This window comes from Papaver somniferum, chromosome 6, assembly GCF_003573695.1.
Source record: "Papaver somniferum cultivar HN1 chromosome 6, ASM357369v1, whole genome shotgun sequence".
In the NCBI taxonomy this organism is placed as follows: Eukaryota; Viridiplantae; Streptophyta; class Magnoliopsida; order Ranunculales; family Papaveraceae; genus Papaver; species Papaver somniferum.
The window spans coordinates 68,735,865-68,807,953 of record NC_039363.1 but is presented as its reverse complement, the minus strand read 5'-3'; positions in this window follow the sequence as shown (position 1 = coordinate 68,807,953).

The window sequence follows — 72,089 nt, the reverse complement described above, 5'->3', positions numbered from 1 at the left end:
TCATCTTCGTACTATTATGATGATGAGGATAGTAGTGATGAAGAATCTGAAATATGTAGGCATAGTGATCAGGAATCTAGTAATCCAATTGAGATTTATAGTGATTATATTATTTCTACTTCAAATCCAAATAATTTTTATGATTATTCACCTATTCAAGAGGACGAGGATTTGATTAGGAATACCACCGTTTTAGACGATGTAGTATTTCCTTTTGATTACGAAGCCGATAGTGGTTTAGAGGAACGGGTTTATTCTGAAAATGCTGTTTTAGAGTCTAGCGACTTAGAAACAATAATCTTAAATGAAGAACATAGACCCGTAGAGATGAGTAAAGATGCACTACCTGATAAAAACTTAGAAGAATCAATTGACCACTTCCAAGAATCTGATGATCTAGAAATTAGGGAGATTGTGACTAGTCTATCTAGAGACACTGAAAACTCTAAATTTGGGGGTGATTATCACTTTCCTAGTGCTTTACCTTTAACTCTCAGAAAGTACCCTCACATAGGACTTGATATCCATGCCTCAACCATCTTACAAGATTATCTTCATACTAGGTTTCCCGAACCTAATGATGTCATGAAAAAAGTTCAGTCGTTAGAAACCCATCCTCTGGTTGATGTGGTTTGCCCAGGCTATGATACCCAGATTGACTTTGTTTTCCCACCAAATAGTTTTCTTCCAAATGTGGGAACGTTTATATTCCAAATGTGTCGAATATTAAGTTGTGAGACTAAACCTAAATGCTTTAGGAAATTAGAATCGACACATTTGCTTAAGAGTGACCACTACTCTCATTGTGGTCAATTTTGTAAGTCAAATCTTATTGACTTAGAGGATCCTCAGTTATTTAGGTTATTATTGTGTGCTTCTAAGATCATATTTGAGTTTCTACAGACTCTAAGACCTAGTGATTCAGATCCCATCTATGAAGAAACACAGCCAATTAAAATATTCTATTTAGACCCTTTCATAGAACCTGAACCTGGACCGCAATTAGCGATAGCTATCAGTAAACTAGGTAAGGGCATGCTATTCTTGTCCATTTTCTTGGTTCAATGCAGTTTCCTTTTGTCAGCTCTTTTTGGTTTTAAAGACCCGCAGTTATTTCGTCTGTTACTTTATGGTCCGAGTTAACTAATCCTTTCCTAAGTCTGGCTGAAGACTTTAAACTTAGCACTTCTTGGGAGGTATCCCATGCTCAAGCGACACGGTAATATCTTTCCTTATCTCTTTTGCTTCATTGGTAACAGTTTCTTCTTGTTCATGCTTTTAATTTTATCTTTAGAACATTGAGGACAATGTTAGATTTAAGTTTGGGGGTATGGGAGAAACTTTTTAGTTGCATAATAAATAAACTCCAGAGCCTAGAAATTTATGCCTATAAGGATTGCACTAACTAATCTAAGTGGATGGAAGCATTTTGGTTGTAGGAGTTGAGGAACCAATCTGATTAGATGGAAACATCTAAAGAGTCTATTCATAAAAGCACAGAGCTCAGGTGTTAGAAATAACATGATAGTTTCACCATATCTCGTTGAGTCCTTTTAACTTCTATTTTTATTTTATTTTGTTTTTAAACTATGTTACTCTAAGTGATTAGGTGGGGCTCACGATTCAAGTTGTTACAAACGCTAGGGTGAATTAGAGTGATTGAGATACAAAAAAGAAAAAAAAAAAAAAATTGAGACCAGACCATTTGACCAAAAGGAATAAATTCAATAAAGTCGACCACTGGTACCCTTGTATATGCCAGTTGTGTTGACCTAGAGTTAGGTTATCGAACACTGGTTCCCTTGTATATGCCAGTATGTTGATATTAGTCATACTAATATCTCAATCCATTAGGATAGGTTCATTTTGGCGGAGGCCTTCAGACAGATATGGGAAACGCCGTTCACTTAGTAAACATCAAAACCATTTACGTTTTTCTATATCCATCTCTTAATCTATCCATGTGATTAGTTTTGACTCCGGATATTGATGTCCATAGTGCGACTATTTGAGTAGAGCTCTGTCACTTTATATGAATTTTAGTATGCTTGAGTGCAAACTCGTGTACATCAATTGGAATTTCGCATCAGGGTACTTCCTCCTGTAGTCAATAAGTATGCCAACCAAGGAGATTCTTTAGTGCTTTCCAAGGTTCTGCGTAGATAGCTAGGGTTTGGAGTATAAAGGTTTTGTGGGTATATCTCTAGTAAGCCCTCCCGAGACTATAACTCGGCCACTAGGGACACCTAGGGGTTTAAAGTCTTATTGCATATGCTAAATGCAATCGACGATGCCTGCGACAGTGAGTTAGGATTTTATTTTGTATTTTTGATTTGCTCGGGACTAGCAAATAATAAGTTTGGGGGTATTTGATAGACACATTTATGTGTCTAATATATCTCATTTGTATATATTAATAGTTCTCGATTTTGTACTTATTATGGTCTTTTATGCTTTTGTAGGTGTTTTTGGATAAATAAGGCTTTGCGGCAAAATTGGCTAAAAATGTGGCCCTTGGATTGCCGTTGATAGTGTACCGGAAATACCCCGGAGGAACCCTGAAAAAGCGCAGAAAACATCCCAGAAGAATTGCTAAAGGAAACCCTAATTTGGATAAGGGGCACCCCATTTCAGGGCATGTACTAAAGGGACACCGGAAGTGGATAGGGGGAGGTCATCTGCAAAATTCAAAATAGAAATTGGCGGGAAGAATTGGCTGCAGCAACAACAGTTTTGGAGTTGAATTCTTAGCGAGTTCTGAGGAGATTAAACGGGTGTATTTGGTACCTACGGACTCTAGAAGACATAACAGGCCTAATGCAATCGTCTAGACCCATCCAATTGGGCTGGATAAGTCGGAATAATTGATCAAAGTCCCAACAGGATTCGGCTTCTCTGTTTAGGGTTTGAGATTAGTTTGAGAGATTTAAGGGATTGTCTTGCGTGGGATATACTTCAAATAAGTTGAGTCCAAGTCCTAGAAGATATTTGAGACGATAGAATAGCTAACAAAACAGTGGAACGCAACAAAAAGGGAATTATTCTCCCAACTGCCTGTAAAGAGTAATGGGAATTTTCAACGATTTAGATCGAGTTTCTAGGGGATTTAAAGCCTATAAATAGTTGTATTTATATCATAGAAGGGTTAGAAAACCTTAGGAGGGAGTTTAGAGTCCAGGATAGTTGAGGAGAAGCGATTACAGAGAAGAGAGTGCTGATGTTGCTGCTGCCATTGAAGAGCTTCAAGAACACGAAGAACAGACTCGCATAGTCAATCGTTCTTTAGAAGTCTTAAATAACAATACCAGTGTCGTTCTTTTACAGCAGTAAAGGCTTATCGTTTACAACAGTCTTCAATAGCACTTACCCCTTTGTAACAGTGATGCTGTAACACTTCTACAGCGTTGCTAATTCCTGTTTCATCTTATATACATAATAAAAACACCTATTTTAGCCATGAATTTATCTTGTGAGTGTGTTTTTGGGATGAGGAGCTAAACCCAATCCCAGGGGTGATGGAGGAAGCCATTCTTCCAAAAGTTATGTGGTAAAATTCATTTAAATTTATTTATGCAATCCTTTTATGATTAATTGCACCGAATGAAAATTGAATAAATGATTTTTATTAATTAATTGTGTTTTCTCTTGATGAAATATGCTTGGTTTATTACTTTTGATATTTCATGCTTGCGGTTAACAATGGATGTTTTGAAAATCTGATTTAGGCAATGATTAGAATCACAATTGTTTTTGATTTGAATTATAATGTCTAGAATTGCATGATAATAATTATTATTGAATCACATGAATTTTGGTGAATGATGAAATCCTAAACCCTGGTCTTTCCATAATATTTACTTCACCTTTGAATTTAATTTGTTTTATCTTTATTTTTATTAAGTCTAAAAATTATTTCCTTCACAAGTCTGAAAAGAACCCAGTTTTTACCACAACTACAACAACCGTTTTGAAAAATCATCAAATTTTTGGCGCCGCCTACGCGGATTTGTGTTTAGGTAGCATTTTTAGATTTTTTTTATTATTATTTTCATTTGGTCCTTTTTACGTTTCTTTGGGTGTGTCTTTGATTTGCAGGTTCGAAGTGGAATACTAAGGACTTGGGAACAAAAAACTTAAAGCTAAAAGAGAAGAAAAAAAAAGACATATTTTTTTTTTAGGATTTAATTGTTATTATTATTATTATTTTTGTATATAGCTTTTATTTTTCTTATTTTTTTTTAGAATTTGTAAATAGGCTTTATTTTTCATAATTTTTGTAATTTTTGGACTTTTTATTTGGACTTTATTCTGGACTTTTGGACATTTTTTTTTTATTTTTTTAACCCTACGGAAGGTCTTATTATTAATAAAAAAATATTATTAAATTGTGTGCAGAGAAGGACGGTGATTACAATATCACCTCGGCCCCTCGGGTTCGCACACGGCATAGGAGTCGTGGCCCGAGTCGACGACAACGGTTCATCCCCCGTCTGGTACGGGTGGTAAGTCCAATCGAAACACTCGCGAATCCCCTGCAAGCGAGTTACTGTACTCCTTAAGGTGCTAATTGTTTGAGGACGAACCGGACTGTCTTTATTTTCCTAGTAAAGGTCAAGGCCTGGCCTAAACAAGATAAGGGTTCGGATTTCATCACCGTTCCTTTCTTTCCCATTTTAGGAAAACAAAACCTAACGCGAACCAAAGCTTTAAAATCTGATTAGAAAGAGACCTATAGGGTATCGAGCTTGTTAGGAAACTTTTTCGAAGTATATTGGTTACCTTTTAAGCAATTTCAAAGTTCATGATGACTTCTGAGAGTTGAAACAAGCCGCCTTGTAATGCCGGTGAGTCCTTGGGTATCAAAGCTCCATTGAGCTTCCCTCGCCTTAGTTTCATCTCACATTAGCTCAGATTGATCTAGAGGGGTTGCTCAAAATGTAACGAATTCCTCTTCGAGAGATAGAAGCTAGTCTAGAAACAATCTAAGGGAGCCATCATGTTTTTTGTTTGCTAGATAAAATAGGCTTGTCGTGGTCGAGTCAGCCTTCTTTGTGCTTGTTTAGAATTCCCTTGCAGTTAAAATGTCAAACTTGTATTATAATAGCCATCAGAATGAATATAATTATCCAACTGAACAATATGGACATTATTATGACCATAGTGTGAATATTGGTTGGGAACGCCAACCTTTTGAAGGTTATGGGTCATACCATGGTGATCCCAATTACTATCCACACGTGCATCAGTCATACGAGCAAGAAGATTATAGTACTAGTTCTTCGTCTCTAGAGGATACAATCAAACTATTGAAAAGTAGTCCTTATTATGATCCTTCATTTCCTATTCCTTCTCTAGAAGAGACTCTCAGGAATTTAGCTGAGTCATCACGTCAGTTAGCTGAATCGACGTATAAATTAGATGAGGTGAATAACGTAGTTATGGACGAAAGAACTGCAACAACAACTGAATCTGTAGAAGATATCCTCAATAGATTAACTCAAAACTTAGATCCTACACTAAGGGAACTTTCTTTGGAAGAGACCCTTGAGAGGATAGCTGAGTCGACACGTAGACTTGAGTTAGAGACGAACGAAAGTATTGCTCAAAATAACTTGAATTGCCAATATAGTGTATCCAATAATACCCTTGAGAATGAAGATAGTTTTTCACATAATCAATATAACGAGGTTATAATTGGTAACACTACTTATTTAGATAAGGTTCAATCATGTTCGTACTATTATAATGATGAGGATAGTAGTGATGAAGAATCTGAAATATGTAGGCATAGTGATCAGGAATCTAGTAATCCAATTGAGCTTTATAGTGATTAGATTATTTCTACTTCAAATCCAAATAATTTTTATGATTATTCACCTATTCAAGAGGACGAGGATTTGATTAGGAATACCACCGTTTTAGACGATGTAGTATTTCCTTTTGATTACGAAGCCGATAGTGGTTTAGAGGAACGGGTTTATTCTGAAAATGTTGTTTTAGAGTCTAGCGACTTAGAAACAATAATCTTAAATGAAGAACATAGACCCGTAGAGATGAGTAAAGATGCACCACCTGATAAAAACTTAGAAGAATCAATTGACCACTTCCAAGAATCTGATGATCTAGAAATTAGGGAGATTGTGACTAGTCTATCTAGAGACACTGGAAACTCTAAATTTGGGGGTGATTATCACTTTCCTAGTGCTTTACCTTTAACTCTCAGAAAGTCCCCTCACATAGGACTTGATATCCATGCCTCAACCATCTTACAAAATTATCTTCATACTAGGTTTCCCGAACCTAATGATATCATGAAAAAAGTTCAGTCGTTAGAAACCCATCCTCTGGTTGATGTGGTTTGCCCAGGCTATGATACCCAGATTGACTTTGTTTTCCCACCAAATAGTTCTCTTCCAAATGTGTCGAATATTAAGTTGTGAGACTAAACCTAAATGCTTTAGGAAATTAGAATCAACACATTTTCTTAAGAGTGACCACTACGCTCATTGTGGTCAATTTTGTAATTCAAATCTTATTGACTTAGAGGATCCTCAGTTATTTAGGTTATTATTGTGCGCTTCTAAGATCATATTTGAGTTTCTACAGACTCTAAGACCTAGTGATTCGGATCCCATCTATGAAGAAACACAGCCAATGAAAATATTCTATTTAGACCCTTTCATAGAACCTGAACCTGGACCGCAATTAGCGATAGTTATCAGGAAACTAGGTAAGGGCATGCTATTCTTGTCCATTTTCTTGGTTCACTGCAGTTTCCTTTTGTCAGCTCTTTTTGGTTTTAAAGACCCGCAGTTATTTCGTCTGTTACTTTATGGTTCGAGTTGACTAATCCTTTCCTAAGTCTGGCTGAAGACTTTAAACTTAGCACTTCTTGGGAGGTATCCCATGCTCAAGCGACACGGTAATATCTTTCCTTATCTCTTTTGCTTCATTGGTAACAGTTTATCCTTGTTCATGCTTTTAATTTCATCTTTAGAACATTGAGGACAATGTTAGATTTAAGTTTGGGGGTATGGGAGAAACTTTTTAGTTGCATAATAAATAAACTCCAGAGCCTAGAAATTTATGCCTATAAGGATTGCACTAACTAATCTAAGTGGATGGAAGCATTTTGGTTGTAGGAGTTGAGGAACCAATCTGATTAGATGAAAACATCTAAAAAGTCTATTCATAAAAGCACAGAGCTCAGGTGTTAGAAATAACATGATAGTTTCACCATATCTCGTTGAGTCCTTTTCACTTCTATTTTTATTTTGTTTTGTTTTTAAACTATGTTACTATAAGTGATTAGGTGGGGCTCACGATTCAAGTTGTTACCAATGCTAGGGTGAATTAGAGTGATTGAGATACCAAAAATAAAAAAAATTGAGACCAGACCATTTGACCAAAAGGAATAAATTCAATAAAGTCGACCACTGGTACCCTTGTATATGCCAGTTGTGTTGACCTAGAGTTAGGTTATCGACCACTGGTTCCCTTGTATATGCCAGTATGTTGATATTAGTCATACTAATATCTCAATCCATTAGGATAGGTTCATTTTGGCGGAGGCCTTCAGACAGATATGGGAAACGCCGTTCACTTAGTAAACATCAAAACCATCTACGTTTTTCTATATCCATCTCTTAATCTATCCATGTGATTAGTTTTGACTCCGGATATTGATGTCCATAGTGCGACTATCTGAGTAGAGCTCTGTCACTTTATATGAATTTTAGTATGCTTGAGTGCAAACTCGTGTACATCAATTGGAATTTCGCATCAGGGTACTTCCTCCTGTAGTCAATAAGTATGCCAACCAAGGAGATTCTTTAGTGATTTCCAAGGTTCTGCGTAGATAGCTAGGGTTTGGAGTATAAAGGTTTTGTGGGTATATCTCTAGTAAGCCCTCCCGAGACTATAACTCGGCCACTAGGGACACCTAGGGGTTTAAAGTCTTATTGCATATGCTAAATGCAATCGACGATGCCTGCGACAGTGAGTTAGGATTTTATTTTGTAGTTTTGATTTGCTCGGGACTAGCAAATAATAAGTTTGGGGGTATTTGATAGACACATTTATGTGTCTAATATATCTCATTTGTATATATTAATAGTGTTCGATTTTGTACTTATTATGGTCTTTTATGCTTTTGTAGGTGTTTTTGGATAAATAAGGCTTTGCGGCAAAATTGGCTAAAAATGTGGCCCTTGGATTGCCGTTGATAGTGTACCGGAAATACCCCGGAGGAACCCTGAAAAAGCGCAGCAAACATCCCAGAAGAATTGCTAAAGGCACCCCTAATTTGGATAAGGGGTACCCCATTTCAGGGCATGTACTAAAGGGACACCGGAAGTGGATAGGGGGAGGTCATCTTCAAAATTCAAAACAGAAATTGGCGGGAAGAATTGGCTGCAGCGACAACAGTTTTGGAGTTGAATTCTTAGCGAGTTATGAGGAGATTAAACGGGTGTATTTGGTACCTACGGACTCTAGAAGACATAACAGGTCTAATGCAATCGTCTAGACCCATCCAATTGGGCTGGATAAGTCGGAATAATTGATCAAAGTCCCAACAGGATACGGCTTCTCTGTTTAGGGTTTGAGATTAATTTGAGAGATTTAAGGGATTCTCTTGCGTGGGATATACTTCAAATAAGTTGAGTCCAAGTCCTAGAAGATATTTGAGACGATAGAATAGCTAACAAAACAGTGGAACGCAAAAAAAGGGGAATTATTCTCCCAACTGCCCGTAAAGAGTAATGGGCATTTTTGACGATTTCGATCGAGTTTCTAGGGGATTTAAAGCTTATAAATAGTTGTATTTATATCATAGAAGGGTTATAAAACCTTAGGAGGAAGTTTAGAGTCCAGGAGAGCCGAGGAGAAGCGATTACAGAGAAGACAGTGTTGTTGCTGCTGCTGCCATTGAAGAGCTTCAAGAACACGAAGAACAGACTCGCATAGTCAGTCGTTCTTTAGCAGTCTTAAATAACAATACCAGTGTCGTTCCTTTACAGCAGTAAAGGCTTATCGTTTACAGCAGTCTTCAATAGCACTTACCCCTTTGTAACAGTGACGTTGTAACACTTCTACAGCGTTGCTAATTCTTGTTTCATCTTATATACATCAATAAAAACACCTATTTTATCCATGAATTTATCTTGTGAGTGTGTTTTTGGGATGAGGAGCTAAACCCAATCCCAGGGGTGATGGAGGAAGCCATTCTTCCAAAAGTTATGTGGTAAAATTCATTTAAATTTATTTATGCAATCTTTTTATGATTAATTGCACCGAATGAAAATTGAATAAATGATTTTTATTAATTAATTGTGTTTTCTCTTGATGAAATATGCTTGGTTTATTGCTTTTGATATTTCATGCTTGCGATTAACAATGGATGTTTTGAAAATCTGATTTAGGCAATGATTAGAATCACAATTGTTTTTGATTTGAATTATAATGTCTAGAATTGCATGATAATAATTATTATTGAATCACATGAATTTTGGTGAATGGTGAAATCCTAAACCCTGGTCTTTCCATAATATTTACTTCACCTTTGAATTTAATTTGTTTTATCTTTATTTTTATTAAGTCTAAAAATTATTTCCTTCACAAGTCTGAAAAGAACCCAGTTTTTACCACAACTACAACAACCATTTTGAAAAATCATCAATCGCCATAATCATTTGAATGCTATTGTGATTATGTATGGGTATGAGGTGAGGATTTCATCCTAGGGAACAATGTTTACATGTGTTCTAAGGAAGTAAGTTCATAAACTTGTTTGTGAACCGAAAAGGAAATTGCCAGGTGTTATTGGTTTTGTTATTCATTGCATATCTTATGAACAAGCAATATGTATGATTGAGTATAAACGCTCACAACTTGTTTGTGTTCTTGGTAGAACTATTCACAAAGGCATGACTTATGTATTGGTATGACTTTTATTAGTGAAACCGATCTTAAGTAATCACCTGAGATGGTATGATCGCGTTTGTGTTATGTCCGACCAAATTTAGGAAAGGGGAACCGATCCTAGTAAGAGGTGCAGTACATCACAAAGGGGAACCGATCCTTGTATGAGGTGCAGCAAGATTTATAGCATAAAGGGGAACCGATCCTATGGACATGTGCAACACGTTTTTAGGCAAAGGGGAACCGATCCTATGGACATGTGCAACACATATAAGTTAGATATCATATATATGTGGGGAACCGATTCTAGTACCTATTCAACCGAATTTTGGAAATCTAGTGTGACTATGCACAATACTCACATGGAGGTAAAATCGAAACTTGTTTTGGTAGAACCGTTAAAGCCGTGATTGTGATTAAATGTTTGTTTGATCAATCACATAGTTCTTGAAAGACAGATGAACCAATTATAAACTTGTTTGGAAGTGTGGAAAATCGGTTTCAAGGTTGTAAGTGTGAAAGAGAACTTACAAAGTAAGGATGTCGACATACTTCGAACACGTGCTGTGAATGTTTATTTCTTTAATTGTTCAAAGTTATTCCTTAATAGCTAAAGGAAGAAAATCCAAGGATCGAAACATAAATAAGTTAAGAATCTATTAATTAAGGTTATTAATTTCATTTTGTAGGGAAATATAACAATTAGTAATGTGCATTTACTAATTAGATTTTCCGAGAGATTTCGATCATTATTTTTGGACAGAGCATTTCTAGGAATTGTGGAAACCAAATTTGTGCTTTAATGAATATCTTGAGAATATTTTCGGTTTTGGAAATTCCTTGGTGTCCAAACTTCCTTGTCTATAAATATTTGAAGTTTTCCTTTCTAGCAAACTAATCCTTCGTAACAACAGACTTCCTCTTTTGTTGTTGTTACTGGTGTATCCGCCTATTCGGAGAGGAGAGTAACCTAATTAGGTGAAATATCTTACGGCGCTCAGTTTAAATTCTTCTTTGGGATTGAGAAGCTCTAGCGTGTACCGTTGGTGGGAAACTAGATAATTGCGGTTTATCTTTTGTTTTCGATTGATTTGATTGGATAACGGTAGTTGAAATCTGATTGCACCTAGTTTGTTTATGCTTGACGATCTTCTCTTATGATATAAGATTCACTCAAACTAGTTCAGAGTTTCGACAGGGATCTTTAGACTGTTGTTAGTTCTAAAGAAGATCTTGTGATAATCCATTGTTAACAGACTCCGTTCTGTGTGTGATTGATCACAAGAGATTCAAATGATTGTGTGCAGGTTTTTATTGAAGATTTAAGAAGATTTGAAGACAACGAAGATATTGGAGATCTGACTTGGGTTTATAATCTTTGGTGTGCACAATACTTGTTTTGGTAAAAGAGGATCCAATTAATAATCGGGTTATCCTTGTGGTAGATTGGATTGATTAATTGAGTAGATCGGCATCAACACAATTTTTTAGATTAAGAGTGTTGTTGGATTAATCTTAAACGATTACTTCGTTAATTGAACATAACATAGATCTAAGATACTGACGAAGGAGTTTATGTTAAGATAAATGGAAGAGCCTTTGTCCGACTCATATGACTTGGTTGAATAGAGTTGATATCAAACAGATTTGTTGTTCCTTTACTGTTTGGAATACGAACCAAAGGAATTGTTCCAAGTATGTGACTTACTTATAAGTTGGAGGCGTGGGAATACAGACGGAACTAGGTGAACTATAGGTTTAGTTGCTTGGTCTCAACTATACGAAGTTAGGTGTAATTTTGTGTAGCGGATTAATCATGAGAGTATTCAATTCTGTACAAGGTCCGGTGTTTTTATGCATTTGCGGTTTCCTCGTTAACAAAATCTTGCTGTGTCATTTAATTTATATTTACGCATTATAATTGTTTTATTATAATTAAAGTAAATTACACAAACGTTAATTCCTATTTACTTGATAAGCAATCCTATTGTGTATGGTTAAGGCCGAACCTTTGTATTAAGTAAACATACTTCGTTGTTGCATTGTCTCGATCTCGTATCCATAGACGATCACACGAAGTGTGAACCGATTAGTTGTATTGTCTCGACTCAGTCCATAGACAATCACTTTCGGAGCAAGGACTTATAAGTAGGAAAAGTTTTAGCTTGTGGTATATTTGGGTACCCACGCCTTTTCATACGTAACTGCACCAGTGTTTCCAGACTTTACTTTGCACTCCATACCACAAGTCATACGGCTTTACAAGTAGCTACCTCTGTTTTTGATAGCAATCTTATGCAGTACTTGTGGCAGTTAATTGTGGGTGATGACGCAGGTTTTGGTTTGGTTCAACAACGTATTGCCACTTTACCAATTAAAGATGGAGGTTTAGGTGTTCATACTATGGCAGAAACTGGTAAGTAATGTTACTTAGTCTCTCAAGCTCAGATTCATTATTTGCAAAACACTATCCTGCGATTACCAGCAGATAAAGATTATGGCCATAGGCTTCAGCATACTCTGCATTCGTTCACTCAAGCTTGTGGATTATCTCTTCCCAACGTCAACATCAATGATGCTTCCCCCAAGTACATGCAGTCCCTGGCAGTTTTATATTTTTGTGTTGTCAAGGAACGAATTCCTACGTGCTACAACTTAACTGAGCGAGATGCCATTCTATGGCAGTGCAATCAAGTTGAACATGCGATGGACTTTCTCAAAGCCATCCCAATTAGCGGACTTAATCAGACAGTTGTTCCAAGACAGTTCAGTTTTGTGCTCATGTATCGGCTAGGCATCGCATTCTTTGCCAAAGAAAGTCAATGTCCCATTTGTAATTGTACCATGGATATATTTGGAGATCATGCGGTACACTGCGCTAAGGATGTGGGTCCCAAATTTAGGCATGATCTGGCTAGATATGTCTTAGCGGATATGTGCTATAAAGTTGGTGTGACAACGAGGAAGAAAGTATCTTTGGGTTTTTTGTCGGATACTGAAAATGGTTGGAAACCCGCTGATATTCTTGTGTATAATTGGGAAGATGGGAAGGATTTATGCTTCGATGTCACGGGTGCGTATCCCTTCACAAGTGCTAGTACTCGCAATTTTATACCGGGGCATGCTATTTCTGCGGCTGTCACTCGTAAATGCACTAAATATCTCGACAAATGTGTGACTCATAGGTACGGTTTTGGCGTTTTGGCTTTCACTACATTAGGTGAACTCGTAGTCGAAACTATCTCTTTTCTGAAACGATTAATAAATTGCTTAGTTAGTCATGATGCGAAACATAAGATTGGTGGGCCTCTCTTTCATAGGCTCGGCATTGTTATTCAAAAAGGCGTGGGAGCGCAGATTGTTGCTAGACTCCCACCCATTCCCATGTAAATTTTTACTCTTTATAATAATAATAATATGTTTATAAAAAAATAATAATAATTAACACTTTGATAGCAATATGTATGTGTTTTCCCTGTCTCCATCGCCTAAACAAGCGTGGAATGCAAGATCCATGAGAACTATCATATAATCTGTTGACAAGAAGCATGCGCTTGAATCCAAAAGATCAAATCATGTAGTTAAAAAAATGAAAAAATGAAAAGTTTATTATTGTTCAATAAAATCGACAGCTGGTTCCCTTGTATATGCCAGTTGAGTTGATCTAGAATTAAGATTGTCGATCGCTGGTTCCCTTGTATATGCCAAGCGTGTTGATATTAGTCCAGACCAGTATCTCAATCAATTAGGATTGATAGGTTCATTGTGAATACCAATATTCTGCGGAGCATGTGTCACGATCTTAGTAGTCTCATATAGAATAACTGTGTAGCCCTCGGTATACATAGAAACCTAAGGGGCAAAGGATACCTTCGTAGATCTACTTTATCTTATCCCAAGAAGGGATACCTCGACGGCCAAGATGGATAAAGTAAAGCATAGTCTAGAAAGAGGCAAATGGCGAAGGGACAAAGTTAGATGACGCATCTAATCAGCATTAAATGCACAAATCTCTTATCTACACGCATAACCAAAGCACGTGGGGAGAAGTGACGTAGATGAATCTGACTGGAAAAGGTTAGCGGTGAACGAAGGTACAATCTGTACTGAGGTTGGGAAGTTCCCGAAGGAGCATGGGTCAGCTGAGGTGGCATAGTTCGACTGGAGAAAGAACGCGGCGAATGAAGGTACCATTTGTACGAAAGGTATATCAGGAAATGATGGATCCAAAGACAGAAAAGATATACCTGGAGCAGAGGGGGCTATAAATACCAAGCCTCACCAACAAACTAAAGGCATTCAATATCTAGGAGAAGGAGATCTAGTCTTAAGCTTATACCTCTTTAATGTTTAGAACTTAAGTATTTACTTCAACTTGAGTTCTCTTTATTACTTTGAGAAGCATTTAAGATCTTTGTAACCACCACAACTTAATACAAACAAATCACTCATTATCCCGTGGACGTAGACGAAAGTCGAACTACGTAATATCTTGTGTCTCATGATAACTTAGCAGCATTTACATTATATTTGTGTTCTTCATTATTATCGTGATCTTAGATATCTTTTATTACTTAGTATCATCAGTGCAACAGAAGTATCATTACTACATAGTTCTCGATCCTCTAAGATGTTTACATTACGTAGACTATGGGAAAATTAGTAGTCACAGTTTGGCGCTAGAAGGTTTTTCTCACCAGCTTGAGTTTTTATATACCCGCATTTATTTCAACTTACGCATCTTATTTAACGAATAGATCTGAGTTCAACAGCGATGATATCACTCTCTAGTGATTTGTTCATCGATCATTTTTGCAAGTTCTTGGAGTTCATAGCCTCTAGAAACTCGCAATCTTACAGATCTACAAAAAATTCTCCAAAAACATACTTACAAAACGTCAAAACTTTTGTTTTGTACTAAACAACCTTTTCTGACAAAGTATCCTTCAGATCTGAATACCTCTAACCACTGAGGAATCTTAGCGAGGATTTTAGGAAGCAAAAATCTTTTCAAGCATTTAATAACCCATCTTTTAAAAAGATCTGTCACCTTTTTTAATTTTTTCAAAGTTTAAGGTTGTTGTTTTTCCAAGGGTGTCATAAGAAATTTAATACATGTCTTTCCAGACATCATTTCAGTCCTTTTTTCTGAAAAACTGCTCAACCGTCTTCTGTGTCAGAGCATTAAGTGTTACTTTTAACGAAGGCACCCAAGTAGCAACTTTTGTCGTTTTTTCTGTAACCGCAGGATAGCAACATCCGAAGGCATGCAGAAACCAAGTGATGTATCAACAAGCTCACGACCAGCAGTTACGAGAGGAAGATCTCAAAAGCCATCTCAAGCAAACCAAATAACAGAAGCAGAGGACGGGTAAAGTGAAATAGCAAGAATAACAGTCCCTAACAAGCCACCTATTCCTGCTGAAGGGATGGGGCAAACATCAGAAGCACAACCACTTTACGATATGCCGTTGCTGGAGTATCTTAGTGCAACAAAGACACCTACGGCCAACGTAGGGTTACCCAGAACCTCAGCTTCTACGTGACGGGGGTTGGGAAACCTAACTCCGATCCAGTTAGATCCTAACGCTCCGATCATAGAAGAAGGAGTGGATAACTCTGAGGATCCGGCCGACAACACTCCTCAGGGTGGTGAAATCCACAATGAAGACCAAATAGCAGCGCAAGTAGCATCTTTGCTACTCCGTAACAAGGAGAATGAGGATGCAATGCACGTAATGGCTCAAGAGAACCAGAACCTGAAAGATATGTTGGATTTATAGATCGAAGGTTCCCAAACTCACCCTCCGTTACAGAGGCGTGAGAACGGAGCTATCCCAGGAAGACGAAGGGTAGACCTTAACCCACCAAAGGATAACCCGCCAAGGGGATCCAGGAGAACGCATCATGATCCAAACGAAATGGATCCAACTTACAAGCCCTCCCAATCTTACTATGATGATACATTCTCAAGAGACGCTCACAGCGTGAACATGGTCATGGAGCAAATGGAGAAAATGAGAAAGGAGATACAAGGATTAAAAACCGGTTACGTAGGAACAAGGCTATAAGAGGTTCTCCAGGAAGCAACAACATCTCCGTTGTCTTTTCACATTTTGAGGGAGCCTATCCATGCGAAATGTCCAGTACCTACATTTCAGGCATACAATGATACCTCTGATCTTGCAGCACACCTACGTTATTACACTCGTGTCCTTTCCCATCGGGAAAGAGATGAGGTAGTACTTTTTAGGTACTTTCCTGCAAGCTTAACAGGGTCAGTATTGGCTTGGTATGACAACTTACCAACAAACTCAATTGACTCTTTCAAGCAATTTTCTACGGTGTTCTTGGAGACATACATGTAAAACAAGTCAACAAAGGCAGGGTTAGATAGGATATTGCTTTAGCTATCGTACCCCGGGAGACATTGATGCAATACATAAACAGGTGGAAAAAGACATGCCAAGCAATCAGTAAAGTCAGTCCATAAATTAGCATTAATTTCTATAAGTATGGACTTGACAGAACCTCAGCCATCTTCGTGGAGCTTCACAACCGAGCCCTTGATTCCAAAGGAGAGCTTAGGGTTGTCCAAGATCGTTATATCAAACTTGAAGAAATCCACAAGGACAACCCAACGGCACAAGCAAAGACGACGACAGCTCCACAACGAACCAACTCTCTGGAATTACCCAAGAGGCAAAATAAAGTCGGGGGCAGAACCAGCTCTCGAGACAAATGATCCAAATATGGAGATGGCAAAGGCAGAGGAAAAGGAAGAGAAGAATTTGTAGATAAAGTCTACACAAAGCTAAACACCACGTTCTACCACATTCTAAGCAAGGAAGGAGCGAAGCCAGGTTTTCCATACCCTAACACTAGGGGAAAGCAACCGGATAAAACAAAGGAGGCTAAGGAATACTGTGAGTACCACCAGTACTACGGGCATACAACTGATACATGTTATCACCTAAGGAACACGATCCAGAGATTCATAGACGAAGGCAAGTTCATGGAGTACGTGCAGATACAACCAGCTGATACTGAGGTATCCCACAAGAAAAGGGTAGAACTACCTCAGGACGGCAAATACATCAACATGATTACCTTCTCCAGCGGAGGTCAGGAGGATCTACTCGAAGACATCCTCGAGTTATCTCGAAACAGAAGAAAGCTAGAAGCCCACGAGGTATTCAAGCTAAGCGGACCACCTACTAGCACTTGGGAAGAATGGATGGCTACGCCATTAACATTCTCAACAAGGGATGTCAACCAAGAAGTTGAGATGCACAATGATCCACTTGTGATCACCTTCCTATACACGGATGGAACGTCACAAAAGTCCTCATTGATGGGGGCAACTCATTGAATGTATTATTTTATGAACCTTACCTACGTATGGGTTTGACAGCTGAGCAAATGTATTCATCCACTTGCACAATATACGGTTTCAACAGAGCAGTCTCTAGACCAAAAGGAGAAATTATCTTACAGGTGCGCGCCAGACCCTTAGTAACCAATACAAGGTTCTGCGTTGTGGAAGCACCTTCGCCATATAACATAATCATGGGAAGGCTATGGGTCCATCGACTTCGAGGCACAACTTCAACATATCACCAGTACCTTCGATTCCCTACACCTATGGGTGAAATGGAAATCAAAGGTGACCAACAAGACGTAAGGCTATACAATCTGGCAGAGGTCAGACTCAACGAAGAAAGAGCTGTTTCCCAACAACACGAAAGAAAAAAAAGAAAGGATAACACCAAAGAAGTGAAGGACGGAGCCTTCTTAGTACCCGAAGCCACCTCAGTTCCAGAGACAAACAACTCCGCCACTCCAGGGGTGAACGTCTCCGCCAAATAACAATTACAGAAATGCACTCCTCTACAACCTCAGAAGCAAACCTTCTCCCTAGTGGAACTAACGAATAAAATCAACATCGGCACTGAGAAGGAACCAAAGATGATCAACATCGGAACTTTGCTAGAAGAAGACGAGGAGATGCAACTACAAAGGATACTACGGGACTGCGGATATGTCTTCGCATGGTCGATGGAAGACATGCGAGGAATTGATCCGAATTTGGTCTCCCACCATCTTCGGCTCAAACCGGAAATTCCACCATTCAAGCAACGTATCCGCAAGGTGGCAGATATTTACCAATAAGCGATAGAAGAGGAGTTGCAAAAACTACTAGCAGCAGGATTCATACGAGAAGTCGAGTATCCGACGTGGATATCCAATATGGTAATCGTGCCTAAGAAGAACGGAGGCGTACAAATCTGCATCGATTTTAGCAATTTCAACAAAGCCTGCCTCAAGGACAGCTACCCACTGCCAAACATTGACCAACTGGTCAAAGCAACCGAAGGTCACCAGAGGCTATCCTTCATGGATGGATACTCCGGTTACAACCAAATCGCCCTTGCAGAAGAAGACCAGGAGCATACTGCATTCTTTACCCCACGAGGCTTGTATTGCAATACAAGGATGCCTTTTGGAATAAAGAACGCGGGGGAAACATACCAGCAATTGGTAGACAAAATCTTTAAGCCATGGATAGGCAAGATATTGGAGATCTACGTGGACGACATGCTTGTCAAAAGAAAATAGGAGAGAAATCACCTGTCAGACCTAAGGGAAATATTCGAAGCCATAAGAAGCTTTCACATGAAGGTGAACCCGGAGAAATGCACGTTCGGAATAACCTCAGGAAAATTCCTAGGATACTTAGTAACTAAGTGAGGAATAGAAGTGTACCCCGGAAGGGTCAGATCAATAATGGAAATGCCATCTCCACAAACACATAAGGAGTCCAAAAGATAAATGGAATCTTAGCCTCCATGGGAAGATTCATACCTAGATCATCGGATAAATGCGAAGCATTTTTCGATACACTAAGGAAAGGAAGCAGGTTCATGTGGACCACAAAGTGCGAGCAAGCTTTCCTGAAGATCACGGAATACTTGGCTTCAGTGCCCATCCTATAGAAGCCGGAGCCAGGTGAAATTCTCACCTTGTACTTAGCAGCAACAAGCTACGCTGTGAGCGCAGTATTGGTACGAGATCAAGGATAAGGAGAAAATCCCATATAGTACATCAGCAAGACACTCAGTTCAGCGGAGCGTAACTACACCAATGTGGATCATCTTATATATTCCTTAGTAGTGGCAACACAAAAAATAAGGATATATTTTGACGCACATACCATCCGAGTATTCACGAAGGCTCAGATAAGTCAAATCCTCGACAACACGGAAAAGATTGGAAGGGTGGCAAAATGGAATGCCATGATCAAACAGTTCCACATCATCTTTGAAACCAGGAAGGCTGAGAAATCACAAATTTTAGCAGACTTTTTGGTGGACCTACCTCTCAGCGACGAAGCAGAGATAGACGATATCCCAGGAATGGAGGAAGACAAGCAAGATCCAGAGGACCTGTTAGAACCTCAGAACTCACGAAGACGGGAAATATTCGTAGATGGATCCTCCAATGGAGAAGGCGCAGTAATTGTGATTGTAATAACAACCCCTACGGGAGACCGACTCATCTACGCAATCAGGTTAGAATTCGAATAATATACCAATAACATCACAGAATACGAGGCGGTCATACATGGTCTACGCTTGGCACGGGAGCTAGGCATGTCAGATGTTCGTTTGACTAGTGACTCGCAGTTGGTCATTAGACAAATCGAGCTCAAATACCAAACTTTGGATCCAGTGCTATCTTCGTATCTAAAGCTAGCTCAGGAGCACGCGTCAAAGATAAGCAACGCAACATTCAGGAACTTCTGTCGAAAATGATAACAAACACGAAGATGCCTTAGCATTCATATCATCAATGCTAAGGGACAGAAACACCACCGCCGTATAAATTTGAAAAATATATGAACCTTCAATAGAGGACCCATCTCAGGCACTAAGGAGGCTTTGGCCATTCAAACTCGAGCCATGAGAGAAGCTGAGAAAAAAAAAAGACGAAGGTGTAAGAGCACTAGATAACGAAGCCGAAGAGTCTGACAAAGACCAATCCATGTCAGACGAAGACAAAGAAGATGAAGCGGAGGATGATTGGAGGATTCCAATTCACCAATACCTCGACAAAGGTACCTTACCAGCAGATATCAAAGAGTCTCGAAAACTTGAATCAAAAGCAGCAATGTACAACCTTCGCGATGGGATACTGTATAGAAGGTCATTTCTTGGACCTCTAATGCGGTGCCTCTCACGAACGAAGGAAGGAAAATACTCCATGATATACACAGCGGAGATCCTTGGAGGTCAAAGCCAAAATGCAAGGATACTACTGGCTAGGAATGGACGAAGACTCAAAGAACGTGGCTAAGCGGTGTTAAAGATGTCAACACTTTTCCAGGAAAATCAAAGCACCAGCAACGGATCTAAACTCGGTCATTAGCCCTTGGTCATTTGTCAAATGGGGGGTGGATATTGTCGGACCCTTGATAGAGGGAACCTCGAATAGAAGATATCTTATTGTGGCTACAGATTATTTCACAAAATGGGTAGAAGCAAAGGCTTTGGAAAGAATAAGGGACACAGATGTCTTTAGGTTCTTGTTTGAGCAAATCATATGCAGGTTGTTCAATACTTTCAACATCCAGAAAAACAAGTCCACTCTATATACCCTAAGAGAAACGGAAAAGCGGAGGCGACCAACAAAACAATAACAATGAACTTGAAGAAAAATCTAGGAGCATACAAGAAAAGATGGTGCGAAAAACTACACAACGTCCTATGGGCCTACCGAACTACAATAAGTGCGGCTACGGGAGAAACTCCATTCTTGCTGACCTATGGATCCGAAGCGGTCATCCCAACGGAGATAATACTTCCAACAACGAAAACAGAGGCATGGGAGAAGAATCTAATAACAGACCTAATTCTAGAAAAGCTGGATGATCTCGAAGAAAGAAGAGAAGTGGCCTTACAAAAGATGGTGAATTATCAACTAAGGCTAGCTCGGGAATACAACAAACGAGTCATTCCTAGAAACTTCGTGGTCGAGGAATATGTGCTACGACAGATTCCACCGTATCAAAGAAAGAAGGAGTGGGGAGAACTAGCTCCAACGTGGGACGGGCCCTACATCATACATGAAGTTGCCGGAAAAGGGTCTTACTACCTAAGAACCCTAAAAGGTGAAGTATTATAACACCCTTGGAATGCAATGTACCTAAAAAAGTACTACCCGTAAGAGAATGGTGATTACTCAGGAGAAGAAAGGAACGAGCCTTAGACCTCCATGTTCTATCCCTGATCAAATGTATTATGAACCTTATTAATCAGTGAAAGAAACTTTTTGCTAAAAGAATTAGTTTCGGCTAATACAATTGGGTTAGAATAGACACCCTCCGTCAGGATTGACGATGAGACAAGGCAAGATATAACTTCGCATATGTCAATACTCGGATCCTCGGGACGATAGTTTCCTCATGAGGCAGTAAGAAAAAGTAAGATATCCCCTATAGAGATACCTTGTCGAAGTAAAGCAGTCTTCGCGCTGAACACGTAGGGTTACAGGAAAACTATTTCCCATGTAGGAGCCTTCGCCACCACGGTACCTTCTGGCCAAAGGATACTTAGGTAGGACGATGAATGTTCCACCCAAGGTTAAGCATACCTTAGAACCTTGTGACAACTTGAATGTGCGATAAATTGGACACAATACGTCTACAAACAAAATATTTATGCAATAACATAGGTAAAGTAATCATGTTACCAAAATACGACTGACATGTCTTAAAAATTTGCAGATAAAGAAGGTTCAAACCATCACGAACCAGTGTTTTAAGAAAAGAATACAACATAAGGGCACCTCAGTTGAGGGCATAATACAACAAAGAGTTCAGCTGAATACGACTGGATCAAGGGTAAGGAAGACGAGGAAAGACAACTCCTTCAGCTTGGATTTCGGCTTCAGCAAAGGAAGCATTGATATAGTCAATGGCCGAATGCTCAAATTGCACCTTCATCTTAGAGTATTGGACCTCCAGATCCGAAGTCGATTTCTGACGAAGTTCCATCACCTGAGCACTAAGCTGATCATTAGCTTCCTAGAGAGCCTCAGCCTTGAACTTAGCAGCAGCATCAAACTGACGAGATATCTCCAGTGAAGATATTTTTCCTTCAAGACGACTGATCTTGGCGTTTGCACCCACCAGCTTCTCCCGGAGACCTGCGGATACAAAAGAGTAAGTAATAAGCAAAGGAAACAAAGGAAACAAAGGATGCTGCCAGAAATATAAAGGACCCTAAGCTACCTCCTGCATGGATAAGGGATTCTTCTAAACTATGCTGGGCCTCAACAAGTTCCACCTCAGCGGCTTCGAGATCTTCTACAAGGGTATCTCGTTCAGTCCGAAGATCATCAACATCGATCTAGAGCGAAGAATTCTCAGAGGATAAAACTTGGTAAATATTCTCTAATTCTTCCAACATCCTAACCAAAGATGCATGGGACATGGATGATGATGCAGAGCCAGCCTCAACAAGTCTACTCTTAAGAGAGCAGGACTCAGAAGACTAAACGTTACGCTCTGCAGTAACCTTATCAAACGAAGCACAAGCATCTTCAAAATCTGCATGATATTTCTTGCGGATGATTTCTTGGGCTAAGAGGCGCCTCTCAACTAAGGAAATATCCTCCTTTGCTTTAAAATGAGACCCTCTTTCCACTTAAGGGCTTTGTCACATTCCTTGCGGAGCAAAGCCATCTGCTTCACAATATCTGCGTTATGAGCAGACTCGAGAGAAAGTTGGGCCTCGTTATGAACAGTCACGTTCATCAGCCTACCAGACTTCTTCTGATAGTACCAAACATCGGAGGTCAACTTGGATACCCGTTCCCGGAGATGTCTAAGCTCACTAGGGATACCAGCTGATAGGTGCAGGATGTCTCAGTATTATGCAATCAAACAGAAACCAAAACGAAGCTAAGGGAGAAAGGAAACGAACCTATGGCTCTGGAGGACTCAGCAGCCAAAGCAGAATCAGCAGCTTTTCGCGCATCCTCAACAACTCTAGCAGCATTGTTAGCTCTCTCAAGGGACAGCAAACAAGCCTTCAAGGATCTTTGAGTCTTTTTCAAATCACCCTCCAACGAAGATCTCCTAGCAGCAGAAGCAGTATCACTGGACGAAGGTTATTGTGCACTAGCAAAGGTATATTCTTGACGAGCACGGTCCAACAGGTCATTCAAGTGAGTACACTTAGCCCTATAAAACTTTAACAAGGTGCATCCCACATCTATTTGTTTGCAAAGCTGCAAACAACGAAGCATCAGAATGAACGAAAGTTCAAAGCAAAGCATTAAACAGTCAAGTAAGAAATCACTTACTGAGAACACCGAAAGACGGCGAAGAAAATAAGCATAGGTGTCCATGAAGGCCTCCATCTCTTGGATGCTACCCCTGCGGATTTCCAAAGCTTTGACTAGATCGAAGGCAGTCCGGGTCAAAGAAAAGATACTTAGCCACACGATACTGAGCAGAAAGGACGTCCAGCTGCGAACCTATCTCCAAAGAACCAGCTAGATGGTGACGATCAACCTCGGCATAAAAGGGACCCTTTGAATCCCGCAGGATGGCTTCAAGAATAACATCGTCATAAATCCTAAAGGCTCAAACTCTCAGGTAACTTACTCTTCTCAGATTCAGCAACGGTTCCACCAATCACTTAGGAGCGAGCATGGGGCACGAGCACTGATCCCTCACCACAATGGGGATATGGCATGGTGGATGAGCTAGGAACCGAAGAAAGATCTTGAACCCCACCTAAATCCATATCACCAGCAGAAGGAAGATCACCCAATACGGCCCAATCTGGCGACGAAGACGTAGGTTCAACAACTTTACTAACAGGAGTGGTAGAAACAGACTGAACACTCCCCAATGAGGTGGGTGTAGCATTGAAGGAGAAACTGGGAAGTGAAAGCACAACCCTTTTCTTCAACTGAGAGCCCGAGCTACTAACCTTCACTACGGTAGAAACACCCTTGGAAAACGAACCACTCGATTGAAACAAAGTAGCAGGAGATGAAGGAAGACTCTTGGAAACTACAACAACAGCCTTAGTAGTAGCCGAGACAACAGGCAGTACACCGCTGGAGGCAGAAAACGAGGGTACCTTTGGAAGCGAAGTAGAAGCTGGAGATTGAACACTAGCAGGGCTCACCAATGGAGCATCACCACCAAATATGAGGTTATCACCTTCCACATAGACAGAACGGATAGGACTGGGGTCACCCTTGGAAAAATCTTCCTCAATATCATCCAAATGAGGGCTGAGGCCAGTATCCTCAATGTCCTCCATATCTTCGTCATCCGACACCTCCTCATCAGCTTTTGAGGTCCTCATCATATTCCTCAAGATCAATAAAAACCTTCAACTTTCCCTTTTTCTTAGAGGATTGTGGAAAAACACATGCGTCACCTAAGGATCATGGGCAAGATACTAAGGAAACTACAAACACAAAGGTATGACAATGATCCTTACCTCCGCAGGTGTTGGCATATCTGTTTCAACCGAAGTCTTTCTCTTCCTAGTCCTGGTGGCTACGAAATTACCAGCGGAATCTGGAGAAGTCCTAGCAGTAGAAAATGGAGCAGTTCCAGCAGAAGAAGTAGGGGCAGGCTACAAAAAAAAGTCATCATAATATTAAACAAAAGCTACAAAAAGGCACAAAATGAAAAACCTTCAAGGAGAACGAAGGTTACCTCATGAGAAGTAGCAGGGTTGAAAACCCAAGGATGATATCCATCATACTTTTCAGGTAAGAAAAAAGTTGTACGAGGGACGTTGGGATCCGCAGAAGTAAAACCGTAGGCCCAAGGACCCACCACACGAAAGGGGGTACGAGACCAGCGATCATCATGATCAAGACGTATGCGGTCAGACTTAGGAAAAGGTAGCCTAGAAGAATAAGGGATAACAGTCAAACCAGTCTTACCAATCTCCTCCAGCATATGAAGGTTGTTACCTTCCCTAATTTTCCTAGCAGTAACATGGATACGACGAGGGCCAACACTCCAAGGAAGAAGATTACTTTTCTGAATAGCATCAGCATATGTAGCATTGAAGTTGGCAGGGGTATAATCCTCTTGCTTAGACGTACTGTCAACAAAGGGTCATAAGACTTCAAATTAGTCTTTCCGTTACTACGGTACCATCTCTCACGAAGGACACGCCAGAAATTACCGATATACTGCATAACTCCTCGGACCTGAGTCTTGTTCATAGGGTCATCCCTGGTAGACAAAACATCATAGTTGAAGGGATCCTTTCTACTAAACAAAGGGAGAAGAATATCTTCGGCCAGCTGACCAACACTAATCATAAGGTTGCTCTCATCATAAGGAAAGCTCCCGATTAGGGACTCATTAAGAACATCAAGACCTTCGACAAAGGAAATCTCAAACTTATGGAGGAGAAAATATTTGGTGATATCAGCTAAAGATAAGTGAGCATAGCTATCCTTGTCAAGCATCTGAATCCTGTGAAGCTCATAGTGAGGAGGAGGAGGTGGAAGATCCTCAAAAGCAACTTCTTTTACCTCAGGGTCCGCAGCAACCTCAGGGGCCACAACCATCTCAGTACCAGCAGGTATATCAGTATCCTCAGGATGATCCATCTGCGGAGGTGGATTAGTATACGAAGAGGTTCTTTGTCCCTTACACGTAGTCTTCTTCGGAAGTATCATAATTCCTAACACCAGCGGGAAGAACACCCCATTAACAATGGCGGACTGAAAATCACAGTCAACTCAAAAGCAAATTGGGGGAAAAAACAGGCATACTTTGGGCATGGGTTTAACTAAACCAACCAAAGGAAGAAGTTTTAACCCGTCATGAGGAGAAATCGAAAGATATTCATCACCATGAATGAAATTGCAGACGAAGAACAATCATGGCGGAATCAACATCAAAATACGAAACGGAAGCAAACCCAAATTCTCATGCAACATGGAAAACATAACAAAAACTTTAAAAAACGCATACAGAAATTCAAAAACATCAATGGCGATCATTGACAATTAATCAAAGACGAAGCAAGGAGAATCCAAGACGAAAGTCCAGACATACAGAGAAGAAGCAGGGCATCACTTACTTGAATGTGATGATCGAGTGTTGAACAGGAGCCTTGGTGAATCGAACGGAAGATCAACAATCAACTGCAGAAGAAGAATCTATGTGAAAGAGACAGAGAGCGACAGTTCGAGGGAGAGAAAAAGAGTTAATGAAAAATTCCTCATCTTTATTCTCTTCTTATAGGCGGCTGAAGAATCCAAAAATCTGGACGTCCCGAAATTCAAGGGGAAGTTATTGCATGAAAGGACATATGGGTACTACCCAATCAGTACATGCAAAAATGGCGGCGTTACGACAGTTTTCCTTCCAATCCTACCAAATGGTAGAATATGAAATAAAAGGGGAAAACTGTGAATACCAATATTCTGCGGAGCACGTGTCACGATCTTAGTGGTCGCATACAGAATAATTGTGTAGCCCTCGCTATACAGAGAAACCTAAGGGGCAGAGGATACCTTCGCAGATCTACTTTATCTTATCCCAAGAAGGGATACCTCGACGGCCAAGATGGATAAAGTAAATCCTAGTCTAGACAGAGGCAGCTGGCGAAGGGTCAGAGTTAGATGACACATCTAATCAGCATTAAATGCACAAATCTCTTATCTACACGCATAACCAAAGCACGTGGAGAGAAGTGATGTGGCGGAATCTGACCGGAAAAGGTTATCGGTGAACGAAGGTAAAATCTGTACTGAGGTTGGGAAGTTCCCGAAGGAGCGTGGGTTAGCTACAGTGGCATAGTTCGACTGTAAAAATCACGCGGAGAACGAAGGTACCATTTTTATGGAAGGTATATCAGGAAACGATGGATCCAAAGACAACAAAAATATACCTGGAGCAGAGGGGGCTATAAATACCAAGCCTCACCAACAAACCAAATGCATTCAATATCTAGGAGAATGAGATCTAGTCTTAAGCTTATACCTCTTTAATGTTTAGAACTTAAGTATTTACTTCAACTTGAGTTATCTCTATTACTTTGGGAAGCATTTAAGATCTTTGTAACCACCACAACTTAATACAAACAAATCACTCATTACCCTGTGGACATAGACGAAAGTCGAACCACATAATATATTGTGTCTGATGATAACTTAGCAGCATTTACATTATATTTGTGTTCTTCGTTATTATCGTGATCTTATATATCTTTTATTACTTAGTATCATCGGTTCAACAGAGGTATCATTAATACATAGTTCTCGATCCTCTGAGTTGTTTACATTACATAGACTATTGGAAAATTAGTAGTCACATTCATCTTGGCGGAGGCCTTCAGACAGATATGGAAACACCGTTGACCTTAGACAACATTATTTTGAACTATCTATCTCTATAATCCATCTTCTTAATCTATTCATTTGTGTGATTCCGATTATTGATGTCTATAGTGCGACTATCTGAGTAAAACTCTGTCATTTATATATATATGAATATGATTCGCATCAGGATACTTTCTCTTGTGATCAATGAGAGTATGCCAACCTAGGAGATTCTTTAGTGTCATTCCTGAGTCTTCACAAATAGCTAGGGTTTGGAATAAAGGTTTTGTGGGTAGACCTCTTGTAAACTCCCCCACCCCCCGCCCCTCCTCGAGACTATAACTCGTCTACTAGGGTCACCTAGGGGTTTAAAGGCTTGTTATACGTGCTAAGTGTGACCGTATCCTCAATGAAAGGGAGTTGTATGTTTTAAAATTAGTTTAGTTTGATTTGCTCGAGGACTAGCAAAGTCTATGTGTAAGGGAATTTGATAGGTGTCTAAAACACCTTGAATCTATCTATTGTTTATGTTTTCTTTGCTAAGTTTTCTTGTAAATTATGTATCTTATGTTTAATTTTGAGTTTTAGGTACTTTGGAGCAAAAGAAGAAGAAAAGTCGCATAAAAGAGCTAAAGTGTCATTCCATGTGCAACTACTGTTGGAGGCGAATTATTCTCATTATTTACTTTTATTTCTTCATCTCTATCTGAAAAGCATGTTGCTTTAGTGGTACAAGTTATGTCTGAAAAGCATGGCAGCTTTAGTGATGAAAAGAATTGAAGAAAAGAAGTGGATCTGAGAGGTAAGAGACGACTGTTGTTGGTGGAAAAATTCAAAAAGTGGTGGTTGAGGCCCCGGAAAAATGTGTTAAAGACACCTAGAGGATTTTTTGCTATTTACAGCCCAAAATTTATCTTTGTAGCCCATAAATTGCTATTCTCATCCCAAGAATTGCTAAATGTACCCCAAATTGCTAAAGGGACGCCAAAATTGGATAAGGGGCAGTCATCTTCGATAATTTGAATTTCAGAATTTGGCGGGTTCAAACCGGCAGAATTAGGGTTAGAGATTTCAAGGTGTTCTGAAGAGATTCAATGGCTGAAATTAATTAGGGAGGCTTGATGTAAGCTAACAGAGCTGGCAAGGTCTATCTTTTTGTGTAGAATTGTCTGGAACGACGAGATTAAGAAGAACATCTGTTAGCGGGAAGACATAGTTCAAATAAATATCAACTGCCAGATTTTTTACTTTTGATTTCGAAGATTTCTGGCAAGATTGAATTGCACTGATGGGTTAGTATGGGCATGTTATCACTATACAGGGTTGGTAGGTCCATTAGAATCGATTAAATTGGGTTGTATTATTGGGTTGGAGCAAAACAAGGTTCACGGGTAGGGGTGAGCATGGACCGGTATGGACCGGTTTTTACCTCATCCGCATCCAATCCAATTAATTACCGATTTTAAATTTGGCATCCGCATCCAATCCAACATCCAATGGATGCAGGGATGAACGGATTAGGTATGGATAATCCAATGAATTTGTTTTAATTAAAATTTATAATGAAAAAATAAACCAACATAGACGATTTCTTATAGAACCTGCACATTATATATATGCATATATAAATTTAAAAGTGCCATGAAAAACACTTCAAGCAAACACCTTAATATCCCAACTAAGATAATATTTTTTGCAAGTCCCGACTTGGGCCAGTGTGTTAAATTAATAACCCCACTAAATTTATAAGATAGTAAAATTTTAAGTTTTCAATAGGGCCCAACTAGTGTATAAATTAATAATCAGTGTAATAACATTATATTATGGTGCTTATAAAATAGGCATCTTTCGTTATTTGTTTTTGTTCACATTTATAATACTTTGGACTGCATCTTTAATTTTTTGTACTGCCTTGAGAAATTCCAAAATGATTTTATTGTGTTTTCTTTTTCGTATTTTAATTTTAGCATTAAAGTGTATACATTCATACACATAATATGCCATAAAATAGTTAGAAAATAATTTGAATTGAAAATAAAATCTCTAAATATTTGATACTACACATTTATTTTCGAAATTTAAAGTTAAATTTGGAATGTTTCGATATGATAATAACTTATTAATTTATCGATAAATTAGTACTTCGCTAAATTGATAGAATTTAGCAGTCCCAAGACTATTAATATACTGAAGTTTTACCGTATATATTTTCTAAAAACTATATAAATATCCACAATCTAACGGATGGATGTCCAACGGATTTTCAAGGTTGCATCCGGACCCAATCCATAATCCGTTGGATTCCAAAAATATCATCTGCATCTAACCCATTAGTGAATGGTTCGGGCAACCATCCGCAAAAATGCGTATGTCCCGGTTAAATCCGCGGATTACGGACCAAATTCTGACCCCTATTCACGGGTTTTGGCTGTTCATCTGTGTATATTTGTGGAACTGATTTGGATGAAATTTAATCGGACTTTTGGCCGGAGTTGGTTGCCGAATGATCTGTTTCATTCAAACAGGGAATGTACGTGTGTTGAAATCGATTAGATATGGATGCAACGTGGAGTTTGGTTAAACAGGGAAAGATAAAGAAACTTGCTATGTTTTGAATATTCTGGGAAGTTACATGGGAGATTTTCAAGGGACATGGTATAGGATAATCTTATTACCATATACAGGTATTGAATGACGTGTTTGGGACCTTAAAAGGGAAAACAAATCTTTGTATACTCGATGATTATCGAAAACATGGAAGTTACGTGGATAAAGGGAGAAGAATATATTCTCTAGGATTCTATATTGTCATAGGAAAGGATAGTTCGGATTAAACTCAGCAGGTGCGTGAAGAAAATTCTGTGACTTGGTTGCAAAGAAAAATGGAGATTTTGGAAGTTTTCTGGAGTTATTCTCGACCCTGTAATATATATAAAGGATTGCATAGACTCATCTGGGGTCATACGGATAGCTTAGGAGAGAATAAATAATGCAGAATCGAAAAATCACAAGTTTCAGAAAGTTACCTACTGCTGCAAAACTCAAGAACACGAAGAACATAGCTTGTCAGAAACTATTGCAGAAGCAGTCTTATATTCAACCGAAGAAGAACAATATCGTACAGTATTTTAGCTGCAGTAGCTCTTCCACAACTGAACTATACTTTTTTGGTTGAATACCTTTAGCGACTAAAAATCATTGTAAGCAGAATTTCATTATTTTTAATACAATGATTAATCAAGTATTCTCCAATCTTCGATTCATGAGTAACTAAATTTATTTTCTAGGGTTTTGGAGGAAGTTATTTTCGATGCGTAGTTATTATCTTTGTGCCTTAAAATTATTAAAAAATTTCTCTTCTTTACATGCTTCATATTAATTGTTCTGGGTAGTTTAGATATCGATCTTTTATAAGCGAAGGAAAGTTAGGCCTTAGAATATAGACGAGAGCCAAAAAAAAAATTAGAGCTTGTAACGTTATATCTTCCAAAGCATGAGATTGGGTTCGAAACTGTTTTGAGTAAAATAAGAGTAATTTGTCAAAGAAACTATTATTAAGTTTACAAATACTGGAAGTAGTGGAATCCAAAACCCTAGAATGTTCTCTCCTTGGTAACAAAAAACCAAAATTTAATTAGTTTGTCTTAGTATTTTCTTAGTTAATCTTAAACCAAATCTTCATAAAAGTCCGAGAATCGAATCTTTCTTACCACTTGTAAAAACTACATCAGTTATTAGATCAATCTTTCAAAAACTACCAAATTAATTGTTTAGACTATGCAATCAATACTATGAATCACAAAGAAATGTATTGATGCCAATCTACTCAACTAATCAATCCAATCTATCAAATGATAAACCGATTATAGTTGGATCCCAACCGATCAAGTTTTGTGCACACCAAAGATTATGAACTCAAATAAGAAAGTCATATTTGGCTTCAAATCTTCTTAGATATTCAATAAACACATGCACACTATCAACTTGAATCTCTTGTGATCAATCACACACAGAACGGAGTCTGTTAACAATGGATTATCACAAGACGTCTTTAGATCTACAAACAGTCTAAAGATCTCCCGTCAAAACTTCGATCTAGTTTGAGTGAATATTATATCATAAGAGAATATTCTCAAGCATAAACAAACTAGGTGCAATCAAATTTCAACAACCGTTAGTCAATCAAATCAATTGAAAGCTAATAATAAACTGTTGTTGATGGTGGATTTTCGACAAAGGTCAAAATCGTAAAGTCATGATACTGCATGTTTCTGACCCGGCTTCAGGAACGCATGTGATGATTCATATTATATGATCCGTGAACCGTTTCACGATATTTGATCGAGTTCCTCTCAGAGCCATGATGAATATGATTCTCGAAAGGCCTCCCACTAGCTGAGCGTTTGATGTTGCGCATTTCATCATGACCTCTATGTAGAATAACATGATTGGGAGGTCCTCCTATATAATTGTTTGTTCAGAGGGCTTAACACCTTCAGGACGTCGGCGATACTCGTTGTTCCATGAATACATAGAGAGACCCACCTCTACATAGAAGAACGATTCGGCGGTTCTCCTACATAATTGTTTGTTGAGAGAGGAAAACGCCTTCAGGACGTCGGCGGCACTTGTTGTTCCCTGACTATGTATAGAGACCGTGTATAGATTCAGGCGGTCCTCCTACATAATTGTTTGTTGGGAGGGCAAAACTCCTTCAGGACGTCAACAACACTGCACGTTGTTCCCTGACTATGCACCTTTAGGAACGAGTATGATGCTTCAACTATCTCATATCTCGATTCTACAATAGATTAATTCTACCGTGACATTCACCACTGAATTCCTAGAAATTAATCTATTATATCTCATTACTGCTCCATTCTATGGCTGATCCCCGGCTGATTCCATGGATTAGTAATAGATAACCTATTTATCTCATTACTCCATTCCCTGAATTCCCCGGCTGGATTCATGGATTAGTAATAGATGCACGATTCATGATTGTTACTCTGTTTCATAAATAATTCTCCACTGAATTTCATGAATTAGTAATAATTACTCAACAATCGGGCATCTGGACTATCACTGAGTAAGCCCCAATAAAATGCTGCAAGTGTACTCAACAATGATGCACGAACGAGCATTCGAAAATATGGACAAACGAGGAATCCTACACAAAATAGGAGAGAGAAAATAATATTAAAATAATAAATAGTGGCACCTAGGGGACTGGGCCCGCCGGCCGGTCCCCCACACCTTTCTCCTTTATTTTTATTATTTTATTATTTTCATGAAATCATGAAAACTCCTCCATTTTAGAAACTTTCCTTAAGAAAAACTCACGGTTTCTCCATATTTTCACGGTTTCATGAAAAATAATAAAAATAGGGAAAGGTGTTACGGGACCGGCTACCTGGCCGGCCGGCCATGACCTAGTCGTGGCCGGTCCCACACCTTTCAATCCCTTATTTTCACAATTATTATTTCCCTCATCTAGTGAAACTCCTCCGTTAGAGCAAAAATCGTGGTTTCTTCATATTTTCTCAAATATTGCTCAAACCATGAAAAGGCCAAAAACTCAAATGGTCACATGACCGACTGGGCTACTGATGGGATTTTGGAAGAACCCTATATATGATAATCGCAATCGCACGGTGTCTAACTAGTAGACAGAGGCAAGTACGGGTCGAACCCACAGGGAGCGGTGGAAATACTGCAATCAATACTCCTAATCGACTAACCAATCAAGATATGATATTTTTGGATTCTTAGAATTAAGGATTTAAAAAGAATGAAAACAAAATAAAACTAATTAAATACAATGAGAAAGAGAGTCGGTAACCAGGGTCTACGGATTCCACTACTATTTATAATTATGCACCGAAAAGAACTCTAATTCCAAATATGTGTTTATAGATTTTTTCTATTGCACCACCTATTATTGATATAATCTCGGATCATAAACTCGCATCTCCTAAGTATAGCCCATCAAATTTCTAATCATGACCTATCAAATTATAATGACGAGAGAATTATCGAAAACATAATTTATAGATTCACAATTATTATTTGCTTCGAGTAAGCATAACCCATTAAAAAATTAACCTAAGCATGAATTATCAAATACTAACAAATATAATTTCAAACTACATGAATTTATGAATTTAGGCTAATGTATCATACAAAGCCGGTGTGCAACAACTCATATTATAATAAAATCAATAAACAAAATTATAGACTTCAAGATTCATTTTTATAGCCTAATACCAAAATAATTCCAATTTATTTCACAATGGTGTATGCTCAAAGTAGTTTCCTCCATGAACCCTAGATACAAAATCTAGCACACCATATAAATGGATTTATCAAAACCCATAAAATAAATTACAAGAGAAATAAATAATAAACCGATATCACCGTTGTCACCCGGTAAATGATCGTCTTCCTCTCTTGTTGTATCTCCTCGTATAGACCCAACCGAGATCCCCTAGCTACATGGTTGACACTCCAATTATATAACCACTGTCTACTTCCCAAAAGTCCAAAGATATTATTACACATCCAAAATATCATAAATAAGGAATGTGTATATCTTTTGTCGTCACTTTACCCATTTAAATCATATATCAAATAATCTTTCACGTGACTTTTTCCATTTCCTTATATACTCTCTTCAAAGATCTTCCACATTTAGTGCTTAGTAGTGAATCACATTCCATGCATTGTATAATCCACTAAAGAAATGAAATGGAAACAAAATCAGTATAATAAGTAGAAATGAAGTTAATTAATGTCGCCATATTCTTGTAATTCCACCACGAACAAAATATTATGCCCAATTAATTCGAAGCCTAATATCATTCCATTAGCCACTACCATTCATATTTCTTTGACCGGCTCTGATTGGTCAAATACGCACATAAGTCTAATTTCAGCCGTTTTATTCTTCGGGTTACCAGATTTACTTGTATTTCCTACAAAAGCCTTAAAAAATATTATTAGTAAAATAATGAGTCCTAGCTAATGCAGTTATGGGTGTAAATGTATCGCACTTACGTGCTTATCAATTCCCCCACACTTGCATTTTGCTAGTCTCGAGCAAAACAAAAATATTTACCCACTACACAGCTGGTCATATCATAAGAGAGAGTTAGACCCGCTACACAACTGGTCATAAAATGAAAATTTGAAATACCATACCAAGACCCGCTACATAGCTGGTCATAGAAAATACCATACAAAAGACCCGCTACACAGCTGGTCATGATAAATACCATACACAAGACCCGCTACACAGCTGTTCATAACCCTAAAAACCATGATGATATATTTTTTTATTTTTTTAAGACCCGCTATACTGCTGATCATTTTTTTTAGACCCGTTACACAGCTGGTCATAATATACCTGCAAACCTACAATAGACCCGCTCCGCAGCTGGTCATAAATTGCAAGAAAATTCCTGAAAAAGAAAAAGAAAAAAGTTAACCACTCCCCCACACTTAAACATTACATTGTCCTCAATGTAATTGAGTCATCCAACATAAAATTTAAGATGGGAAATTCATAATATGCGACAATAAACAAATAAAAATAAAATAAGAAAATAGAATTACCTAGTGGAATATACATAAAGGATTCTCCATATATCAACAACCTAAATAGTTGGGGATCAACCCAAAGAACAATATATACAACCAGTGATAACCTCAGATCTTCGTTGTAGCAACGTAAAGATATAGAGATTATCAAAAGGAAAGAGCTGCCCACATACCTTATTTTTGCAAAGGATAAACCGTCAGTAACAAGAATTACCCACCCAAGTGGTTCACTGTGGGTGGGAACTGAAACCATTTGGGAGACATTCACAGGCAAAGAGAAGTCACAAGATGCAAAATAATCTAGTAATATTGGAGAAGCACGTAGTTCTAATCCAAAATTAGGAATATTCCGAAAAGTTGTGCTAACAATTCTAGGTATATTAGCTTCTCCATTAGATTTGCAAACCTGTACTAAATCATCATCAACTAAGGAGTCAATAGGAATATCACAATAAAGATGATTAAAAGAAACCTTATAGATAGAGTGTAATGTCTCTAAGTCGTTAGACTTAACTATAGTTTCTTCGGAATTAACACATTCTTCATAAGCATCATTGTTATAACACTGATATGTCCCACTGTCTAAAAGAATGGTGTCCTCAATCCTAAACTCATACTTTTGAATAGGCGAGTGATCATAAACACGATCAGGAGTTGGACTAAATACACCACATTCACTTGGTATGACAATGTCTCTATTCCTATGATCACAACTATCAAGTTCATCATCATTCTCCATACACATTGATTCATTATCTAAAGTGGTTTCATCATAAATATCAAGAGTACTAGAAAAATTAAAACTTGTCTCCTAGGTAAGACCACAATCTTTTACCGACTGTGTTAGTTGAGCAATCGAGAAAGCATTTTTTTCAGCAAGTTGAGCAATATAATCATGGATTTTACTAAGCTCGGCAAAAAATAACTCATTAGCTTTGGTCTGTTCAACAATGTCAATATTGATGCGTTCTAACAAAGATAGTTGTGATGCAGATGGGTCACAGTAAGATAAATCATTTCTCCCATACTGTGACAGAGAAGTGTATGAATAATAATTGGAACCAACAAATTGTGGCTCATAACCAGGGTAAGGTTGGTAACGATCATAACCTTCACAAGGTCCGGAATGATCATACCAATGAGAATAATTCCAATCATTATTCACACACTTGGCAGGTTCTTGATAATGAGAAGGTGCATATGCATACTCCTCATGTGAAATATCAGATGACTCCTTTGTCTCAGCTCTTTTTGTAAGATTCCAAAAATCTATAAAAGAAGTCAACTCGCTGGAAACCATTATACAAAGTAATTCTCAATAGCTCACCTTGCAAAAGATTTGAGAGAATATCAAGTACTTACTTTAGGCCAGTTGTTGACTCCAATCGCCGCTCTTCAGACTAAGGTACCTATGAAAATCAAATAAGCTATGTAAAAAGAACTAAAAGAAAATATAAATATAAAAGAAAAATAAGCTATGTACAGAAAAAATAATAATAATTTTTTTTTTACAAAATACCAATTACAATATTCCACAACCGCTCCCCGGCAGCGGCGTCAAAAATTGATGGGATTATGGAAGAACGCTATATGTGATAACCGCAATCGCACGGTGTCTAACTAGTAAACAAAGGAAAGTACGGGTCGAACCCACAGGGAGCGGTGGAAAATTGCAATCAATACTCCTAATCGACTAACCAATCAAGATATGATATTTTTGGATTCTTGGAATTAAGGATTTAACAAGAATGAAAACAAAAGAAAACTAATTAAATACAATGAGAAAGAGAGTCGGTAACCAGGGTCTACGGATCATAAACTCGCATTATTACTTCGAATTATAGCCCACCAAATATGTGTTTATAGATTTGTTCTATTGCACCACCTATTATTGATATAATCTCGGATCATAAACTCGCATCTCCTAATTATATCCCATCAGATTTCTAAGCATGACCTATCAAATTATAATGACGAGAGAATTATCGAAAACATAATTTATAGATTCACAATTATTGTTTGCTTCGTCTAAGCATAACCCATTAAAAGATTAACCTAAGCATGAATTATCAAATACTAACAAACATAATTGCAAACTACATGAATTTATGAATTTAGGCTAATGTATCATATAAAGTCGGTGTGCAACAACTCTTATTATAATAAAATCAATAAACAAAATTATAGACTTCAAGATTCATTTTTATAGCCTAATACCAAAATAATTCCAATTTATTTCACAATGGTCTATGCTCAAAGTAGTTTTCTCCATGAACCCTAGTTAAAAAATCTAGCACACCATATAAATGGATTTCTCAAAACCCATAAAAATAAATTACAAGAGAAAAAAAATAGTAAACCGATATCACCGCTGTCACCCGGTAAATGATCGTCTTCCTCTCTTGTTGTATCTCCTCGAATAGACCCAACCGAGAACCCCTAGATACATGGTTGACACTCCAATTATATAACCACTGTCTACTTCCCAAAAGTCCAAAGATATTATTACACATCCAAAATATCATAAATAAGGAATGTATATATCTTTTGTCGTCACTTTACCCATTTGAATTATATCTCAAAGAATATTTCACGTGACTTTTTCCATTTCTTTATATACTCTCTTCAAAGATCTTCCACATTTAGTGCTCAGTAGTAAATCACATTCCATGCATTGTATAATCCATTGAAGAAATGAAATGGAAACAAAACCAGTATAGTAAGTAGAAATGAAGTTAATTAATGTCGCGATATTCTTGTAATTCCACCATGAAAAAAATATTATGCCTAATTAATTCGAAGCCTAATATCATTCCATTATCCACGACCGTCCATATTTCTTTGACCGGCTCTGATTGGTCAAATACGCGCATAAGTCTAATTTCAGCCGTTTTATTCTTCGGGTTACCAGATTTACTTGCATTTCCTACAAAAGCCTTAAAACAATATTATTAGTAAAATAATGAGTTATAGCTAATGTCGTTATGAGTGTAAATGTATCGCACTTACGTGCTTATCAGCTACTCACACCAAATACTAAAATATTATTACTTTAATATTTTCCAAAATTTGGTGAAACGAGAAAAGTCCTACTTGCTCATTCGAGCAAAATCAAGAATTTCAGTCAAAGATCGAACTCTTCTGAAAATCCGAGATATTGCTCAAACGTGCACCAGAAAATACCGAAACTCTCAGGACTGAGACACGGACACTATGGTAACCCAAGAATACTTCCTTGACCGACCAAGGCCGGCCCTAAGGCTTTCAAGGATCCGGTCCCACACATTTTTATAAGTTTGACCTAATTTGCTCGATTGCTCATATTGGGTCCAAACTCTTTCCAACAAATTGGAATTTTCTCAAACGACAATCATATGGTCCCACGACCACCATGGGCCGGTTTTATTCCCCCTTGGTCGGTCCCTTACTTCTCCATAATTAGGTTTTATCACCTAACGCTCACACGGGCACTATTTTAATAAATGATGAAACCGGCATTTTATCATCATTCTTTCACCAACCGGTCAACTAAGGACCCTGGTGCAGGCTCACTCGAGCACTTGGACACTACATGGTCTTCCATCATTCCATGTGGTCGGTCCCTCCCTCACTCATGACCTATTTTCAACAATTCATCAATTAACGAACAATTGATCAAAAAATTAGGGGTTTGAACAAATGCTCCACAAATCATCATTCTGAGCAAGTTCAAACACTAATAAATTTATGTTGATCCAGAAATCAACATCTGGATTAATTATATAATATTTGGTAGTCTACCAATATTTTAATTAATATTTTATTGGATCACGTCACCAATAAATAATTCGTCGAATTGAGCAATACTTGCTCAGTTGCTCGAATATTGATCCAACTATCAATATTCAGTAATTTATCAGTAATTCGTCGAACTAAGCAATACTTTCTCAGTTGCTCGAAAATTGATCCAACTATCAATATTAAGTAATTTATCGATGCTCAGTTGCTCGAATTTACAATATTTGCTCAGACGAGCAATATCTAAGAACGCCTAACATTTTCAATCCATGAATCATTGAGCATTCGATCATTCATGCTCGATTCAACAAAACTTATACTCGGCGTCTAATAGTCAACGACTGACTAATCAAATACATGTCTGCCTTGCAGACTCCACGTTCGTGAGATATCAATAACGTCATATGGGGGGGTATTACTTAGGGTTTTGGTCTGGCGGCCTACGACACGTGTGTTCATCCACGATGATAAATGTGAGTAAGTCGTGCAAACGGTTTAAGGAGTTAGCAAAGTAGTGGGTGGAAGGTTAACCAAGTCTCCGCACGACATGGAACTGGTTTTACCACGACCTCCCACTTTCCCACTGTCTCACTCATGAAATCATCATAGTTACTGGAATCAATGTGTTTGCTATTCTGATAATATAAATAAGTTCTGAATTGATGACTGAAACAAGGGAACAATCGTCTACACACAAGTCCTCTCGATCAAACTTATTTACACATATTTGTAGAAACCTTCAACACATCCACAATCCTTGATCACCATTGATCCCACAATTCTCGGCTTCCCTCCTACAAATCAACCCATCTCCCTCTTTGTGACCGAATTGACTCTGGAACGACCACTGACTTGGTTTAGGCTGGAGTCCTACAGATTGATCTCTCGAACTCAAAGCACTCTCGTGCAGTGCATCTGTGCGAGGTTAAGAAGTTTTCTCGGTTGAGGAGTCTCGCTCGAACCGTCATCTCTTCACTTCCCTAAAAACCAGCAAATCGTTTTTTCCCATCTACAACTGCAATTATCTAGTTTCCCACCAACGGTACTCGTAGATCTTCCCAATCCCAAAGAAGTCTTTAAAACGAGCGATCGTAAGAGATTTCGCCTAATTATGGTACTTTCCTCTCCGAATAGACGGCTCCACCAGTAACAACACAACAAGGTAGTTTTGCTGGCTCTGAGGATTAGTTTGCTCGAAATGCAAACTTCAATATTTATAGACCAAAGAAGTTTGGACACCAAGGAATTTCCAAAAACGAATATTCTCAAAGATATGCAATAAACACAAAATCGGTTTTCATAATTCCTGTAAATGCTCTGTCCAAATAATGACCGAAATCTCGGTAGAAAATCTCCAATTAGTAAATGCACATTAGTAATTATTATTTTCTAAAGATATGCAATTAATTGCTGGAAATTAAAAGCATATAAAACTAAAAACCTTAATTAAAAGATTCTCAATTTATTTCGATCCGGGATTCTCCTTTAGTTATTAAGGAATATCTTTGAACAATAATAGGTAAGAATTACTGCACGTGTTCAAAGTATTTCGACATCTTAAATTTGTAAATCTTCTTTCATATTTACAATCTTGGAACCGATTTGCCACACTTCCAAACAAGTTTAGAATTGGTTCATCTGTATTCCAAGAACTATATGATTGATCAAAAACATTCAATCACCAAACATGGGTTTCACGGTTCTACCAAAACAAGTTTCAGTTCTACCTCTAAGAGGCTACTAGGATCGGTCACACTAGTTTCCATAAAATGGCTAACTAAGTACTAGGATCGGTTACCACTTATTTATGGTACTTACTTGTGAGTGGTTGCACAAGTTATAGGATCGGTTACACCAATTACTAAAACTTGTTGACCTACTACAAGGATCGATTACACATCTTGTGATTAGTCCCAACCAAGTTCTAGGATCGGTTACCCATGACTAGAGTTGATTCACACCAATTACAAATATCGATTATACCATCTCAGGTGATTACTTAAGATTGGTTTCACTAATAAAAGTCATACCGATACATAAGTCAGGCTTTGTGAATAGTTTTACCAAGAACATAAACAAGTCATGAGCAGCTATACTAAACACACATATTGGTAATCCAAAGATTTTCAATGAATAACACTACCAATAAGCCTAGTGATTTCCTTTTCGATTCACAAACAAGTTTATGAATGTACTTCCTTTAAAATAATGTATAACATTGTTTCCTAGAACGAAATCTTCACCCATACCCATACACATAATCACAATAGCATTCATACGATTATGTCGATGTCTTATATATGAAGTTCAAATATAAACGTTATACTTCGTATTGTATTCCTTAATACTACGTCTAACTAGAGTATAATCATTCACAGCTTCGCAGTTATGTTTTCAATATGCACGACTTGAAAGATACGTTAGGAATGAAACAGTTCAAGTCAAAATATTACTAAACTCAAGAGGAAGGATGATGTCGTCGTTGTAGCTCTTTACTTCTTCACATTCTTCAAGTCTTCAAGTAATACTTGTATGTCTCATAACCTAATAATGTTCTAGCTAACCTATACGAAGTTGGCTCTAGTAAATAATCAAGCGACTCTTTAAATAAGTTTTGTTTCACTAAAGTATGACAACCAAACTTGTCATACCAATTCTTGGTGGGTTCAACCGATCGATGCTCTAACACAACCAACCCTGTGTAAATTTACTTTTGTTTTTTACTTATTATAATAATAATAATTAAGCTAATAAGGATTGGAGAGATAAAGTCCGGGTGATTTTCAGGCGACAGAAAACCTGAATTTATCTTCCGGCATTATTTCTTGGATTTCTCTTACAAATTTCCATCAAATCATCTTTTCTGCTTCCGCCTTGTTATTTGCTTTCCATTGATGTCACTTTTTCCCACCATCGTTCACCATCTTGCACCCCTATTAGGAAGTTCGGTTAGTTACATGAAGTTACGGCATGCACAGAAGACTTCGTTATTCATCATCATCATCCCACCAAAATACTTTATCTCAACCTTCCACACCACTATAAACCCAATCACCCACAACCCTTCAAACCCTAGATGTGCCTGTGTCTCCTTACAACTGCCCGGCATCAAGACCATCTCCTGTACGCAGTAACAAAAATTCATTGTCCATTCAAAAAAAATCGATGACTGCAATGATGGGGTTAACAGTAGAGGCTATGCTCAGACTTCCTTTAAGAGACACCTCAATAACAGACATTACTTCTATGACGAAGCCAGAAAACAATGTAGAGATAGACTACATGCATAGGGAGAAGTTTATGAGGCTTGGGAGAAGGTTCTCTTACAGATGCGGTGCTGGCTCTGCAGCCAATACATGATTTACATGTATGGAGGAAATCATGCAAGCATGACCATACCGTAACCCCAGGACCATATAATGGCAGATATGCTGTCTTCCTCATTTCTGACATCCCCAAGCCTGACGTTGTTGTAAGTGAAACCCCTACCCTAGTTGAAAGCACACATGTATCTCTTTCCTTAGATTTTCTTAATGAAGTTTTACTGAGACATTTTAATACCATCTCGAGCATTCCACCACCATGTTGTTTATCCTTTTCCAGAACCCTAAGTCATGCCTAGATAATATTATACTCAATCCTAGAGAAACATCCTCATGGATTAAGCTTTTACTTCTCCCGGCTTGCACCCTGAATCTGTACATCCCTAAAAACTCATCAGAAGAGAGGTCTGGTACTAGATTTTGTTTTTACAAATTGCCTATATTAATCAGGCCTTAAACCAATGGAGAGAACCGAATGGTTGTTTTGATATTATCACCAAACTTTTGAAACATCCAAAAAGAAAACAAATGAGCAAACCGAAAGATAAAAAGAAGCAAGGGGTTGCCAATATACAGGCATGTAGGAATGAAATATCTTATGGACACTACACAGTGGCAATTAGAGTGCTCTCTTCAGATGGCATTGCCCCTTGCAACGAAGAAACTCTTTCTGAATTAATGCACAAACATCCTGATGTTGCACCACCCTCCATTCCAGTTGAACCAATTGAATGTGATGCAATTTCAGTGGATGCAGCTTCAGTTCTCAGAGAAATAAAAAGATTTCTTAAGGGGACTGCATGTGGGAGGGATGGATTAAGAACGCAACATCTTCTGGATGCCATGAGTGGAGCGGCTAATGCAGTGTCAGACGAGCTACTATCCTCCATCACCAAAGTTGTCAACCTATGGCTTGCCGGCAACTTCCCACCTGCACTGGGAGCGTACATTGCTAGCGCACCTCTTACGCCATTGCGAAAACCAGGTGGATGGGTCAGAACGATAGTTGTAGGCACTATTTGGAGAAGGCTAGTGTCTAAACTTGCCACTACCAAGGTGGGTAAAGAAATGTCTGCATATCTAGGGGATTTTCAATTTGGTGTTGGAGTGTCGTGCGAAGGTGAAGGTATACTACATTCTGTCAATAGATTACTGGAATTAAAGGGTGATAGGACTGATACATCAATGCTTCTTATTGACTTTACAAACGCCTTTAACATGGTAGGCAGATCTTCCCTTATTCGTGAAGTAAGATACAATGTCCGGCTATCGCATGCTGGGTCAAATTCTGTTACAAGAGGCATGCGAGGATTTAATACAATGAGATCACCTTATCCTCAGCACAAGGTGTGCAGCAGGGCAACCCTTTGGAACCCCTACATTTTGTACTCACACTACATCTTATTGCGAAGAGCATTGCCTCCCAATACAACTTAGACTTACAACATGGTATCTAGACGACGAAACTATCATCGGAGACACCATGCAGGTAGCCAAAGATTTACGCATCATTCAAGCCGAAGGTATTGACATAGGTATTGATCTCAACCTCACTAAGACGGAAGTTTTTTGTCCCAAGGAAGATGTCCGAAGTTTCGATTCAGACGTCTTCCCTAGTTGCATTGGCAGGCCTACCTCCAGTGTTAAACTATTAAGCGGTCCTGTGAGTCTCTACTTATAATATTGCATGGATATGGTGACGCGAAGAATAAGCAACACCATTCACCCAATGGATACTGTCAAGAAACTGAAAGATCCCCAAAGAGAATTTTTGTTGTTGCGTAATTGTGCATGTTAGAGCATTGCTCGGTCGAACTCGCATGCATTGCTATCTCAAGCATGTTTGTTAATGTTAGTGATATGTAATCGATCAAGGGTACCTAGAGTAAGTACTGCTTTGTAGAAGTGATTAAGAGAACATAAAGAAAAGAATAATAAAAGAAAGTAAATAACACAATCGTTGCTGCTAACTGCTTCTTCTTTTATTGCTTAACTTCTTTTTCTTTAAACTGTGAAAGGAAAACTCTAATACAAACCAAAAATATGGCTGCACTCTCTCTCTTTTTTCTCTACCTCTTCTAACCTGAAATTCTCCTCCTTTTATATGAGTGAGAACTTGTTGTACAAGAAATAAAACTATGAGTTTTAGAACTCATCTAAACTAGGAATCCCATCTAAGTTAGGAAACCTCAAACTTCTAGGCTAAGTTAACAAACTTCCACCTCTTCTAGTACCTTCCAGATACTCTCTAGCCGTGATACGGCTAATCATTACCTAGGCTAATGATTAGCCTCATCTGAAAATCTTGATCATTCTCTCTGCTTCTGTTATTTACTTGCATGAATATAATCTGCACACCTCTTAAGTCTGTGCATATGATCTGCACGACTCCCGTGAAGATAATCTTCACGTCATTCTTCTTCTTCTACTATACTCCTGTATCATGGCTCCCCATTTTAGGAAGTTGGAACTCCTGTGTAATCTTTAAATTTCAGGTAGGGAAACTCATCTTCCCCTTGTTCCTTGTTGAACCACCTTGCTTTAATTGATACTTTCCATGTACGTCCAACACGAAACATTACACGGTCTCCTCTTCTGATAGGCGTCATTTTTGTTTCAAAAATACAATCTTCTTTAAGAGATTCTTCTCGGTCTACCCACAAGTCTTCTACAGGTGGTAACTTCAATTCTTGATCATCTTCCTCATTTAGTAATGGAGGTTCAAATAACTTCAGATACTCTGCATTAACAACAGAATACATTTGCATATATGGTGGCAGATCTAACTGGAAAGCATTATCTCTAAATTGCTTCAATATTTTGAATGGTCCATAACGTATGGGTTTAAGCTTCTTTCCTTCACCCTTGAGCCGCTATTTTCCTATACGTAGCCATACCAAATCCCCTTTAGAAAAATTACAAGGAACGCGGTGTTTGTCATGTTTAGCCTTGTACTTAGCTTGCGACTTTTGTAACCGAGCTTCCACTAAAGTATGTATCTTGTGTATTCTTTTAATAAACTTTTGAGCTCTATTGTCTTCCTATTCTGTCGACACCATACCTTGTGGAGTAGAAAATCCCACATCAAATGGACTCTGAGGTAAATAACCTAAACAAACTTCAAATGGGGACTTCAGAGTACTTCCATGAAATTCTCTATTAAAAGAGAATTGTATGAAAGGTAAACTGTCATCCCAAGTCTTAGGGTTTCTAGAATGATACCCTCTTAAAAGATGAACCAAAGTTCTATTCACTACTTCGGTTTGTCCATCGGTTTGAGGATGAAATGCAGTGCTATGCTTGAGTCTTGTATCCATTAGACTCCATAACTTGGTCTAAAATTGGCCTAGGAAGCGACCATCTCTATCAGAGATAATGGATGTGGGTAGTCCAAAATGTTTCCAAACATGGTGGAAGAATAGCTTGGCTGCACCTTCTCCTGTCACTGTTTTCTTATAGGATATTAGATTGATCATCTTGCTGAATCTATCAACAACAAAAAAGATGTAATCGTTCCCTGCTTTAGTCATTGGTAAACCTCCCAGAAAATACATTGAAATACTTTACCATGGTCTGGTAGGAACTGGTAAGGGAATATACAACCCTCTTTTCCTATAAGACGGTTTCGAAGTATTGCAAAGAACACACCCTCGAATATATTTGGTGACATCGAGATGCATCTTTGGCCAATACATATACCTCTTTAAATTAAGCAATGTCTTCTCCATACCAAAATGACCAGCCACGCGAGAGGTATGTGCTTCTCTAATCCAGTGCATTCTATCTTCACAACGTGGAATACATAGAGCAGTTCCTTTGTACATTAACCCATCCACCAAACGGCACTCACTTGTATTTCCTTGGTTTAACTTCTTTTATTCTTCGCCAAAATATTCATCTTCTCCTTATTTATGAGCATAATCACTTGGTAATAATGGTTGAGTCTGCATTGCTACGACCAAAGCCTTAGTAGAAGGTGGTCTGGATAACATGTCAGCTAACTTATTTGTTAATCCTTGTTTGTATTTGATGTGAATACCAAACTGTTCTAGATAAGATGCCCATTTCATATATCGAGCTTGTTGTAACTTCGATTGAGTCTGAAGATACTGTAAAGGTTTATGGTCATTGTGAACCACAACTTGCTTTCCCAACAGATACGGTCTCTCAATGCTTCATAGATTGATGCATGGCATACAACTCTTTGTCATATGTTGGATAATTCTGAACTGGCCCTGAACATTTCTTAATGATATGCCACTGTCTTACTATCTTGTAGTAGCACTGCCCCTAAAGCATAGTTAGATGCATCCGTCTCTACTTCGAAAGGCCTCTGTAAATTAGGCAATGTCATAACTGGTGCTTCTGAAATCTTCTTCTTCAGTAATTGGAAAGTAGCTTCATGTTTAGGCTCCCATTTAAACACGGTATTAAACTTGGTTAAACCATGTAAAGGAGCTGCAATTTTAGAGAAATGTATTATAAACTTACGTAAATATTGACAAGATCCTAAGAAACTCCGAACTTCAGTAATATTTGTAGGTGCTGGCCATGCAGAAATAACAGCTACCTTTCCTGGGTCGACCTTAATCTTTCCTCCCCCAATCACAAATCCAAGAAAAATTAATTCTTGTCTTCCAAGCTCACATTTCTTCCAATAGTAAAGAATTCTCTCTTAACACAAACATTACCTTAGACACATGTATCAAATGCTCCTCCCATGTATTGCTAAATATCAGAATATCGTCTAGGTATACGATGACAAAATCGTCAATGAAAGTTCGTAATACCTCATTCATGAGTCGCATAAAAGTAGCTGGTGCATTACATAACCCAAAGCGCATATCGAGCCACTCGAACAATCCTTGTCGAGTCTTGAATGTTGTCTTCCAAGTATCTTCTTCCTTAATCCGTACCTGATGATATCCAGATTTGAGATCAAGTTTAGGGAAGAATATAGCACCACCTAATCGATGAAGAAGATCGTCAATCCTTGGTAATGGATATATATTCTTGATAGTAATCTTATTTAAAGCTCAGTAATCTACACACATTCTCCATCCTCCATCTTTCTTTTGTACAAGCAAAACTGGAGAGCCACATGAAGAGCAACTTCGCACTATCACCCTGTTTTCAAGTAACTCTTTTACTTGTCTCTTGATTTCTTCAGATTCAGTTATAGAGGTTCTGTATAACCCCAAGTTTGGTAAGGAAGCGTCTCCAATAATTGTAATCTCATGCTCCACACTTCTTTTAGGTGGTATGGTAGCTTCTTGTTGAAATAAATCAACAAATTTCTTATTTAGTGAACTTACTTCACTTTCTTGTCTTGTGGAAAGTGTAGTATGTAATGTTACTTTCCTTTCTTATGTATTCACATGTCTGACTAGTAATAAGGTGAACATACCACAAGCATTAATCAACCTCTTAACTTGGTTGGTGGTAACCATTTTCATGGGTAGATGCTTTTTACTAGACTGAATCCGAAATTCTTTCCCATCTTTTTTGAACATATAAACACGTTCCCTATGATAGAGAACAACATCATGTTCCCATAAATATGGATTTCCAAATATCACTTGTGTTACATACAATGGCACAACATCACAGACAACTTCATCAATAAACTTATCAATGATAGAAAATTTGAATCGACACTGGGTTGTTACCTGAAGTTCAGTATCCTTCTGTATCCATCTAGTGGATAAGGTTTTGGATGTGTAGTGGTTGACAATCCCATTTGTTCCACGAGATTTTCTGGGATTAAATTCTTCTGACTACCTGAGTCGATGATAGCATCAACGATACTTTGTTTTACTTGTATCTTGACATGAAATAATTTTTCATGAAGATTTATTAGTTCTGTATATGTTAGCCTTGTCATTAACATAAGCTTTGGATCAGGTTGATCTATTTCAAAAATGGTTTCAGCATCAACAACTTCTGCTAGCATGGTGTTTTTCTTAAAACTCCTTTGCCCTTCAGACTCACGTAGTTTCTTTGGTTTAGGATGTGGATATAGAACCCAGCAGGTGTCTTTTACGTGACCTTTCTCCTTGAAATGTTCACACACATTTTCTTCTCTTTCAGCTGATAGAGACTTTTTTTTACCTGTCTCAACCCTTCTCTGAGTCTTGTTTTCTCCTCTAATAGAAACTCGCTTGTTGTATGATCCTGTTACACCTTTAGACTTTTGTTCAATAGCTACAACTTTATTTATAGCATCTTTAATGTCTTGTACAGAAAAAAGCTTCAACTCCTTTCATATATAATCTACAAGTCCACCCTTATACTTTCTGAAAGTCTTATCACTATTAATATCTATATCCAAAGATAAAGCTTGATTGTAGAATTTTGTAGTGTAATCTTGGACACTTTGCTGGTACCGTTGTCGAAGGTGTTGCCACTTATACCATCTCTCGTCCAAGTATCCCACAGGATAAAACTGTTTTTTCATGAGATCCTTAAATTGTAGCCATGTCATATGTTCTGTGTCATACCTCTTCCTGTAAGCCTTCCACCAAGTTGAAGCATGACTCGACAATTTCAAACTTGCAAAACTGATCTTCTGAGACTCCACTAGTTGATGTACCGTGAAATACGTCTCCAACTTATCTAACCAACCATCAATTTTTCAGCTTCCATGACTCCATCATAATTAGAAATCTCAAGTTTGAACTCAACTTTCAGACCTCCATATGGATTTTTGTTTACTACTTCGTCTTCTTATTCTGATGATGATGATGAACTTTTTTCATCATCTTTTTCTTTTTCTCCCTTTGTACCTTCTTTTCCATGTTTAGATTTTGCTTTGACAGTACTTGCTTTCATAAACACAGCTAAGGTATCTGTTAAGTCTTGTATCTTACGTTCAAGTTTAGAATACTTGTACTCATTTGTTAGTTTAGTATTCTTATCATCTTCATTTCCCATCTTGGTTTTAGTACTTCCTCTAGGTTTTCTTGTGTCTGGAAAAAACAACAGTTGCTTCCCATGATTGCGTATATTTTTCACGTGTTAAGACCATGCACCACAACTAACCCTATAAGTCAGAACATGGCTCTGATACCACTTGATACGTAATCGATCAAGGGTACCTAGAGTCAGTACTGCTTTGTAGATGTGATTAAGAGAACACATAGAAAAGAATAATAACAGAAAGTAGATAACACAATCGTTGCTGCTAACCGCTTCTTCTTTTATTTCTTAACTTCTTCTTCTTTAAGCTGTGAAAGAAAAACTCTATTACAAACCAAAAAAAATGGTTGCACTCTCTCTCGTTTTTCTCTACCTCTTCTAACCTGAAATTCTCCTCCTTTGATATGAGTGAGAACTTGTTGTACAAGAAATAAAACTATGAGTTTTAGAACTCATCTAAACTAGGAATCCCATCTAAGTTAGGAAACCTCAAACTTCTAGGCTAAATTAACAAACTTCCACCTCTTCTAGTATCTTCCGAATACTCTCTAGCCGTGATACGGCTAATCATTACCTAGTCTAATGATTAGCCTCATCTGACAGTCTTGATCTGTCTCTCTGGTTCTGTTATTTACTTGCGTGAATATAATCTGCACACTTCTTAAGTTTTGTGCATATGATCTGCACGACTCCCGTGAAGATAATCTTCACGTCATTCTTCTTCTGCTACGATACTCCTGTATCAGTTAGTGATCAAAACTATAAGTTTTGATTTTTGGTCTACTATAGCTAAGCTCTCATACTAGGATAGAAAGTGTAGTTGAGCTCAAGAACTCCATTGAAATCATCATACAAGACGAAGGACTATTCAAGGAACTGGTGTATCTTCATCGACTAAAAGGTATGTGGAGACTTGAACTTATCTATCATTCAAAAGTCTATTTATCTCCTATCTTGAGACAAAATTCGTTATGCTATATAGACTTAGATTATATACATTTGGTATTTTGAGACGATTTTATCTCGCCTATCTATTTCTCGAAATATGTGTTGGTAAGCTTTCACTTTAGCCAAGTTCATCTTTACCTAGTGACGAAAGTTATGTTATGTTATGTTTCAATCACTTTGAAGATTGCTCTGACGAAAAATGGTTCGTGAATAACAACTATATAACGTCCTCTGACAATGTTTCAATGATTGAAATGAGAGTTTAGATTATATAACCATTGGAGGATATAAGCATTGTAGTGGAAACACATATATGCATAAGTCCTTATTCCTTGAACCGAAGTTTGTGAACTTTGTTGATCAAGTGAACCGGAGTAGTGCGTGAGCTAAGTATGCGAACCCAATCCGCGAACTGGCGAAGTTCTCAAACCCGAGAATTTATGTTGGAGTTTGTGAAATCCATCCGGGAACTTAAGTCAGCGAACCCAGTCCGCGAACTTGAGTAGGTTATATCTAAAAACGATGTTTGTGAACTTATTCATATTAACTAAGGAATGAAATTGCAAAAAGTGGCTATTTAGTTCATGAACCGATTCAAGTGAATCAAATCATTTTTGCTTCAATTATTTCTTGTGTAGTACATAAGATTTCCTTGCAATTGAACAACTCTCTAACTAGTTCATTTGAGTCATTTGAACTAGTTATGGTGAAGAAGAATATGGTTGATATGAAAGTGATCATATGGCTAACCATTTGGTCAACTATTGTTGAACCAACAAATGTACAAGTTTGGGTATGGTTACACAAGCCTAGAAACGTGCATTTCATTTGTGTATAACAAGCTATGTTTTCGATCTAACGGTTGATAAATATTAGCTTGAATCTAATCAGGTTTTCATATAAGGGTGAATATTGAATGCTTTGTTACCAAGCTAACATTGATTGCAAACCCTGATTTGAAAGACCATATAAAGGAGAACTCTAACAACTGGGAAACCTAACCCCACACATTCTGTGTGATACTAGTTGTGCTAAGCTAGAGTTGGTTCTCCTTTAACCTTTGGTTTCTTCTTCTAAACCAGGTTAACCACCTAAAGACTTCATTGGTATTGTGAAGCCAGACCGATATTACTTTATCGTAGTTATGTGATCTGATCTTGATGTTTCTATCGTACAAGTACAATTGTAATAATTGGCTTGAGATTTCTATCTCCGATAGGCAAGATAAAAGGTAATCACAAACATCTTCGTCTCTTCGTTTGTGATTCCACAATATCTTTTTCACTGCGTCGGTTAAGACTATTGTGAGGTGATTGATAATACTAGGCTGTTCTTCGGGAATATAAGTCCGGATTATCAATTGGTTCCTGTTCACCTTGATTTATCAAAAGACGGAACAAAACTCGTATGTATATTCGTGGGAGACGGATTTATCTATTACCATAGACTTTTATTTTTGATACATATTTGTTTATTAAAGTCTTCAACTTTGGGTAGTAGCAACTCTTAGTTGTGGGTGAGATCAGTTAAGGGAATCAAGTACGTAGTATCCTGCTGGGATCAGAGACGTAGGAGCATAATTGTACCTTGGATCAGTTTGAGATTGGTTGGGGTTCAACTACAGTCCAGACCGAAGTTAGTTTAGAGTAGTCTAGTGTTTGTAGCGGCTTAATACAATGTGTGTTCAATCTGGACTAGGTCTCGGGGTTTTTCTTCATTTGCGGTTTCCTCGTTAACAAAATTCTGGTGTCTGTGTTATTTCTATTCCGCATAATATTTTGTTATATAATTGAAATATCACATGTTGTGCGTTGTTCAATCAATTAGAATATCCGACCTTTTGGTTGTTGAATCAAATTGATTGACACTTGGATATTGGTCTTTGGTACCATCCAAGTTATCTCTCTAGTATTTGATAAAGACTCGCAGATTTCTATTTGCTTGAGTATATATCAAATCGAGAGATTGAGATATAAACTCTTTGATATACTTTTTATCTAGATTGAGTCTGACTGTTCAGTTGATTCTCTAGAAAGTATATTGGAGTTTGTCCATACAGATTGCTAAGCAAAATATTGGGTGTGGTTGTTGTACCCCCGTTATTTCAATTGGTATCAGAGCAGGAAAACACTTTAAAGACCTTATAAGTCTGTGTTTGTAGCGATCTGATTATGGACGAGTCTATCTCTAATAACGTACCAGTTCAGAAATTACCAGATGATTCTAAAAGATTGGATTCACCTGAAAGAACTGTCACATCTAATTCAATATCTAAACATTATCTTGATGTAAAAACTGTTGATTGGGAAACTCTCCTAGAAGAACAGTTGGATGAATTTTCTGATGAAGGTGATTCATATATTGATAGAGATGTTGATGAGGAAGTCTCAGAGTATGTTAAGTTTTTGGATTCATGGAATATGAAGAAGATTACAACTTCTCATGTCACACATATTATGACTCCTCTCTGCCGAGAAAACAAGAAATTGAGAAGATGTTACGCAGGTGTTTATTTTTCGAATCGTTCTAACGAATCGATCCTCAAGGATTCTGAGGAAAACCTACATATGAAGTCACTTGAATGTGATAATATTTATCAAAAGTACTTTTTGTTGGAAGAGAAACTTGCAGAATTTGAAGCAAGGTTTAGCTCTCAAAAAATTAGTTTTGATGACAGAGAAAGTGTTTGTCTCGCTCGAGAAAAACTCCTTGAGGATGATTTAGCTGCTGCTCTTGTCAAAATCAAGATGTTGGAAGATGACTTGAAAAATTTCAGTACTAGTTCAAGCAAATTAACCACTATACTAGGATCAAGTAAAAATCATCGTGATACACGAGGATTGGGCTATAAGGGAATAGATGCTCCAAGCATTAGCAAAGAGTTAAAATTTGTCAAGGCTAGTGATTCTTTTCAACAAAAGGTTTCCAATGATGGAAAAAGTGAAATACCTTCACCGGCAATTAAGTTTCGAAAGAGAAAAGTATATCAACCTCCAAAGTCAGCACATACTGGTCGAGGTAAGGAAATTTCTTATGTTTGTCACTATTGCGGAAATAAAGGTCACCTAGAAAGGAGATGTCGTTTCCGTATAAGGAATGAAGAAACTTCATGATGTTCTTGTTTGGGCATCACAAGAAGTTGTGAAACCAAGATCATATCTTAAGGCTAATCCCCTTAATGGTACAGGTTGTAACTGTCCAACCTTTAGGAAAAGGAATCAGTTCTGTGATAAACCTATTTTTGCCTATAAACGTCATACAAATCCTTTTCACAATCGTAATGGTTATCAAAAGGAAAACTTCGTAAAGACGAAGACAAGATACGATGTTCCCAGTTGGAGAAAGACTAACTTGCAAAAGAATAGTAAATCCAATCCTATTTCGAGAATCTTGTAGAGAGTAAGAAGGATCCGGTTGTTTCTAAACGCACTCATAAGTGGGTTCCAAAGAAATTCAATGATCCTTTGAGTATGAAAAGGAATTATCTCCCAGAAAATTCCATGACTATGGAGAAGGCAGTATCCATGATGTTGGAACTTAAAGATTTCTTTGGAAAGATGGATTTGGATGTGAAAGGTTCTAAAAGTGATATCTTTCATGATAATCCAAAAGTCACTTGTGGTGAGCAAGACATTGTTCACCTCAACACAACTTGAGTGTGTTTTAAGTGCATCCTCACCAAGGAAGGCCCTGTTATGTATACAGTGAGGGAAGCACGAAAATTGGGGAGCACAAATTATGTTTGGTGAGGCTATAGAATTATTTGGATTCATCTAAAAATGTATGTCTATAAACTTGAGCAAGATTTGTGGTTTTATTTGCTTAGAGAACTTATAATGATTCACGCACCTTTCTTATCGTTCTTTTATACCTAACTTGATCTGTGTTTAAGGTTATTAAATGTTTAGGTTTGAAAAATAATAGTTCAGGATGTTTGGACTACATGTTACACATACCAGGTATGCATAACATCATTTAAAATCAAAAGCCAGGGGTTTAGGTACGCAAACCCGTATGCATACTTGACGTCGATATTTGGTAAATTTGTTTTGGCCGTAACTTCTTTATTCGAACTCGGAATGACCTCATTATTTTTGCATTCTATTCCTCTTTGAATTATCTTCAAAATGATGATGAGAAATCCTAAATTTGAATGAGTTGAGGTTGGTCTTTGTCCCGTATCTTGTTTTTGAGTGTTTTGCTCCGTTTCGTCGCACTTGTTCTACTGGAATTAGGAACTTGGATTCTTGGAGTAATTCTCTTCTAATCTCATTTGTAAATTTTACAAGAATGATGTTGGTGAATCACAAAGAAGGAAATTTAAGAATGGGAAGTAATACGCATTGCTATGGGATTCTTGAATGTTCACAGTCATCTTATGTGAACTATGATGCATGGTCTTTAATGACTTTGTATGTTCTTCTTTGTTAAGAAAATCTTTTATACGCTTTTGGTATCCACTCTTGGTGTAAATCCGTGCGGAAAAGATTAATTCTACCTTCTAAGGACAAATATTGAGTTTTGAAGTATTAATATTTATGGTTTTATATATTGCAATATATTATGGGATATGTGTGTTTGCGTCCGTGAACTATGATTTTCTCATGCCCTTTCAAAAGTTATGTCTTTCATATGTCGATATGCATGTATTGATAAAAGAATGAATGAACTTTTGACAATACAAAAGTTCATCCAATTATATCATTTATTGATGCAAGATAAGTTAAAATCTTTTGTTGACAAGGATTAGGTCTATTGTATGTCATTGTGCGAATAATGATGGAAAATAGAATGAATCCTTGTATATTCCACAGTATTGATCTTTCCTGATCCATATGTTTATGTATTACTGTGAGGCTCCGTAAGGTATCTTATGTTGAGCATTATTGACTAAGTTGATTATTTTCTTATGATTAACTTAGTTATTGATCCATAGATTCTATTATGTCGAGCATGATCAATTAAATTCATCACTTTTTGTGGTAAATTTGGTTGTATATTTTCGATTAGATTAATTACGGGTTCTCTTGTGGTTAATCTAATTTAGTATTTTTGGATTCGAATTCATATTCATATGTGATTTGTTATGTCCAAAGAAATCCTTCTTTTCTTTCTTGAAATTAAGGTCGCTCTTGTTGTTCTTTCGGGAATGACATTTTATGGGGGAGAGTTCTTAATTGAACTTGTGCTTAATTTCCAAATCTTTGTGGGGAATGCGGCTGTGGAATATTATAGGGGTTATCTTGTATCTTTATAGATTCCTTGAAGAATGCATTTAGCTTCGGCTTTATGATTGCATCAAAATAAGATGTTATATTCTTTATTTTGGTCATGAAATGTCTCTTTCGGAAATTTCATTAGGATCTCGTTCTTGTACCTTTTCCAATTTTATTGACAAAAAGGGGGAGAATTAATATGTAGTTCACACTACAAATACATATGGTTTTAGGATCATTATGTAAGGGGGAGTGGTTTCCATGTGAGATGGAGTATTGACTAAGGGGGAGTGACATATCACCATAGTATTGTTGTTAAAGTTGTGATACAATTGAACTTTGACGCTGTGTAATGATACTATGACACTGTATAACAATGATTGAGAACTCTTGTTTTCTCGTTGTTATAGCTACGTATTTTCAACAACGATGATGCTAAACTTACAACCTTTGGGATCATTGGAGTACATGGAAGTGACGAAGATTTCGACTAATGTTGAAGATTAGGCATGTGGAATAGGAGCTACAAAAGTTTATTTATATATTTTTTGTATTCCATATGTATTTATAGTTTTTCACTAAAATTGACAAAGTTGGGAGATTGTTAGAGCATTGATCGGTTGAACTCGCTTGCATTGCTATCTCAAGCATGTTTGTCAATGTTAGTGATCAAAACTATAAGTCTTGATTTCTAGTCTACTATCGCTAAGGTCTCGGACTAGGATAGAAAGTGTAGTTGAGCTCAAGAACTCCAACGTAATCATCATACAAGACGAAGGACTACTCAAGGAACTGGTGGATCTTCATCTTCTAAAAGGTATGTGGAGACTTGAACTTATCTATCATTCAAAAGTCTATTTATCTCCTATCTTGAGACAAAAGTCGTTTTGCTATATAGACATAGTTATACACATTTGGTATTTCGAGCCGAGTTTATCTAGCCTATCTATTTCTCAAAATATGTGTTGGTAAGCTTTCGCTTTATCCAAGTTCATCTTTAACTAGTGACGAAAGTCATGTTATGTTTCAATCACTTTGAAAATTGCTCTGACGAAAAATGGTTTGTGAATAACAACTATATAACGTCCTCTGAGAATGTTTCAATGATTGAAATGAGACCATTGGAGGATATAAGCATTGTTGTGGAAACACATATATGTATAAGTCCTTATTCCTTGAACCGAAGTTTGCGAACTTTGTTGATCAAGTGAACCGAAGTAGTGCGTGAGCTAAGTCCGCGAACCCAGTCTGCAAACCGGCGAAGTTCTCAAACCCGAGAATTTCTGCTGGAGTTTGTGAAATCCATTCGGGAACTTAAGTCCGCGAACCCAGTCCGCGAACTTGAGTAGGTTATATCTAAAAACGATTTTTGTGAACTTATTCATATTAACTAAGGAATGCAATATCAAACCGTGGGTATTTAGTTCATGAACCGATTCAAGTGAATCAAATTGTTTTTTCTTCAATTATGTCTTTTGTAGTACATAAGATTTCCTTGCAATTGAACAACTCTCTAACTAGTTCATTTGAGTCATTTGAACTAGTTATGGTGAAGAATAATATGGTTGATATGAAAGTGATCATATGGCTAACCATTTTGTTAACTATTGTTGAACCAACTAATGTACAAATTTGGGTACGGTTACACAAGCCTAGAAGCGTGCATTTCATTTGTGTATAACAAGCTATGTTTTCGATCTAACGGTTGATAAATATTATCTTGAATCTAATCAGGTTTTCATCTAACGGTGAATATTGAATGCTTTGTTACCAAGCTAACATTGATTGCAAACCCTGATTTGAAAGACTATATAAGGGAGAAATCTAGAAACTGGGAAACCTAATCTCCACACATTCTGTGTGATACTAGTTGTGCTAATCTAGAGTCGATTCTCTTTTAACCTTTGGTTTCTTCTTCTAAACCAGGTTAACGACTTAAAGACTTCATTGGGATTGTGAAGCCAGACCGATACTACTTTATCGTAGTTGTGTGATATGATCTTGTTGTTTCTATCGTACGAGTACAATTGTAATAATTGGCTTGAGATTTCTATCTCCGATAGGCAAGATAAAAAGTAATCACAAACATCTTCGTCTCATCGTTTGTGATTCCACAATATCTTTTTTCGCTGCGTCGATTAAGACTATTGTGAGGTGATTGATAATACTAGGATGTTCTTCAGGAATATAAGTCTGGATTATCAATTGGTTCATGTTCACCTTGATTTATCCAAAGACGGAACAAAAATCATAGGTATATTCGTGGGAGACAGATTTATCTATTACCATAGACTTTTCTGTGTGATACATATTTGTTTATTAAAGTCTTCGACTTTGGGTCGCGGCAACTCTTAGTTGTGGGTGAGATCAGCTAAGGGAATCAAGTACATAGTATCCTGCTGGGATCAGAGACGTAGGAGCATAACTGTACCTTGGATCAGTGTGAGATCGGTTGGGGTTCAACTACAGTCCATACATAAGTTAGTTTGGAGTAGGCTAGTGTCTGTAGCGGGTTAATACAGTGTGTGTTCACTTTAGACTAGGTCCCGGGGTCTTTCTGCATTTGTTGTTTCCTCGTTAACAAAATTATGGTGTCTGTGTTATTTCTATTTCTCATTATATTTTGTTACATAATTGAAATATCACAGGTTGTGCGTTGTTCAATCAATTAGAATATCCGACATTTTTGTTGTTGATTTAAATTGATTGACACTTGGATATTGGTCTTTGAGTTATCTCTCTAGTATTTGATAAAGACTCACAGATTTCTATTTGCTTGAGTATATATCAAATCGAGAGATTAAGATATAAACTCTTTGATATACTTTTTATCTAGATTGAGTCTGACTGTCTAGTTGATTATCTAGAAAGTATATTGGAGTTTTTCCATACAGATTGCTAAGCGAAATATTGGGTGTGGTTGTTGTACCCCCGTTTTTTCAGTGCAGGTGTCTCCAAATTATACTTCACTATGCGCACTACATCCCTTGAAACATTGGAGGAAGCTAAAGTCCAGTTTGATGATCACTTATATCACTATCTGAGGTATTTAATCATGGCAGATGGTGCAGGCTTTGGCCTGTTGCAATATCGACGACTAGCAACCTTCCCATCAGAGATGGAGGTCTCGGGATTTATTCTATGACGGACACAACCAACTACTGCTACTGTCCATCAGATCATTTTACATGACAAATTTTCGGCAGATCTAAGTCCAACATGTCAGCAAACACTGCTTACGTACAAACATGCATGTGGGATTAAGAATTCTTCACTCAACTTCAGTGTTTCCGCCCCTTCGTCCATGTAGTCCATGCATTCCTTGGCCGTAACCTTTTTTTGAAGTTGTGAATAAGAAAATTCCCACAAATTTCAATATGACCACAAAAGACAATGTGTTATGGCGGAGTAATCAGATGAAACACGCTCAAGATTACCTTCTTGCTATACCTATAGATGGTTTGAAGCAAACTCTTGGCCCTAGACAATTTGTAGTGTGCTTTGCTATCGTTTAGGCATTCCTCTTTTCCCTGAGGATAGCCGGTGTACTTTTTGTAAGAGGGATATGGACATCTACGGAGATCATGCTCTACACTGTGCTAACGAGGTTAGGATGAAATTTAGACACGATCTTGCACGTGATGTCTTTGTAGATATTTGATGTAGGGCAAGTGTTTCAGCTAGAAAAGAAGTGGCTATTGGACTTCAATCAGGTGGGAATAATACTTTGTTGTCGGCTGATTTACTAGTTTATTATTGGGAGAACGGGAAGGACACATGCTTCGATGTTACGGTTGTTTCTCCATTCACAAATGACAATCATACTTTCATTCCAGGTCAAGCTATAGCTAAAGGTGTTCTTCACAAGCATAACAACTACTCAGATGTATGTGAGACACACAACTACGGTTTAGAGTTCTTGCTTTTACAACCTTAGGAGATCTTAGCGAGGAAATGATGACATTCTTGAAGAGACTTAAGAACTGCATTGCCAACAAAGATGCAAACTGTGACACTAGTTATTTTTTATTTCATTGAATAGGAATAGCCATTCAAAAAGGAGTTGGGGCTCAGCTAGTAGCTAGACTGCCATCAACCCTATGTAATCAAACTCATATTATAATTTACTAATCGTAATAATAGTTTTTATTAAAAAAAAAGAGATAATAATAGAATAAAAATAAATAAAATAAAGCTAATAATAATAAAACTATTCCCATTCTTGGACTTAATCAAGCTGTTGGGCCGCACCAATTCAGGTCCGTGTTACACTACAAATTAAGAATACATATTTTTGAGGAAGATAGATCTTGTTCATGTTGTCATAGAATCATGGACCGTTTTGGAGATCATGCAATCCACTGCGCAAGTGAGGTTGGTATGAAATTTTGACATGATATGGTGAGAGATTTATTTGCAGATTTATGTTAGAAAGTAGGGGTTGCTGCTAGAAAGGAGGTAGCATTGGGTTTTTCATTTGATAGAAGCTCTTCTCTTAAATCAGCGGATATTTTTGTTTATAACCGGGAGAATGATCGGGTCATATGTTTTGATGTCACTGGTGTTTCACCCTTTTTTCTAAGGGAGGAAACCGTAGTTTCATACCCGGCTATGCTATTTCGGCGGCAATTACTCGCAAGAGGAACAAATATGCTGGTAAATGCTCGTTTAGTGGTTATAGTTTTGGAGTTCCAGTCTTCTCAACCTTAGGGGAATTGAGAGATGACATTGTTGTTTTTTTGAAGAGATTCAAGAATTGCATGACAAGTCACGATGTTAACTCTATGTTAGGATGTTCTCTTTAGGTTGGGTATTATTATTCAAAAAAGCGTGGGAGAACAACTTGTTGCTATACTCGCAGCCAGATCTCTGTAAATTTACTTAGTTTTTAATAAAAGCCTTCAGTAACATCTTTTCATAATAATAATAATAATATATTAGAATTATTATTATTTATTTAACACAGAAATAGTTGGAAGCCGAGCAACAAGTTGTTCCCCGACGCGTTTCTAAATAGCCAACCTTATCCTATGAAAGAGAAAACTACCCACTTTGCTATTTGCATCATAAATAGAAATACAGTTTTTAAATCTCAACAATAAGGAAATCATATCATATTCAAGTTCTTCTAACAATGTAAAAGCCAAAACACTGAACCCATAACCATGAGTTGTACATTTCTCTAAGTATTTGTTGCATTTAAGGGTGGCAGATGCGGAAAGAGCATGACCTGGTGTAAATCTATAAATCCCTCCTCCTGTAAAAGGTGAGACACCCGTGACATCGAAGCACACGTCCCAGACATTCTCCCAATTGTAGACAAGTAGATCAACGGGTCTCAAAGGTGCGTTCGTGTCCGACAAAAAGGCCATTGGTACTTCCTTTCTTGCAGCGACTCCGACCTTAAAGAAAATGTCCATCACTACATCACGAACCAAATCATGACGGAATTTAGGACCAAATTCACTTGCGCAGTGGATAGCGTAGTCACAGTAAACGTCCATATCTCGCTTACAAAGTGTGCAAATGATGTCTACAGGGAATAGAGGTATACCCAATCCGTATTGAGTGATGGCACGAAAGTGTCTCGGCTCAATAGTCTGATTCAGACCAGCAATATGAACTGCTTTCAGATAATCCGTAGCATGTTTCAACTTGTTATTTTGCCATAAGACTGCATCCCTTTATGACATTGTAAATTTGGTGGGTAACTCTCTCTTAATAACATCGAAATAAAGAGATTCCAAGGCTTTCATGGGGTGAGAGGCAGTGTTATATTGATGGTAAAAGTAGAAGGAGTAAGACCACAAACCTGCATGCACTTATCGAGAGCAAGCTGGAAGTTGGGCCTGGGTGTAGTCGTGTCAAAACAATATATTAGAAAATAATTCTTTTTCTTGTAAAACAATAATAAAATCCTCCTTGATAATAATAATAAGGGGAGGAGAGAGAGAGACTCCGACGATTTGTATGGCGATTGAAAACCAGAATCGTTCACCGAGCCTTTTCTGTGTGATTTCAACAGCTGCGTAAAGACGATTTTACGATTTTCGTCTTTGTTAAAAATCCACCATCAACACCTGGATATACATCATATTTGAAATAAAAATTAAAACCTCGATATACACGCGTCATATCCGCATGCTCAGCTTCCTTTTGGATATACATGGGATGTATGGTATTTTCAATATTAGTGGGAGTCAAAAAAAAAAAAAAAAAAAAAAAAAAAAAACTATTTACCAATCACTTTTAACAAAAACGAAATGAAAGACTTAAAGTGTTAGGTGACCGGCTAAATAACATCTAGTTAACAGCTGATCTCATGTGGCAACCGGGGCAGAAATAGTTGATTACTCATCCTATCCCACGTCATGAAGAGGGAGAAAAAAGATTCAGTTCACTTGCTCAAGAAATTTGTATATTTGTTTCATTTTTTTCTCTCCAAGTCTAATTCTTCCACTGGATTAGTTAACTACAAGGCCTCGTAATATCTTGTAATATTTGTGATCAATATAAAAACCAGATTTAAATCTGAAATATGTAATAGAAACAAGAAATCTAGTATTTTAAAGTTTTATTTCAATCATCATCAGAGAGATCAAAAATTTAACAATTGAAATTAAATTGTTTGAACAAATAAGGGTAAGGAAAACTATGCCCTAGATTTTTTCTGGTAAAATGATTAGTTTTTCAGTGATAACATGCTAATGATAAAACTCATGATACTCGTAATCAAGATGAACCAGTGTTAACGACTTAACAATGGACGTGGACCAGTGGTAATGGTATAACAATTGAAGTACGATGAAGGAAAAAAAGTTCATCCTCAAGAAAAAAGAAATTAAGAGAACAGAAAGCGTACAGGGATTAAAAAGAAAATTGTTTATTTTTCTGATGACGTGGACAATCGAAAAATCTATCTCTTTCTACCACACAGCTGCCACAAGAGATTACCTAGTTGTTATTTAGCTGGTCAAATAGCATTTTCGGGAACATTGCTCGTTCAATGCATGAACATAAAAACCTACAATTTGGGAAATAACTATAGTTAAAAATATTGATGAATCACATCTTAATTTTCATATAGTGATGGAGATGTTGGTTCAAGTTTTACCTGCGTAATGCGATCAAAACTTTTTATCTAACTTATTTCCTAGTTTTTTTTGAAAAGTGTTATAAACTAATGTTTATTTACTAAGATTTTCTTGTATCAAAGATTAGGGTTTTTTCCGTCCCTACAAATAGAGAAAAAATTCCTTGTAATTATATATATGTTAGAGCATAGATCGGTTGAACCCACCAAGCGTTGGTATGTCAAATTTGGTTGTCATATTTTAATGAACCAAAACTCATTTAAAGAGTCGCTTGATTATTTACTAGAGTCAACTTCGTATGGTTAGCTAGAAAGTTATTAGGATATGAGACATACAAGTATTACTCGAAGACTTGAAGAATGTGAAGAAGTAAAGAGCAACAACGACGACATCATCCTTCCTCTTGAGGTTAGTAAAATTTTGACTTGAACTGTTTCATTCCTAACATATCTTTCAAGTCGTGCTATATTGAAAACATAACTGCGAAGCTGTGAATGATTATACTCTAGTTAGACGTAGTATTAAGGAATTATAATACGAAGTATAACACTTATCTTTTGAACTTCGTATATAAGCCATCGACATAATCGTATGAATGCTATTGTGATTATGTATGGGTATGGGTGAAGATTTCGTCCTAGGAAACAATGTTTTACATTCGTTTAAAGAAAGTACATTTATAAACTTGTTTTAAGAATTGAAAGGGAAATCGCTAGGCTTAATGGTATTGTTATTCATTGCAAATATTTGGATTACCAATATGTGTGTTTAGTATAACCGCTCATGACTTGTTTATGTTCTTGGTAAAACTAATCACAAGGCCTGATTTATGTATCAATATGACTTTTATTAGTGAAACCAATCTTAAGTAATCACCTGATTTGGTATGATTGATATTTGTAATTGGTTTGATCAATTCTAGTCATTGGGCAACCGATCCTAGTACTTGGTGTGACTAATCACAAGATGTGTAATCGATCTTTGTAGTAGGTTAACAAGTTTTAGTAATTGGTGTAACCGATCCTATAACTTGTGCAACTGATCACAAGTAAGTACCATAAATAAGTGGTAACCGATCCTGGTACTTAGTTAACCATTTTATAGAAACTAGTGTGACCGATCCTAGTATCCACTTGGAGGTAGAACCGAACTTGTGTTTGGTAGAACCGTTAAACCCATGAATGGTGATTGAATGTTTTTTGATCAATTACATAGTTCTTGGAAATCAGATGAACCAATTCGAAACTCGTTTGGAAGTGTGGAAAATCGGTTCCAAGATTGTAAATATGAAGAGAGGATCTACAAAGTAAAGATGTCGACATACTTTGAACACGCGCAGTAATTCTTATTTATTATTGTTCAAAGATATTCCTTAATAACTAAAAGAGAATCCCAGATCGAAATAAATTGAGAATCTTTTAATTAAGGTTTTTAGTTTTATATGCTTTTAATTTCCAGAAATTAATTGCATATCTTTATAAAATAAAAATTGGTAATGTGTATTTACTAATTGGAGATTTTCTATTGAGATTTCAGTCATTATTTGGACAGAGCATTTCCAGGAATTATGAAAACCGATTTAGCCTTTATTGCATATTTTGAGAATATTCGGTTTTGGAAATTCCTTGGTGTCCAAACTTCCCTGGTCTATAAATATTGAAGTTTTCATTTCGAGCAAACTAATCCTCAGAGCCAGCAAAACTACCTAGTTGTGTTTTACTGGTAGAGCCGTCTATTCGAAGAGGAAAGTACCCTAATTAGGCGAAATCTCTTACGACCGCTTGTTTTAAAGACTTCTTTGGGATTGGGAAGCTCTACGAGTACCATTGCTGGGAAACTAGATGATTGCATTTTATTATTAGTTTTCGATTGATTTGATTGACTAACGGTTGTTGAACTTTGATTTCACCTAGTTTGTTTATGCTTGAGAATCTTCTCTTCTGATATAAGATTCACTCAAACTAGTCGAAGTATCGACAAGGATGTTTAGAACTGTTTGTAGATCTAAAGACGTCTTTTGATAATCCATCGTTAACAAACTCCATTATGTGTTTGATTGATCACAAGAGACTCAAGTTGTTTGTGTGCAGATGTTTATTGAAGATCTAAGAAGATTTAAAGACAAAGAAGATTTCTTATTTGAGTTCATAATCTTTGGTGTGCACAAAAATTGATCGGTTGGGGATCCAACTATAATCAGTTTATCTTTTGATAGATTGGATTGATTAGTTGCGTAGATCGGCATCAATATTTAGTATCTTGATCAGATCCTATTATTGATTGCATAGTCTAAACAATTACTTTGGTAGTTGTTGAATAGATTGATCTAATAACCCGACAAAGGAGTTTATTAGGATAAACGGAAGAGCCTTTTGTCAAACTCGTATCACGTTGTTTGAAAAGAGTTGTTACCGAACAGATTTTTTGTTCCTTTACTGTTTGGACTACGAACCAAAGGAATTGTTCCAAGTGCGTGACTTATTACAAGTTGGAGGCGCAGGGATACTGAGGGAACTAGGTGAACTATAGATTTAGTTGATTGGTCTCAATTATAGGAAGTGGGTTTAGATTTTTTATAGCGGCTTAATTCTGAGAGTATTCAATTTTGGACAAGGTCCTGGTGTTTTTGTGCATTTGTGGTTTCCTCGTTAACAAAATCTTGTCGTGTCATTTACTTTTATTTTCCGTAATTATAATTGTTTATTATAATTTAAAGTAAATTACACAAACTTTATTTACTTGATAGAAATCATATAGTGTTTGGTTAAGTCCGAACCTAATATCAAGTAATCATACTTCGTTGTTGTAATGTCTCGATCTCGTACCCATAGATGATCACACGAAGTGTGAACCGATTATTCGTATTGTCTCGACTCATTCCATAGACAGTCACTTTCGGAGAAAGGACTTATAGGTGGAATTTTTTTAGATTGAGGTATATTTGGGTACCCTCGTCTTTTCAACATACATAATAATAAGATTTCTCCCTTCTTTTCCCCTATACTTTGTGTTTTCTTCTCTTTTTCTAGTTTACAAGATGTTATCAGCATGCTTTACAATGAGATTTAGAGTCGATTATAAGAACAAAATCATAGAAGATCCATTTATGTTTAACTTTTCCGTTTGGTTTGGTTTTTTTTTTTACAATCCTGTTAAAGAGGCGGCGGATTCCATTGGAGGGGCGGCAGTGAATATGACAAAAAGGATCATTACATAGTTATTAGAAGTGCCCCTTATAAAAAAACTGAAAATGACTAAATAACCCTTACATAGTTTAGTGTTGATAAACTAGTTTAGTGTTGATAATTAAATTTCACTTATATCAACTCCAAACCAAATCAAAATCATATTTTTAGAGTTTTAAAAAAAAAAAAAGTTTAGAGGAGAAGAAAAGAAAAACTTTTGTGATATTTGTGAAACCCTAGATTTTGATTTACTCAACCAAAATGAGTGATTTCAGTGACAAATATGAGATGGGTGAATCTCTAAATTAGTTCCCATTAGCTTTTTGTCGCTCAAAATTATCTAAAGTACGTAAAAAAAATCGAAACTTTTAAAATTTCAGAAGAACTTACGGTTGGAATTTAGCTCGTTACCAACCGTAACTCTCAGTTACGGCTCCAAAAGTATCGAATACCAACCGTAACTGGTTCAGTTTGGGGAAAACCCAATCGTAATACCAGTTACGGTTGGTATAATGACAACATATAGCAACCGTAACAAATTATGATTGGTAAATAATGAATCGAGATCAACCGTAACTAACCTATGGTTGGTAAGGTTATTTGAGTTACAAGTCGTAACTCAAATACGGTTGATAACAGTGATGCAACTATAAACCGTAAAAAGAAAATGAAACATCCAGGACAACTTACGGTTCGTAACTTAAGTAACGAGACCAACCGTAAGTAATTTACGGTTATAAAAAAATTTCGTAACTGAACATTTTATCTCAAAATCAAGAACTTACGGTTGGTATTTGAGTTAAATGAACCGTAACATCAACCAAATCTATAGTTACGGTTCCAATTGGAGTTATTACCAACCGTAACTCACATGGAACACAGAAATTTCAATTTCAGTTTTGATCCAAAACCCTAATTTTTGATACAAAACTAACTTAAAATCAAACACAATAAACTAAACCCTAATTTGGTCTTTTCGAAATATTGTTTTCAATCAACGATTATCAATTTTTCAAATGGCTGATTAATCTAGGACGATGAAATTTCAATTTTAATGGAGGAGGAGAAGAGAAGAGAAGATGAAAAAATCAAAAAAAAAATTTTGATTATTCTGATTCCATTAGGTTAAAAATTGGAGAGGATAATCTAGTCATTTTACACCCCGTATAGGACACCCCCTAACCAATAAGAGGGACATTGCTATTACACTTGCCGCCCATCTAATGGACCATGCCGCCCCTATAACATGTTGTTTTTTAAGGTTGATTAAACTTTTATTGTCCATTGCATGACGAGCAAAAGATACCACATAGTTAACTAACCGTGAATAGGTAAATGGATGCTTGTCTATGCGGGACTAAAATTCCATTATCAAACGGGAGCTTAAGTGATCAAACTGATGTGGATACAAGGCCACCATCTACCTATATAGAGAGTGACGCTTTGTTATGCAGGGTTTGTTTTTCATTCTTCAACCTTTGCATCCTACACTGCATTATTAATTACTTGATTAATTGTATTTTATTTTCATCTAATGATTATATTATGGTCAATAGTGCCTTCTATTTTCTATGGCTATTTTTACTTTTTTTTGGGTGCAACTAAAATCTTTTAGTTTAATCCTAAAAAAGAGTGGTTCATAATTATGACGACCGGGTGGTTGGTTTTGCCGAATAAATTCGATGTTTTTCTCTGATTTTTCTTTTAGAAAAAAATAAAACTCATTCGAAGATGGTTTACAGTTTCTATTTCTTTAATGAAACTGTAATCACCAAAAAATTGGTGTTATCGCAATTTAATTACCTTTACGGTAACTAATCACCTGCATGGTTACCATAATCCCCCGAGTGTATTTCAACTAGGATTTGCTCTTCTTGCTTTTCCGTGACACATTTGAGTAGCGGTCTCAGGTATATCTTTTGGTGCATGTCGTCTTCTAGGAGTTGGTATTTGGTCGCTTTGGTTTTAATCTTCCTTGCCGTTAGGAATATCTTTGAACAATAAATAATAAGTGTTAGATCAATACTCGCTCGAACTCGCAAGCGTTGCTATCTCAATCTTGTTTGTCAAGTTTAGTTGTCAAAACTATAAGTCTCGATTTCTAGTCTACTTATAGCTATGTCTCGGATTAGGATAAAGTATGTAGTTGAGCGTTAGACTTCAGGGCGTTCATCGATTGAAGACGAAGAACTACTAAGCGGAACTTGTGGAACTTCATCAACAAAATATATGTGGAGACTTGAACTCATCTATCACTCAGAAGTCTATTCTATTCTATCTCTTATTGATACAAAAGTCGTATAGCTATACAAACTTTATATTATACACATTTGATATTTCGAGCTGAATTTAACTCGCTTATATCTTTCTCGAAATATGTGTTGGAAATATTTTTGCTTTAACCACGTTCATCATTATTCTTAACGAAAGTCAAAAGATGATCATGTGAAAATAACCTGGTAACATCTTACATGATTTGTGTGAGACAGTCATTTGATGTCGACTCGGAATGTTTCATATTGATCATTCGATCACTTGAAAATTGCTTATAAGCTAATATTTTGTGTGAGACAGCTATTGTCGTCTTATAAGAATTTTCAATGATTGAAATAGGATTTAAGAGCTAAAACCCATGTCTGGAAACATTACAGTTTGTGTACCATCTGTTTTGACGGAATTCAGGAGCGGAAGTTTGCATACCCGTTCGCAAATTTATTCAACTGTTTAAGTCAGGGTACTTAAGTTTGCATACCCGTTCACAAACTGATTTAACTATTGAAGTCTGGGAACCAAGTTTTCGTACCTGATCGCAAACGGTTTCAACTGAGTTTGGTATGGATCTAAAGTTTGCGTACCCGTTTGCAAACTGTCGGCTTGTGACCAATGTCCGGAACTTGTTCGCGTACCCATTTGCAAACTTAAGTGGTTCAAGTTCTTAAATAGGTTAAGTATGATTTCATACTCATGAACAAATACATTCATAAATTAAGGAATGCAATCTTTGCAAACCGTGGATAAAATGTTCATGAACTGATTCCTTTGAATCGACCTGATTTTGCTTCAATTGTGTCTTGTATACTTCTATGAGAATATATACAATTGAACAACTCTATGAGTAACACAATTAGATTCATTTTATTATCAATTAATCTAGAAGTGTTAAGATGAACAAGGTTAAGAAAAAGTGTTCATATGACTAACTTCGGTTAACTGTTATTGAGCTAACTCAATATACACGTTTAGGTACGGTTACCCATATCTAAATCAAGATATATTTAATTTGTGTGTAACAAGATAAAGACCATCTAACAGTGGAAAGATATTAGCTTGAATTTTGAATCAGGTTTCATCTAACGGTTAATATTGATTGCTTTGTTCCAAAGTTATCAAACCCTGATTTGAAGACTATACAAGGGAGAACTCTAGCAACTGGGAAACCTAATCCCACTACACCAAATATGGGTTTTAGCAACTCAGATTCGCAACTGAAATGCAGCTGTTGCGAATTTTCAGTGCTAAATATTCGCAACATCCCATTGCTGTTGCGAATTTTGCAACTGCTGTATCTCAGTGGCTATTAGCAATTGTTTTCTTTTCACGCATGCCAGTTAGGCGTGTGGCAGAAAACACCTGTCAACACTTGAGTTGTATATTTCCGCCACATAATTGAATTTTTGTTTTTTGTTTTTTGAACTGGAAATATTATTACACCCCAATACCTTGTTCCACGTCTTACTCATGGGCGCCAAGTAAGTGAACTTAATGATTCTGAGTGAAATCACATTTTGGGTAAACTTGCCAGAGTTCGTTTAGCATTATCGTTTGCTTACATGAATACAAATATTTCAGGTATCTGGAGAAATGTTTGCAACTCCAGAGTCAATGAGAACCCCGCATTCAGATTCTCTAGGAAGTGAAAAGCGTGCTCGAAGTGAAAAGCGTGCTCTTTCTTATATAGACCCCAGTCAACCAGGTAATGCTAAAAAAATTGAATCTTCTATAAATATTCGCCAAACTAGTTCCGCCTAGGCGCTTAGAATTGGTAATGTTGGATAAATCATTGATGAGTATGGTCTGATTTTTAATTAGGGGGGAAGTTTTTTTGATGACGGAGTCTGCTTCCTCCTAATGTTAAAAGTTATTAACAACAAATTGAAAGATTCAGTAATTTATTTGAACGATTTATTTTCTTTCTTTATGTATGATTGTAGATTGTACATCCTTTTTAGTGAAAATGAAGTGGTAGTGGTAGTGATAGTGGTGTTTTTACCCTGGTTGGACTATTACTTAAGGGATAAGATACTAAATCCACTCAGATGTTATGCAAGTGGAATCTGCGGGTAAAATTTCCTCCGACTCTATAATTTTCCAATGATGGTTGATGTGCTGATACAAAAACATGGTGCAAATAGTTTATAAGGTGGTATGCTTGTTGGTTTTACAATTGAATCTTGGTATTGGGTATAGTGGGTTTAAGAAGATTCTGAGATATTGATTTAGTCGTTGTCATGTTACTCGATGATGTTTATTCTATGTTTATGTCTTCTCCTTTACTCGTGTTAAGTCAAATTTCTTTACTTTTTTTCCAGGACTTGTTTTGTGATTTAATTTGCATATGTTGGATTCATTACTTATATTGTTCATGTTTACATATCCATCAATGATATTTAATTCTTGTTTTGATAAATATCACACTGTTTGGGCTTTATCTCTTCCTAAGATGATTATTTATTGTGTTACAGGAAGAGGAATCAAATCGCCTAGCAAGAGGAAGAGGAGGCAAAACGCCGTCAGAAAGAAGAAGTTAAAATGAAGAAGGCAAATCAAAAAGCATTAGGAGGAAGTTGAAAGAACAACCAAGGCGAGAGAAGGAAACAACTGATTCACAAGTAGGAGTTTATTAAATTCTTTGTATATATATGCCTTCTCTTCTAAAACTAGACTACGTTAGAGTCTACTGAAATCTAGATTAAATGTGGTCACAAATAATAAATATATAGTTGTGTCCTTCTCTTTTATAAATTTTTTAAATGTTGTTCTTATGTAATCATTGAGCATATCCATATCAATATCAGTAGTGCAGAATATGATTGATTGATGAATTGAATCACAGGGTTTGAGTGGTTGCCGGATAAAAAAGAATGGGAGAGATTTTTTTACCAGGTCAACAAAGACCTACCTTCCTCTTTTTTATAACTGTTGCAAAACATTAGCAAAAATCGAAATTTGTTGCTAAATTTTTACTGATAGTTTTGGGTCCGTCTCCTTTGACTTAGTCAAGAATTTACAACGAATAGTAAAAATTTCGCAACTGCTACATAGTTGTTGCTAAAGTTTCCAGTCGCTACAGATGAAAACAGTTGCGAATCAGAATTCACAACAACTACATTTCCGTTGCGAAAATTCGTGTCGCCCCCTCTCGCAACAGCTGCGTGCAGTTGCAACCCCGATTTTCAACAGCGGGAGCCGGTTGCAAAACTCCATTTTTGGTGTAGTGCCTCACACCTCCTGTGTGATACTAGTTGCGACTAGAATTGATTCTCCTTTAACCCAGGTTTTTCCTAAAACCATTATAGGTTAACGACTTAAAGATTTCATTGCGATTTTGAAGCCAGACCCAACTATTTTTTCTGTAAATGCATGTTCTGATCTTGCTTTGTTCTATCGTATTGAGTACTATCTTCTCTAATATTTTCTCGAGATTATCTCCAATAGGTAAGATATAAAAAGTAGTCTCAAAGCTCTTCGTCTCATTTTTGTGATTCCACAATAACTTGTTCTACTACCATATAGTTAAGTTATTGTGAGGTGATTGATATTTCTAGGCTGTTCTTCGGGAATATAAGACCGGATTATCAATTGGTTCCTGTTCACCTTGATTTATCAAAAGACGGAACAAAATTTCGTAGGTATTTCTGTGGGAGACTGATTTATCTATTCAAATAGACTTTTCTGTGTGAGACAGATTTGTTTATCAAGTCTTCGAATTTGGGTCGTAGCAACTCTTAGTTTTGGGTGAGATCAGCTAAGGGAATCAAGTGCGTAGAGTCGTGCTGGGATATAGAGGCGTAAGGAACACGACGGTACCTTAATCAGTGTGAGATTGGTTATGTCCCAACTACATTCCAGTACAAAGTTAACTTGTAGTAGGATAGAGTCTGTAGCGGCTTTATACAGTGTGGTGTTCAAATGTGGACTAGGTCCCGGGGTTTTTCTGCATTTGCGGTTTCCTTGTTAACAAAACTTCTGGTGTATGTGTTATTTCTTTTCCACATTATATTTTTTATATAATTGAAATGTCATAGGTTCTGCGTAGTTCATCAATTGGTAAATCCAACCTTTGATTGTTGATTGAAATTGACTGACACTTGAACATTGGTCTTTGGTACCGTTCAAGTTGTTTCTCATAATAATCAGGCTCGCGGATTGATATCTGTTTGATTTGCTGACTACATTGAAAAACAGAGATATAACTCTTGGATATATTTTCCTTGATTGAGTCTGACTGTCTATTTGATTCTCTTGGAATTATATTGTAGTTAGTGCATACAGATTTCCTAAACGAAATATTGAGTGTGGCTGTTAGACCCCCGCTTTTTCAATTGGTAACAGAGCAGGCCAACACGTTTAAGACCTCACAAGTCTATGTTTGTAGCAATCTGACTTTATGGACAGAAATGCTATCTTTATAAACGTACCACCAGTCTTCGATGACTCGAATTACTTATG